This window comes from Dermacentor silvarum, chromosome 6 (genome assembly GCF_013339745.2).
Source record: "Dermacentor silvarum isolate Dsil-2018 chromosome 6, BIME_Dsil_1.4, whole genome shotgun sequence".
In the NCBI taxonomy this organism is placed as follows: Eukaryota; Metazoa; Arthropoda; class Arachnida; order Ixodida; family Ixodidae; genus Dermacentor; species Dermacentor silvarum.
Genome location: NC_051159.1, coordinates 117,858,666 through 117,930,754, shown reverse-complemented (window position 1 = coordinate 117,930,754; position 72,089 = coordinate 117,858,666). Strand labels below are relative to the sequence as shown.

Here is a 72,089-nt window from a genome sequence, read left to right as displayed (position 1 = left end):
AGAGTGCTTGGGTGCAAAAAAGTAACGCGAAAGACGAAGCACGTAACTGACACACTAATACAACGCGCAAGACAAAGCACGTAACTGAATCGTCACCGAGTCAAATCAGCGCGTACAGCGCGTCGTAATTGCAGCCTCCGCGATCAACTTCAGTGCTGAGACCACCGAAGCGTTCACTGTCGGTGCGCGTTAGTGTCATAATGCAGTACTTCTCTTTTCTGCTCGTAGGCGGCGGCACCGCCCCGAGCAAGAGCGCGGGTACACGGAGGAGTGTTAGATATATAAGGCGCGTCTGTGTAGCTCTCTGCAAATGCGTTTGTGGCGCAATGGGTTAAACGCTCGGCGATCTATCGTCGCGGACCGAGAGGTCGTGGGTTCGATTTCCAAATTTTCCATGTTTGTGGAACTTTTTCTTCTGGTTTCTTTCTTTGTATTATGTTCGTGTACATTGTAAGCTGACGTATTTCCGTGACGGAAATACGTCAGTGAAGTCTTGGTGGACCCCGGCATAAAACACTTTCGTGTTAAAAAGTTACAGGCCTGCGCGGCACACGCAGCACAGTCACAGCGTAAGCTGGTGGGGCGGCTCAAGAGTAGCTCCAATTTCGGCATCACGCAAAACAGGGCCTTCGCGGCAAAGCCTCTTCGCCTCGTTTTGACGAGAACGATCTGAACTGTCCGCCCGGCGTCGACAGCGAGCTACGGCTTGTAATGCTCTCTGCACAGCAGTCTGCTGAGCCCGATGATGCCTGGTTGTAGCCGCGCACGTAGCTCTACGATTCGCTTCTTCAGCAGCGGTTCGTACCTTGCGAGGAGACGCCATAACGTGTACCGAAGAGATATCCATAATACGTGGCGCACATCTCACATCGGGATCGCGTTGATTGCGCGCCTCGTCTGAATCGCATCTCGTTGTCTGCGCCTGCACATGCTGCGTTTGCAGGCCCCTTAACTAGATGGCGCCACCATACTGGTGGAGGCTCGGGTCGTCTGCGCCTGCGCGCCTGCATAGGGCGCCTTTATAGGGCCTTTTTTTCGCTGCCTGATGGCAAGCGCTTGCGTGGCTCAGTGGTAGAGTATCCGACTCCCACGCAGTGGGCGCGGGCTCGATCCCGGCGGGAACCGGGTACTTTTTTCATATTTCCGGCGATAGTGGTTACGGATACCGCCTCGGCAAACACCATCGGGAACCGAAAACAGCTTACGCTGTAAAATGAAGTGAAGTCAACGCAGCGTTCAATCGCCTCAGTGGCGAAGCCAGGGCAACGTTGTGCTTTCCGCTGCTGGCACTTGCGTTGTAAGCCCGTAACTGTAAACACACTAGCGCTGCTGCTGAGCTGTTGTATGTATGCACTGATCTGAGCGGAACGAGCAGCAAACATCAGGCTAACGTTATTTCAATATTGATGGGAAAGCGTCAAATGGCTTATTGAGCGAGAAAGTTTGCGTCTGTAACACTGAAAGGGCACCTAAATTCTCATTGGAGGCGTGTCAGAGCGGTTGAAAGGGAACACCTGCTGCTGCAGCAGCGCGCCAGGTGTTGCGTGTGCGGAGAGGGCATCGTCGATCGTGATGCCACGTCACCCTCGCTCTCGCTGTCGGAAGTGTGTGTTATCCGCGCGTTCCCAGGTCGCGTAAGCATTTACCTGCGTTCTAATTGCGCCTCGGTAAGGACAAATCAAAACGCGGCTCGCGTCTCAACGCGCTCGCTTGCCCACGAGGAGTTCATAACTCGACGGACCACTCAGCATCGATCAATTGCACAATGATGCTTCCGCATTCACAACTCATAAGAAGTGCTTAGGTGTCCTCGGATTTTAAAGACGATAGTCTTTCTTGGGCTACCTAAACGCGAAAAACTTTGTCTGTCACTCGATTCAACCACTCGGCCAAAACCAACCAAGCTACTAGCACTAGTGACATGGGGTCATACATGTTGTTATGATTCCCTTGGAGCTGCGATGCCCGGACCACGTGTGGTGAATTCCGATTCACCCAGAGCGACCATGCTCGGACCACGTGCAAACGCATGGTGATCGGCGTGAATGACGATATCGCTAGCCAACATGAATAGACGTGTCAGTCGCGAGGGTTAGAGAGAAAATCTGTCATCCAGCCCTAACCTTGCTCCCCCACCAAGGACGTTCACCCGGCTCCGGTCGCCTACCATTTATGCAAACCTATGGATTACCCTAGCCTGCAGTAGGGGAGAAGGAGGAAGAAAGTTCCCGGATGGTGGAGGGTATAAGCGGAATCAACGACCGACCGACCGACCGACCGACCGACCGACCGACCGACCGACCGACCGACCGACCGACCGACCGACCGACAGACAGACAGACAGACAGACAGACAGACAGACAGACAGACAGAGAACTTTAATAAAGGTCCTGAGAAGCTCCGTTGCCCCCTCTCAGGGAGGCGACGAAGCCGCGGGCCGCACCCACGTCGGGGCGGGGAGACCAAGCTCCAGCGCCGCATTGTGGGCTCTCTGAACAGCCCAAAATTGGCGTGACTGGTCGGAGCTCCGAAGAGCAGAGCTCCACTCCTCTGCAGTGCATCGATGCGGGCCCCTCTGTAACGAGGGGCATCCCCAGAGCCTGTGGTCTAAAGTACTACATTGTCCGCAGCTAGGGCAGTCTGGACTAAAGCAGTCTGGATTGATGTGGTGAAATAAATTCAGGTTGGGATATGATCCCGTCTGAAGCATGCGTAGTGTGACAGCTTGAGGTCTGGTTAGTGTGCTGTGTGGGGAAGAGTATAGTCTCCTACCAAGGTAATAGTGTTTTGTAACCTCGTTGAAGGTGAAGAGAGTGTCACGGAACTCGACGAGCCTAGAATCGACGGAGCCTCGACTCGCAGTGACGTCAGCGCGGAGGGTTAGTTCGCGCGCTTGGACGTGTGCGATGTCATTGAGGTTGGGGAGGGAGTCGAGTTGGGGTTCGAGATGTGCCGGGGACCACGTGATTGTATGTGGCTGGATGACTTTGCTTTTGAGAATTCGATGAGCTTCCTCGGCGATGGTACCAGAGGCAAATGCTCGAACCGCCGCCCTCGAGTCATTAAATATTTCAGCTCTCTCATCGTCGAGAAGTGCCAGAGCGATCGCAGCCTGCTCTGCCCTAGCCGGGGTGCTGTCTCTGATGGAGGCCGCACAAGTGACGTGTCCGTCGTTATTGACTACTGTTGCGACGAAGTCCGATGTGTGCTCGTACTGGGCCGCATCAACGAAAGTGACTGTGTGAGGCGAGGCTTTTATCCTCCGGAGCAATACCACAGCCCTAGCTTTGCGCATGCTCGCATTGTGTTGTGGATGCACGTTTTTTTGGGGGAAAAGGAGCAACCATAATGTTGTCCCGTAGGTAATCTGACATTTCACATGTGCGTTCCATCGCTACAGTGGAGCCGATTCCTAATACCGCGAGAATCTCCCTCCCCACAGGGGTGCTAGAGAGTCGTGATACTTGAGCGGTTTCCTGAGCTTCGATGATTTCATCGAGTGTATTATGTACACCTAGTTGAAGAAGGCGGTCCGTGCTGGCGTTTATTGGTACTCCTATTACTTTTTTGATGCTTTTACGGATGAGCGTGTCCAGCTTGTGCCTTTCAGAAGCGTACCACTTGTGCATTGCAGCCACGTAAATTATGTGACTCATTAAGAATGCGTGGAATAGTCGTAGGAGATTGTCCTCCTTTAGACCGCTCCTCTTGTTGGAGATTCTATTGATTAATCCAATCATGCACTCCGTCTTGATCGTGATTTTTCTGAGCGTCGTGATGTTACCTCCGGTGGACTCGATGAACATTCCCAGCACCTTTAGAGTGTCGACCCTAGGAATGCTAGCTCGCCCCGCTTTTGGTGTGTAGTTCTATGTCAACTTCGTCCAGGGGCTTCCAACCCCTGGGTTAAGGACCTTTGCGGACCGGCCTGTAGAGAAGTAGCTCAGACTTGGTTGTCGAGCATCGTAGGCCTGTGCCATCGAGGAAGGTTTCAGTACGGTCGACTGCTTCTTGTAGGCTCGATTCCACTTGCCCTACGCTGCCGCCGGTGCATCAGATGGTGCTGTCATCGGCGTATATCGTGTGGTGGAATCAACGACGGAATGAAACACGAAGCTAAACAATAACATTAAACATACCTCTCGCTACGCACACCCAGGCATAACTGAGTTAAGGCACAGCCAATTTTCGCTTGTGAGCGCGTGACACCATGCTTGTTCATTGAGTTAGTATGCGCATGTTTACAAGTGTACACGGCCGATAAAACTAGTATCCTTGCTTCGTATAGCTGTCCACTAATTTGGGATCGCAATCGATGCTTCGCCTTTCGAGCGAAACTGTGACATTTTTTAAAGAAAACTGTTTTATGCTTTGAAGCACAAAAGTCACTGGAACTCAAATGCATCTCGTCGGACACTTTAAAGCTTAATATCTCGGAACGGGTGTAGTCCTGAGAATTCATTCCAAGGGGATACGCATTGCGAACTCACCGGCTACAATTCGTAAATTGAATGTACCATGAAGTAATGAATTATACAGGTAATTATTGCAATTATATGTCAAATACTGAATTTAGCATTTTGATTTCTCGCAGAATGGCTGCCTCATCTAGTAATTTAGCTCAAGCATTAGAAGGTGTACTATCTGCCACAGGCATTTTTTTGCTAATTTAGTGCTGCTAAAAAAATAACCTCGCTATAATTCCATAGTTTTTTGGCCGCTCGAGCTGATAAGTTGCAAATGTGTAGAGTCTAACTCGGTGATAAAGCTTGATGCTATAACATGTGTGCCGACCTACAGCTTCGTGTTTACGGCATCCTTCAACGCTTTGCTCTCGCAGAGGCTGGTTTACGGCCGCCGCACGGACCCTTTTCTGCTGACCATGGACCAGGAGAACAAGCTGGAACTACACCGCAACGTGAAGATGTCTCAGGCTTTCGAGAGGGTGGCCCGATACATGTTCCCCATCTGCTTCGGGTTCTTCAACATCGTCTACTGGTCGTTCTACGTGGAGAGATCCTACTACCCCTGATGCGCCACCATCTCTGCTGCGAGAGGCACGATGAAAGTTGGCCCGTTTCCTGTTAGCTAATGTTTATCAGTAAGTGAACATACTAGACAATGCCGATCGTCTCGGCAAACATGAATATTTCTTCGCCAATTGAAGTGATGTAGTGCATGTATACCCCTTGATCCGATGAGAAAGCACTGCTAATCGCGGACGTCGCCAGTGCAGAAATGAGGCGGCTTTCGGCGGCGAAGCTGGGCCTCTCTCGTTGGCATGCTCCGATACTGAAGAACGTCTAAAATCTGTGATGATTTCGAGGTGTCGTGTCTGGCAACTATGGGAAACAGCGGCCGCACCCCACGGTTTTTCGTCCAGTCGTGGCCCGGTAGCGGTGTATTACATGCAGCTAACTGCGATGTCTTACATGACATTCTTCAGGTGCGTTCACTGTGTCGCCATCGGTTATCGCCGTAGCAGTTCCTCTGTAGTCGTCATAGTGTCGTCAAGCCGACCTTGAAATAAAATGTCTGTCAAGGGCTGAAGAAAAGACAGAAGCTGAGCCGGTTTGAACGTGCGTGATGACGAGATAGAGACACAGATGACTCACTAACGCAGGCTTCAGCAGCAGCCGCAACCATGCAAGAAGCTTCTCGTGTCTCTCTCATTACTTTGCGCGCTTGCTTTTGAGCAGGATTTTCGTACTTTCAAAAGACGGTGTGCAACCGCATCTCGTGCAGTGCGCAGCCAAGTTGAATGGTGCATTTACTAGGCTACTAAGCGAAGCAATGACATGGCTGGGCGAAGCTGGGTAAGTAATTGCTAGGCAACCGCATTGACGGAGCGGGTCTGCTGGAACGCGGTGTCGGTACTGGAACGCGGCGTCGGTGTTGCAAGCTGCACTATGCAATGCACAGTGACGTCATCGCTGGGGGCGAGGGACACGCACTTTCACGGAGAGCGAAAGCACGGCGGAGAGCAAACGCGACGTCTTCCGTGGTGCGAAAGGCCGTGGAGAGATGGGGGGAGGCGACGTTTAGCTGCCGCACCAAATGCGTATCTTGCGACCAGGCGCAAGGGGAACTGGCGGCTCAAAAAAAGCGAAAGGAGGAAAGCGGGAAGGCAGCGCAGGAGGAAGGGGGTGCGGCTTCCACCTGTAAGAAATTACAGACAAATGTGATCTAGAGCTAGTAACCCTCCCACTAACACCAACTAGACTAGAAAACATCGTGTGCGGGGACACCTACCCCGACCTAACCTTCACGCTAAACATAGCGGATGCTCGGCGTCACAGCTCCGGCTGCAGCCGGCGTCGCCATCTGTCACGGCAGCGCGCCCGGCGCCTCCCGCGCAGCAGCCGACGCCGTAATCGGCCTAAGTGTTAGCAATCCGCACACGTGTGGCGGGCACGTCCTGGCCGGTATTTACGAAAAGGCAAAAAGCTCACTTCTACTTCAACTAGGACTACTTCAACAAGGACATGTGGGAAACTGGTACTATTCCACAGCAATGGAAGGGAGCAACCATAGCCATTATCCCTAAACCGGGAAAACAGAAAACTATTCGAAAACTGAGGCCAATCTCACTTACTTTATGTCTCGGGAAGCTCTTTGAAAAAGTGATACTCACCAGGTTAACCGATTATATCGAAAGACACAACCTCCTGTCGCTGTACATGTATGGCTTTCGCAAACATATTGCGGCACAGGATGTTTTCCTCAGACTCAGAGACGAAGTGATTAACAACGTGGCGACTGGAGAAGAAAACACAGTGGTGGCGTTAGACCTAAAGAGCGCATTCGACACTATGTCTCATAAGCTCATCATGGAGGAAATAGAAAAAATGGGATCTGGAAAGAAAACTTTCGACTACGTCAAATCCTTCCTGACTGGCAGGACTGCCACGATAAGATTGGAAGATATATACGATCACCCAAGCTAAACCTCCCCAACAAAGGAACTCCAAAGGGAGCTATACTCTCGCCATTATTGCTTAAAATTAGCGTGAACAATTTAGGAAGGAGGTTACATCAAACCCAAGACCTCAAATTTGCGTTCTATGCCGATGATATCATCTTATGTATGCACAAAGGCTCGTTAGGCAACAAAGAAAGCACCCTGCAAGAAGCCATCAACATTGTCCAACACTTCGTGGCAGAATACGGCATGGCCTGTGCACCAGAAAAGTCCGAATGGATAAGAGTCCATGGACGAAACTACCGTAACAGGCCAAACCTGCACCTCCAACTAGAAAACAGCAGCTTCCAGAAAGGACCAAGATTGGTGTCTTGGGCCTCTGGATCCAAAGCAACATGCGAGCGAATCACACTATCGCGACCCTGAAAACGACAATGAAGCAAATAGCAAGACTAATTGGAAGAATCACAAAGAAGGGGAGAGGCCTGCACGAAAGCGAAACAATATGACTCGTTCAAGCTTTTATCATTAGCAGAATAACATACGCTCTACCCTATCAAAACTTAAATCGCACAGAAACCAAGATGGTGGATCAAGTCATACAGTGCGCGTACAAAGCGGCACTAGCTAGGATTACCGGTGAACACTTCAAATGAAAGACTACACGACACAGGAGTTAATACAACACATTTGAAGAGCTCAAGGCAGCAGTTCTGATAAATCAGACGGAGCGCCTATGTCTCACAGAAGCAGGACAACAACTACTGACTGAACTAAGATACCCGATGAGACCGCAATATTGCAGTGACCGAATCCACCAGATCCCAAGCGACATCAGAAAGCAAATACAAGCCACACTGGTACCAAAGAACATGAATCCCGAATACCAAAAAGGCAGAAGACAAGCCCGAGGCGAGCAACTTATCAAAAGCTTGGGGAACAATCAAGAAGTGCAATACACAGACGCCGCTCGGGCCACCAGAGGGCACGTCATAGTAGCAGTTCGCAACACACAAAGAAAAAGAGCCGATATAACGGCCTCAATAAACACAACATGCGCAGCCACTGCCGAAGCCTCAGCAATCGCGATGGCAATCAAACACAGCGACTGCGCCGGACACTCGGCACTGGTTATCTCCGACTCTCAAGCAGCATGCATAATGTACATGCAAGGCAAATTGCCACGAATCGCGCTAAGAATCATAGACGACACACTCCAAGAACAACATGCAATCATATGGTGTCCAGGACAGAAGAGCATCCTAGGCAATGAGAGGGTACACTCCCTAGCTCGAGAACTCACAAACCGAGCAGGGAACCACAGCCCTTGCCAAGATACGAGTAGTCCACTTACGGCACGAGACATCCTCGAGCACCAACGTCGCACAAGAGAGCGCCTTGCCCCCCCCCACCTCCCCCCGCATCGGCAACAGGGCGTACAAGAAGCCCGCGCATACAGAATACAAACACACACTAATCCCACACTGCATGCCGGCGCTTGTCCATGGTGTGGTGCATGGCCGTCACTACCACATGCAACGTGGAAATGCACGAATAGACCACAGGAGGCAAACTCACGTCACATACTCACTTACAGTAGGGAGCCGTGGGAGATCCTCCTCGCCCGGCCGGAGCTGGAGGGCCAAAAGGACCTCTTGGACCAGGCACAGAGGGTAGCCAGGATCACTAGTGTCTTAGAATAAGGACCCACCCACCGGCTCCCTTTCACCCAACCCCTTCCTAATTCCCCTTTTCCCCTCCCTCGATAATTAATAAAGTTTTTCCATTCATCCATCATGATTGCACATAGAACACTTTTCGGTTGGTCCCGGAAGCTCTCAAGTTCCAGCGAAGCGCTGCAGAGGGCAAAATCACAGTGACAGTTAGATAGTACTAAGTTATTATTTGTAGTTATTTCTAGTAATATTAACTACGAACTCTGCGTTTAGCTGTCGTGAACGCAAAATAATGCTCAGCATCATCGACCTCTCAAGTGACATCTGCCTAGGCGTAGAAAAATTGGAGGACGCTTAAGCTTCGCCTTTAAGAGTAGAACGCGATAGCGTTATCGGGACCCGTTCGCATTGCATCGTTTGCATCCGGCAAGTAGGCTTCATTCACTGCAACACTGAACGTGGGAAAGCCAGCTTACCAAGCTTACACCAATCCCCTTAGAGTCGGCTTCACTTTTAAACAGAAATGCACTGCTGGGAAGACGTTTTTCCAGGGACAACATAAGTGGTCTTATATTAAAATGTGAAGGCCCTAGCACCTTTTTTTTATTATTTTATTAACTGTTTGCTATTGCCCCGATGCGCGCGCGTGTCCAAAACGCATTAGCAGGCGAAGTCCCAATTTCACCTGCCGTAGGGAGCCTACATGCAAACAGCGCTTGCATGTAGGCTCCCTAACCTGCCGAGGATGCGAGCGCCATCTGGATATCATTTTCGCAAGTACCCGAGCACGCGGCTGTAGGTCTGGTAGAAATGCTGGAAAAGGGGTTTGTGTTTGAGTTTCCTCGTTGCAGAATTATGTTTTCGCGTACATTCAAATTACAATCCTATGCCGAATGGTAAACAATCCGACGGCTAATCCGACGCCAAATGGTAAAGTCGTAGTTTACCATTTTTCTGACGGACTTCAGTGTGACCAATTCAATTTTTGTTCACCAAAACATTGCACCACGTGGAGGGCCTGTGCGATCGGGGTGGTTGGGGATGATTTTCTCCGCCACCGAAGCCGACGCCGGATTTTCTGCGACTCGGGGCCCTTAACGCTATCGCGTTAAAAGTTCAGCTGTCTAGCGGTATGTGACGGCGACGCGCCTACGGCTCCCTTTTTTATTGCGATAGCAATTATATGGACCCTCAAAAGGAAATGTCTGCCGTCGGCGTCGCCATCGCCGTCGCCGTGAGGTTCCGTATGACGTCAATGGAGATGAAATCGTCGCCGCGCGCCGAACGCTGTATGTGCGAGTGAAAGGGCACGAGGGGCGCGCGCTTTCACGGGGAGTGAACGCACGGCGGAGAACAAACGCGCGTTCTGCGCCGTGCTCCCTTAAGGGCTGCAGAAGTAGGCATCTCTTTCCTACTTTACAATCACCATATATGTAGAGCAAACGCGCCTTCTTCCGACGCGCGAGAGGCCGTGGGGGAGGGGGGGAGGGAAGACAGGCGACGTTTAGCTGCGGCACCAAGTGCCTATTTATATCAGAGGCTCCGGCAACAGTCAACAACGTCGCACGCATTTTGAGCGAACGCGGGCAAAACGCCGACGGCGTCGACAACAGTTCTGCGTGTTGCCGGTGCTGCTGCATGTCCAAGTTTATACAGCTGATAAAGCTAATATCATTACTCCGTATAGCTCTCTACAAATTTGCTATCGCAATTGATGCTTCGCCTTTCAGGTGAAACTGCGACAACTTTTTTATCAGGCAAAACGACTCTTGCGCGCTATGATATCTCGCTTTATTTGTCTCATCGTCCTATCTTGTTTTCTCGTTTTTTTTTTTTAATATGAAAGTGTTTTATCCCGGGTTTCACGACTGATTTCCGGCGACGGGTGTAACGGATGTGATAGTCGCCATCTAGGAGCGGTGAAGCGAAGCACTGCATTGTGAAACTAACGAGCGCCGACAGGGTACGCTTCGGTAGTCACAGCACCGCGGAGGGTCCAACGCGTCGTATCCATAGAATAAACAATCAAGTATAGCTTCTCGCATAGTTTCATACATTAATTATGCAATAAATAACCATATAATAAATAATCATACAATGAAACATTATTAATATTGTCCGACGGCGGGATTCGAACACAGAAACTCTGCAAGAGAAGCCCGATGTCGAAACCATTACGCCACAGACGAACGCCTCAATATTTGGCATAAAACGCCCTTATTAATTTATCACGGGCAAGCCAGGGAGACGCTTGGCGCGTTTCGATTTGGCCACCTCGCCAAGCTGAACCGTTGTAATTAGTAGCGATTGTGCGTGTTCGCAGCGTCTTCTGCACTACTTAAAGTATACATTGCTGGGAAATTTACGACAAAGAAGGCCCATGAAGCCCAACAAACAAAGTCACAAGAACGTCTAAGTCCACAAGCACGAATATCAGACAAATCCATGTACTTGCCATAATTCCCATGGTGGCTTAACGATTGCAACGCCAGAGTATGTGGCCCCGTGTGGGCAGTTACCGCACATGGTTTGGCCATATAGGTGTTCTGTGGTTTGGCTTTAGCGTCGGATTAGCCTATGGCGCCTCGTCGCCTACGGATTGCGGCTTCAACGTGCATCAGCAGTGCATCGCCTACTGCTTCGCTTGCGATGGCACCATCTAAGACAACTGCTACGCTAAGCGGCGCAGAAAGGCAACGACGTCGCCGGGCGAATCGTCGTCTGTGACCTCTGTTGGAGTCCCCATATGTCACCTACCTAAAGAAGCGCCTGACAGCCATCTCCCATCTTTTCCAGTTTCTTGGAGGAAAATCCTGGGGTACACGCGATGATGCAACTCTACAGGACGCTGCTTCTCGGGTATCTAAGGTGCAGCTTGGCAGTGCTGACCAATACCTGCAGAACTTACATCCGTACAATCGAAAGTTCTCAGGCACAGGCGCTTAGGGTCTGTCTAGGGTTGATACGATGTACATCAACATCAGAAACCATTGCAATTGCGCATGACTACCCAGCCGAGATTCACATTATTAAGGAAGCGCTCAGAGCACACGTCCGACACCTTGCTCGCGCGCATTCCCACTATCTTGCCTAGCTGCCAGAAGACCGACCACGCACCTCTGTTTGCCAGACGATACTGCCTTATCGTGCATATCTTCCATCAGGTTACACAGCTGCAGCGAGAGTTTTTTCCCCTTGGTGCTTGGCTCAGCCACAAGTTCCACTGACAGGGCCAGGAATTCGAACGAAGGCACAACTCTCATCACCAGCTTTCGCGCAACTTTCGCTTATCTTGCTGTACGAAAAAAAAAATACAGTGATCATACACATCTATATACTGGTAGTTCAACCACCGTGGACGGTTCTGCAGGATCAGTGTTTTGTAGCCTGAGCTACACTGGCCGAGGTTGAGCAGTTTCGCGTGGCTCCTGGAGAGCCGTGCTGCGCATGCGCGAGGAGCAGTAACGTTACACGGCGCACAGCTGGCGCGCCGTGCGTTTGCCAGGCGTTTGCGCTGGGCGTTTGCCAGTGTGGTATAGCCATGGAGAAGGTGAGCGAAATTGCTGCTCAGCGGCGCAGAAGCTTAACTCATCGGATCCCGAAGTAGTGGCCTGGCAATTAGCGGTTGAGCGTAGGAAGAACGAACAGAAGGAGGCTAAACGTTCTGCAGAGCACCGGAGCAAAGGCAGGAACGTCTAGCAAAGCGAAGTCGCCAGGAGGCTCGAGCGACGTGCCCGACCATCTCAGCAGCAGTAACAAGGCTCCGATTGACTGACTATACGGTGAAACTTAGCGAAAGCGCCAGTGCGACTCGGACCTTCGAGACGGATTTCGTAAACAATCCGTTCGGATATGTGTGTGACGTGTGTGAAAGACTGGCACATGAAAGACTTGACGCCGGTAAGTAGTGCCATGCGTGAAACGTTGAGTCTAGCGGCGCCGCCTGAGTGGGGTGAAACCGTGGCGCGGGTTAGTACAACGTGCAAGAACTTTCTCATTAAGCAGAAGATTCCACTCTTTAGCGTTACCAATGGGTATAGTTATACCCGCCCATGCCACCAGGTCTACCGGTTCTGAACGATGTGGCCGAACGCTACGTATATCCTGAATAGCCGAGCTAAGCCACTGCTAATTTTTTTCTCCTGCGAAATTCTCCACCTAGAAGTTCAAGACATCACACCAGACGACATCGACAGCCGCGGAGCTTGCTGCTCTTCGTAGCGCACTTCGCATAATTAGTGAGGAACCACCTCAGGAATGGAAGTGTTTCCAGTGACTCCAAGGCAGCTGTACATTACTTGCTTTCCGCTTTACGCCATGGACCCTACGAACAACTAGTCCGAGAAATCCCAGACCTCCTTCATCGCCTCGTCGAGCGAGGACAAGGCGTCACCTTTCAGTGGCTCCCTAGCCACTGTGTCGTAATGGGCAACGAAACATGCCGATGCAGCTGCTCGATCTGCTCATGAAGACGGCGTGGAGGAACCAATCCGTTGTCGAGAACAGATGCAGCAGCGAAACTTCGAGTGCTTGCAAACGATGCCACACAATCGTTGTGAACACACATAGTTTGCAGCACACACGTCTGCATTGACTGAACCCCTGTCTTCGACTTCGACCTCCACCTGGACTATCCCGACCCGAAACAACGGTACTTTACCGATTGTGGCTTGGCCTCGCATTATGAAGTCGTTTGCTTTCCGTATCGGATGGGAGGATAGTGCTGCATGTGAACACTGCGGCGACGAGGAAAGTATAGAACACGTACTTTGTCATTGTCCACGATACAGCGCACACAGGCAGTCACTCACGACGACGCTGGCGCGTCTTGACGACCGGTCGCTTTCGGAGTCGTCACATGAAGTTTTTGCGTTCGAGTGGACTATCCACAGACTATAGTTCTCACGGACGTTTCAACCTCCTCTATTTTATTGCGATAGCAATTATATGGACACTTCAACCGCATTTCTGCCGTCGGCGTCGTTGTGAGGTTCCGTATAAAGTCCAAGGGCGATAAAATCGTTGCCGTGCACCGCATGCGCGAGTGAAAGCGCGCGGGGGACGCGCGCTATCACGGAGAGCGAACGCACGGCGGAAAATCAAACGCGACCGTCGTGCGAAAGGCCATGGGGGTATGGGAGGGAGGGAGGCGGGGCGACGCTGTGCTGCGGCACCAAGTGCTTATCTTGCAACTGGGCGCAAGGGGAATGGCCACTCAATCTCCCACGCGAAAGCAAGAAAGCGGGAAGGCAGCGCGGGAGGGAGCGGAGGGGGGGGGAGGCAGCTTCTACTCTGCCAACAACTGCGACTGTACTTTGCCCGGCTGTGGTGGTCGCCCGCACCGTCTCTTAAAAGCGATCTCCACACGGCTCTGACCTTTGTATGCGCCGTGCATTCGCCGCTCAGTTTCCGTTGAACCGATAGACCACACGAACCTTCGCCCGCTGCGGCGGCTGCGCTTGCTGCCAGCGTTTGGCAGTCGTTGCACGGCGGCTGTGGTCGTTGCCTGCGGTCATTCAGTGTGATCTATTCATGTTTGCTTGTGCGCGCTGACACCACGCTTGTTAATTCAGTTAGTAAGCGAATGTGTCCAAGTTTACGCAGCCGATAAAACTATTATCCCTACTCCGAATAGCTCTCTACTAATTTGCTATCGCAATTGATGCTTCGCCCACGGCCGCTGGATAAAAAAAAAGTTGTCGCAGTTTCACCTGAAAGGCGAAGCATCAATTTCGATAGCAAATTTGTAGAGAGCTATACGGAGTAATGATAGTAGCTTTATCAGCTGTATAAACTTAGACATGCAGCAGCACCGGCAACACGCAGAACTGTTGTCGACGCCGTCGGCGTTTTGCCCGCGTTAGCACAAAATGCGTGCGGCGTTGGTGACTGTTGCCGGAGCCTCTGATATAAAAAAGTTGTCGCAGTTTCACCTGAAAGGCGAAGCATCAATTGCGATAGCAAATTTGTAGAGAGCTATACGGAGTAGTGATAGTAGCTTTATCAGCTGCATAAACTTGGACATGCAGCAGCACCGGCCATACGCAGAACTTGGCGACGCCGTCGGCATTTTGCCCGCGTTCGCACAAAACGCGTGCGGCGTTGGTGACTGTTGCCGGAGCCTCCGATATAAATAGGCACTTGGTGCCGCAGCTAAACATCGCCTCCCTTCCCTCCCCCCCCCCCCCCCCCACGGCCTTTAGCGCGTCGGAAGAAAGCGCGTTTGCTCTAAATATATGGTGATTGTAAAGGAGGAAAGAGACGCCTACTTCTGCAGCCCTTAAGGGAGCACGGCGCAGAACGCGCGTTTGTTCTCCGCCGTGGGTTCACTCCCCGTGAAAGCGCGCGTCCCTCGCGCCCTTTCACTCGCACATACAGCGTTCGGCGGCGCGCGGCGACGATTTCATCTCCATTGACGTCATACGGAACCTCACGGCGATGGCGACGACGACGGCAGAAATCTGCTTTGGAGTGTCCATATAATTGCTATCGCAATAATAGGCACTTGGTGCTGCAGCTAAACGTCGCGTCCCTCCCCCCCCCCCCCCCCCCACGGCCTTTCGTGCGTCGGAAGAAAGCGCGTTTGCTCTACATATATTGTGATTGTAAAGGAGGGAAGAGACGCCTACTTCTGCAGCCTTAAAAGGCGCAAAACGCGCGTTTGTTCGTGGTGGTAAGTGGTTCTTGAGGGAAAGGGAAAGCTTGGCGTTTGTTCGCCGTGGGTTCATTCCCCGTGAAAGCCCGCGTCCCTCGCGCCCTTTCACTCGCACATACAGCGTTCGACGGCGCGCGGCGACGATTTCATCTCCATTGACGTCATACGGAACTTCACGGCGACGGCGACGCCGACAGCAGAAATTTGCTTTGGAGTGTTCATATAATTGCTATCGCAATAAAAGGTTTTTTTTATCCAGCGGCCGTGCTTCGCCGTTCGGGCGAAGCTGCGACATTTTTTTTTTCGTGACTGCTTTTTCTCTCGCCTATTCTTTCCGCTTTTCATTTCTCTTTATCCTTCCCCCAGTGCAGGGTAGCAAACCAGAATCTTTTCGGGTTAACCTCCCTGCCATTCCCTCCCCGTTCCTCTCTGTCTCTCCTCTTCTGTATCAAACAATCTCTCTCTCGTTCTCTCGAAATAGTATCGAACCTCGAAGGGGTTTTCTTTTGTATCTGTCAGTAGCAAACATTTATGAAGTACTCTTCACGTTTTACCTGGCGTTCAGATATGTTAGATTAAAAGGTATGAAGGAAGCGTAAAGAATTTTGCAGTCACATATTTTAGTTTAGGTTACCCGCAATGCTAACCATATGCTTAAACAAAATCTCCAGACTAACCAGAGCAAGCACAGAGGCTTTTCAGGTTAGCATATTTAGCAGCGCCTGCATTCTTTTGGCATCAAGCAACGGTCATACTCGGAGTGACTACGCTGTTGCTGAAAGTATAATAGGCGCCATTGTCTAACGCACAATCACTATTAATGTGAAAACAAGCCGCCGTCTGTAAGAAAAGTATTACATATATTTACTATGGGAAGTCTATTAGGGGCGAAGCTCCTTAGGGTGTGGGTCATTCCCTCCTCTGTAGTAGTAGTAGTATGTAGCCACCTGTAGCTTTATGAAGTGTTCACTAGGTGGCGTTCCGGTTCCACTTTGCGCGCGTTCGGTGCGAACGCGGGCAAAACGCCGACGGCGTCGACAACAGTTCTGCGCGTTGCTGTTGCTGCTGCATGTCCAAGTTTATACAGCTGATAAAACTACCTTGAGTCTCTCGTTCCCGACGCGCGCTCTCTTTATCTCTCGTCCGTAGTTGTGGTTTACCCGAATGATCCCCCGGTGCTTCGCCCACTCATCATCATTCAGATCGTGGATATGCTGTGACTTTTTATTGCGATAGCAATTATATGGACACTCAAAAGCAGATTTCTGCCGTCGCCGTCAGGTTCCGTATGACGTCATTTGGAGACGAAATCGTCGCCGCGCGCCGAACGCTGTATGTGCGAGTGAAAGGGCGCGAGGGGCGCGTCTTTCACGGGGAGTGAACGCACGGCGGAGAACAAACGCACGTTCTGCGTCGTGCTCGCTTAAGGGCTGCAGAAGTAGGCGTCTCTTTTCTCCTTTACAATCACCATATATGTAGAGCAAACGTGCCTTCTTCAGACGCGCGAGAGGCCGTGGGGGAGGGGGAGGGAAGGGAGGCGACGTTTAGCTGCGACACTAAGTGCCTATATATCAGAGGCTCCGGCAACAGTCACCAACGCCGCACGCATTTTGAGCTAACGCGGGCAAAACGCCGATGGCGTCGACAACAGTTCTGCGTGTTGCTGATGCTGCTGCATGTCCAAGTTTATACAGCTGATAAAGCTAATATCATTACTCCGTATAGCTCTCTAGAAGTTTGCTATCGCAATTGATGCTTCGCCTTTCAGGTGAAACTGCGACAACTTTTTTGTGCAATTAATGATCTTGTGTTGAATACTGATCCTCATTGTTCCTGATAGTTTGTTCCTGATAGCTTTTCTTTTTAACAGCGAAGCAGTTTAGGCCGGAGGTTAGTCCGTATAGTGTAGAACAGAAATGTGGGTCGATCCTCGTGGTAATGCAGAAACGGTCCAAGCGCAATGGCACATACCCCTGGGAACTACCGAAGCTTGCTTGCTTGCTTGCCTTCGGGAGTGGCTCGTACCCACTATGGGGGGTTATCCAATAATCGTGTGATCGAAGGAAAACAATTATCGGAGTCTAATAAGGATCACTTTTGAAAATTTTAGCAGTTTGAGCTCTTCTTCTTTTTGGGGTTTTACGTGCCGAAACCAGTTCTGATTATGAGGCACGCCGTAGTGGGGGACACAGGAAATTTGGACCACCTGGGGTTTTTTAACGTGCACCTATATCTAAGCACACGGGCGTTTTAGATGCGAAGCAGCTTATAGCGGGGGCTTTGTCCGTCCTGCGTCCCACAACCACACAGTGCATGCGCGTCTCCTCCCCCTCTCTCTCCTCTCCTATGCTCCCCGCCTTTCTCTCCTCTAGGAATCCGCAGCGGCGGGCACGACAGGTGGTGCGACAGCTGCATATTCCGCTGGGGGCGCCACGGTAGTTCCGCGGTATGGAAATGACGGAGCGCGCGCGCCTCATTCTCTCTCCTGTGCAGCGCCGCGATGAGCGCTCGGGCCGCTGCCGCGAAACCATCTCCCGCTCAAGCTAACCATCTCCCCGCTGCTTCGCATCCACACATGGTTCCCTTTAGCGGGAGATGGAGTAATTTTTTTAGATGCGAAGCAGCTTATGGTCGGGGCTATGTCACTCCCTCCATCCATCCGCCGTGCGGCGTCCACACCCGCACTGCGCATCCTCCTCCCCCTCTCCTTGTCTCATCTCTCGGCATTCCTCCTCTCCTCTCCACACCCGCAGCTTCCTCCCCCTCCTCTCCTTGTCTCATCTCCTCTCTCGGCATTCCTCCTCTCCGACGCTCCTCTTCTCTCCGGATTGCGCAACAAATGGCAACACCTGCGGCTCCGCGCGCGATAATGCGAAGCAGCTTAGGTTAGAGGCGCTGCATACTCCGCTGGGGGGCGCCACTGTAACTCGCGGTATAATAACGCGCGCGCGCGCTCCGCTCCTCTCATTCTCCTCCCGCAACGCCGCGATGAGTGCCACGGACAGCGCCAGCGTCCACGCCAGTGTCAGCGCCGTGGACAGCGCCGCGGAGAGAAGGCTCGAGCCGCTCCCACGAAACGGCAGCGGCGACAGGCCGATCTGAAAACTAATGGGAACTTCAGTCGACCCATGGCTGCTTCGCATACTACTCAGGGTTCGCCTACGGGAAGATGGTGTAATTTTTTTTTCGCCTAGCCATATACAGCTTTCGCTGTAAAATTATCGGGTATAGGCTATATGTGGGACGCAAACGCAATGGGGTGTAGGTGAAACGTCTTGTGCGTGCTACTGACGGCGTATGCACTATAGGTACAGAAATGACGTCACAAAATACCCAAGTTACGTTTGTTCACACATTGCAAACTTTACATGCTTAACTGATGATACAGCTAATGGAGGTCCTACGGCATAATCTTGCAATCGTGTTCGCTCCTATTCATAGTGTGCCTATACCGAGGTCAAAGGTTGTGGCCACGAATTCGCTTCACCCTGTCTTGCTAAGCCCGAGTCTCTTCGCGACATTTATGGACACTACGTACAATCAACCACAAAATATTACGGACCATGAAATCTGAACAAAAGCTGAATATCTCCGCAGCCTCACAACGCAGCCTGGTATTTGCATTTCTGGCCTCGACCAGAATATGCTAACATTGCCGTACACAGTTTTACTGGCTACTGTTACAGGCTGCTCGGGAATTGAACGTTTTCTGAGATCCCTTGGTCGGTAAGCTTTTGTGGTGGACTGTACATGTTGAACGCTGGGGCGCCACAGCCGAGCAACCATCAAACTTCTGCCACAAATTGCGCACATGGAAGGCTTGTAACTTCTGGTAAGCACAGGTTTGAGTTCGATGGATTAGATATACTATAGCAGAGTGAGTTATCTCAAACGTGACCACTCCCGCTAGGGTCGACATACGTACAGCCCAGCTATGCCTCTGAACGCCGAGCGATAGGCTAACTTGAACTCCGATTGCGTCATGCGTCACGTGACAACGGCGCCATCAGTGCACCTGACCTATGCAAGGTTGAGTAATGGCTTCTTTCTTATACACAACGATATACGCGATAATAGTATTACATGTTTTCGTTGCATGCGCATTTAGCTAGCGCTGACCAAACGTCTATTTTATTCACGAAGAAATGTCGCCCTTTGCCAGTAACGAGTTGAATAGAACGGGCTCTGGCTCCTAAGCGATGAAATCTCGAACAATTAAGTGAAAGACAATTCACATGAAAATGTATTTTTATGTAATCGGTAAAAACAAGTTTTTGTCGCCGAATGCGCTAAAAACATCTGCTACACCTGGCAGAGAATCCGGTAACTTGCAGCAACGACAACTCAAGGTATTGTTTGTGTTGACTCTTATGTGTGTATATATATATATATATATATATATATATATATATATATATATATATAAACCTCTTATCTTTCGTGCTATTTTGTTTGTATTTATGAGCGAGACGCCATGCCGACCTCACTAAATGTAAAATACGCTCTTCATTGACATAATCATTCAATAAAGTCTTGCCAGCGATAGCTGTGCGTGTTCTTGCGTGCCCTCCCTGATCAGTCACCACGCTGATGATGAAAATCGACATTAGTGTTCAGCATTCAAAACCTTCGCTGTGTCCCGGTACATTGTGGGTTCCCTTTTAGTCTTTTACATCTATAGCGCTACCTCCTTCTCACATTTTCTATAAAAAGTGTTCCACAAGACCTCACGGAAATGCAACGAAGTAATTGTTTTGTTTGTTCTTTAGAGATGCCTGTGATCCGACATTATATTTTCAGTTTTATGTAGGAAGTTATTATTTTTGCATTTCGCCTCCATCGAAATGCGGCCGCCGCTGCCGGGTTTGAGGTCGAGGATGGTCCGTCGAGTGTACGCCGCAAAACCTCAGCCTAGTGATGACGTCCCCATGCGTCGCCTAGCAACGCTTCGCCCAGCCTCGCCACTGCTTGAGCCGTGACGTCATCGCGCGCGTCGCATCGTTTGGCCTTAGCTTTGACGAGCCATGGCGTCTTCTTTCCGGGGTTTTAAGCGCCAAAACCAGTTCTGATTATGAGGCACACCGTAGTGGAGGGCTGCGGATTAATTTTGACCTACTGGGGTTCTTTAACGTGCACTACAACGCAAGCACACGGGCGTTTTTGCATTTCACCTCCATCGAAATGCGGCCACCGCGGCTGGCATTCGCACCCGCGATCTCGTGCTCAACTGCGCAACGCCTTAGCTGACTGAGCCACCGCGGCGGGTGACGAGCCATGACGTCACCGTGCCATGCGGAGTGGTTGCCGCGGCTGCCCAGAGGCGGCGCTAAGCCGTGACGTCACTACGCCGACCAACGGGATATACAGCTCCGCGTCGCCGCCGTGGCGACACAAAAGCCCCGCCGTTTCCGTGCCGAGCACATCGCCGCGAAGATGGGACTGCCGAAGATGAGCGTCACTCCCGAAGAAGAGGAAGCGCGGCGCTAATCGAGAGCGAGTGACACGACTTCGGTCTGATCCCGAGTATTGCGCCGCCGAAGCGGCGGCGAAACGTCGGCGATTGGTAGAAGATCCGGAGTTAGGAGCCCGCGAAACCGAGCAAAAGCGTTTGAGCATCCAGATACTTTAATGTCCGAGTGTTCGTTGCTCCTTGGGCTGTCGTTGATTCCGGGGTGATCTTGCGCAAAACGTGGCCGAGTCTCGAAGCATAACCTCGCAAAAACTTGGCCGAACCGAGATAAAGCTACGTGGGGTCGCGAGCTTCGATCGCCGTTAGCCAGTCTTCGCACCACTAGTGTGAAGCTGCCCATAATTTTTTATCAGTCAGTAATAGCATGGCATTTAATTATTCGGAAATAAGCATTCCTGCTGTAAAACAATGCGTCTGCGTTTGACTACATATAGCCCTATACCAAACATAGCCCTATTTTCCTTGTCGCGTATTCGTATTCGATATCGAGACTGTCTTTTTAGTGGCACGGTCATCGTGTGACACTCTTGTTTCTTGCGTAGCACTTCCAGTTCACCTTCGGAGACGACCGGGGTGAAATTCAAAATAAATCAGGAAAAATAGAAAAAAAATGAGCAAGTACAAAATTCATGGGTTTCATTATATGACATAAGAGCATAAGTTTAGTTACAAGTTGAGTTACTGAAGTGTCTGGAATAATTTGAGTTTAGAAATCACAGAGATGACCGAGGACGGAATTCAAAATCAATCGGAACGATTAGGAAAAAAAATGTGCAGTACAAAATTCATGGTGTTCATTTTGGATATACCAGAGCATGGGTTTCGTTACAAATCGAGTTACTGAAGTGTCTGGAATAATTATAATTAATTAGAATTAACGCAGAGGTGCGAGTGCCACTAAGAGACGCCCAAGTCAAAGATTAGAGTTGCCCTCCGTCCCATTCTTTTTTTCTTGAGCAGGAACTATAAGTAACCATATTATGCCGCATGCCATAATGTCTATGAAAACAAATGGTTGATCCCTCTTTCATACGAATCGGTAGAACACGAAAGTGAAATGTGTCTTTATAGAAGCTGTTGCTTGATTGCTTCGTTAACTCACGGTCCGCTGCAGCAAAAGGCACACGATTTGCAGGCTGGCGATTATGTTGCAGGTTTGTTGGCTCGCGGCGTCCTCTTGGCGAGTGCTGTACTGCTGGTCCGGCTCCGTAGTGGCTATGGCAGCCAATCGAGCCATAGAGCAAGAAATTGTCGAGCTGCGACGCACACAGCTACAGGAATGCCAGTGGCAGATTTTGCACCGTGCGTTGCAAACGCAAGACGACGTTCTGCTTCACGCTGGCGTGTCTCTCGTCGGAGCAAAGCGAGATTCGCCCGGCGACGTCGTTGCCTTTCTGCGTCTCTTAGCACAGCAGTTGCCACACATGGTGCCATCGCAAGTCAAGCAGCAGGCGATACACTGCTGATGCACGTTGAAGCCGCACTCCATAGGCGACGAGGCGCCACAGGCTAATCCGACGCCAACTGCCCTACACGAGGCCACAGAAGTACATGGATGTCCCGTGCGTGTAGATTTAGACGTTCATGTGGCTTTGTATACTGAGCCTTATACGCCTTCGTTGCCGTAAACTTCAGAGCAATCTATACTTTTCGAAGTGCAGAAGACGCTGCAAACACGCACAATCGCTACTAATTACAATGGTTCAGCTTGGCGAGGCGGCCAAATCGAAGCGCGCCAAGCGTCTCAGTGCACTGGCTTGCCCACGATAAAATCATAAGGGCGTTTTATGTCGCGTGTCTATGCATGTATCCGTGGCGTAATGGTTTAAATATCGGGCTACTCAGCTCGAATCCTGCCATCGGACAATTTGAATGCTCTATATTGTATGACTATTTGTATAATTACTGTATGAAACTCTAGGCACGAGGCTACACTTGGTTCTTTATTCTATGGCGACACCGCATTGGAATTTGGAGCCTACGCTGCGCTGTGACTACTGAAGCGGGCTCCCTGTTGGCGCTCGTTAATGTCACGATGCAATACTTTGCTTCACCGCTCCTAGATGGCGGCGCCGGAGCCGACGTTCACTTCGGTTACATCTGTTGCAGGAAATGAGTCGTGAAACCCGGCATAAAACACTTTTGTGTTATTCCAGACGCAATCCTCGGCGTCCAAGCTCTAGCACGTGCACATTTGTTTGTACACTATTTGTCCCCAACATTATTAATAGCTAGTTATGTAATTCGCTAAAGTCCGAAACATAGTCCCACTTGCTCCACACCACGACAAACTACATTACCTTGGTTCTGTCCATCTACGTGGCACTTGTGTATTCTTACATCTTGGGACATGTTACGTGGGGCACCCAGTATACCGGGTGTTCAAAATAAAGCTTTACGAAATTTTTAAAAATCGCCTGTGGCAGTTATCAAAATTCTTATTGTTGAGCTGGGTTATTCGAAGAGGCTGACATTAGTAGCATGAGAAATCGAAACACACATTCAACTAATTAACAAAAATTCACTAATTCTTAGTTAATAACTTATAATTACTTAACTCAAGGGTTAGAATTGTGCTATCTGCCAAAGGGATTTTTTTTTTGAGCCGATAAGTTGCAAATGTGTACCGTGTAACTCGGTGATGAAGCTTGATGCTAACGTTTGTGCCAATCTACAGCTTCATGTCTACGGCATCCTTCAACGCTTTGCTCATGCAGAGGCTGTTTTACGGGCACTGCACGGACTCGTTCCTGCTGACCATGGACCGGGAGAACAAGCTGGAACTACACCGCGACGTCAAGATGTCTCAGGCTTTCGAGAGGGTGGCCCAATACATGTTCCCATCTGCTTTGGGTTCTTCAACATGGTTTACTGGTCATTCTACGTGGAGAGGTCCTACTACCCCTGAGGCACCACCATCTCTGCTGCTCCTGACGATGGTTATCGCGAGGGGCACAGTGAAAGTTAGCCCGTTTCGGGTTAGATAATGTTTATCAGTAAGTGAACATGCATATTTCTTCACCAATTGAAGTGATGTAGTGCAAGTAGTTCTTGTTCCGAGGACAAATTATTATGCTAATCGCGGACGTCGCCAACAGAAATGAGGCAGTTTTCGGAGGCGAAGCTGGGCTGGCATGCTACGATACTATAGAATGTCTAAAATCTGTGCTGCTTTTCGAGGCGTCGTGTCTGGCAATGATGGGAAACAACGGCCACACCGCATGGTATTACGTGCAGTCATGGCACGGTCGCAGCGGATTACACAGCTAGCTGCAATGTTTTACATGACATTCCTCAGGTGCATTCGCTGTGTCGCCATCGGCTATTGCTGTAGCAGCTTCACTGTTGTCATAACGTCGTCATGCTGACTTAGAAATAAAAGGCACGACAAGGGCTGAAGAAAAGACGGCAGTTGAGCCGGTTTGAACGTGTAAGTATTCCGTCTGGCAACTGCATGCACCACCAGAATGTCTCGCTTTGTTTTTTTCATTACACTGGAAAACACACATGTACTGCAAGACGTGACGTACCGTAACCACAATGATAACAGCAAACACACATGGCTACAATGTGCATCCAGAGGCCAGTTATGTGTGAATACAGAGATCAGCAGTAAACCGTGGGGAAGTCGTCGACATAGACAAGAGTTCAACGAAAGCTAATCTGGTCAGGTCACGTGTTACAAAAAAGTGAAAAGATACGGTGGTGTCTTACAAAGTTAGAAGTCATGGTAACATGGCCTAAATTTATCCTCAGTCAACATAAGTTTATCCTCAGATTGCTCGTTTGCTGCGTGGGGCTTGTAGTCCCATAGAACTAGAGTGACTGTATTTTGGGAGCCCATACAGTAACTCTAAATAGAAGTGGCGTGTGCTGCGCTGTGTGCCGCGCTGGTGTTAATTTATACTAATAACACACTTTCCGCTTGCAGTTTTGTCATCTACTCGGTGTTTATTGTGTGAATGGCTCTTGGCACACTAACCTAGGAGGTGAGGCTGGTGTACTGCCTGCACGCGTTTGAAGCTTTAGTTTTTTGGATTCCGGATGCAGTGAGCTTACTACATGCTCAATATTATGTTGCATGTTCGCCATGAAAAAATGTCGCAGTTTCACACAATAATGATAGTGATAGCAAGGTACTAGACAACTGCACAAAGTAATGTTCATAGTCTCATCGGCCGTATAAATTCCAGCGAACACTGCAGGTTGATAAATTACCAAGCATGGCGTCACACGTGCACAGGCACACATGAACAGATCTCATTCAGTGTCCCCGAACACTCGCTGTCACAATGCTGCCTCTCACTTTAACACAACTTTGAAAATTGAGATTGCGTGACCTCCAGCACATGTATGAAGAAAGTGCCCATACAGCCACCAGACATCTCGGGTCACCAAACTTTTGCATCTGCTGGAGATTACCTCCAAGGTAGGGCTCGGGCGGCCGGGTTAGAGGAGGAGACTCCCCCTCCACAGCTTTAAATTCAGTTAAAACAATTTATTTCGCATTATGGAATGGAACAAGACTATGGAAAAAAATAGTGAGGACTATCCAAATCATATTCGACGTTTGAATATTCATAAACCTTTACTCTAAATAAAAAAAGCAACGAGTCTACTTTCAAGTTGCAGTTCCATTAGATGCAGTTCCATCACATAAAGATGCAGTTGCATGTGAATGCCTTTTTTTTCTCACATGCATTCTTTATTGCATAGAGCAGTAACATATTTTGAGCAATTACATGCTTCCAAAAGTTTCGCACATCGGCTGGAGTATACACGAATTTCAAAACGTTGAGTGCACCCCACCCCCACAAAATAAATGTGAAATGTGCCTTCAGCTACACTGTACGGTTTAACCGTCAGGATCGTACGGGGTTATGTCATAACCGTCATAACGTAACACGATATCACACAACGAAATGAACGCTGGCACACAGTGCCAAATAAATAGGAATGCGATGTCAGCACCCTTGACAGACTTGGGTAGGCCTTTTCACAAGAAAAAAAATTCAATCATCGGGTAAGGCTGCGTACGCAGAAGTGACATTGAAGTGGAGAATGGCGGCTACAATTCTTCCTTGGCCTTTTCTCCACAGATTTCTGAAAAAGAAAACGAGGAAACAGGGAGTTAATTGTACAAAGCTTGACTTTAGTCTTAATGGTACACTAATGAGGAACACCAAGTTAAGCCTTGTGAAGTATTATTAGATTACGTGATTTGCATTTACTTGGCAGGAAAAGGTTGGTTATCGGCGGAATAGATGAAAGGCTAAGTTCTGCCTTTTGATTTTCACCCATGAACGTGCTAGTGTGACATCATCGGCCTCACAATATTTTTCCATGTCTGAGCCTGCATTTGTGCTGCTGAAGTCCTCGGAAACTAACTAGGTTGAGTCTGGTACATACAGAATGAAAAGCAATCCTCCTTTGTCAAGAACCTATTAACTAGTTCCAAGCAGGTGCTGTGCAAATCTTATGATAGCATAAGGAGATAGCACATTAACATCAAGCACTCCTATCACTTTTAGGGGCGAAGCATCTTAGGGCCGAGCCTTCTCCCTCGTCGTCGTCCGTTGCTCTGGTTTGCGTGGAGTCCGCTAGGGGCGCTGCGGTGCACAAGGGCTATATAAGCGCTGCATATACTGTACACATGTACAGTATATATATATATATATATATATATATATATATATATATATATATATACAGGGTGTCCCAGCTATCACACAGCACGATTTAAAAAAAGAGGACAGCGTTACGCGAAGCAAACCTAGTGCGTATTGTTTCCAGTGCAGTGGAGTAGCCGCTAGTAATTTTTTCGTTGCTGAGATTTAATTAGCTAATTGTAATTAATTATCTAACTCGAGAAGTACTGTCCTAATTATCAAAGTGTCAGTGAGAAGATTGTAGAGCAACATGAAAAACTGCCGACACAGCTGTCTGTTGCTGAATACGTGCTACATAAATGTGTTTTCCGAGCGGGAAAGAAGCCTGCGAATGGCATGGGCTAAAATTTTTAACTCCAAGCATTCTTTCTGATCTGACAGCAACCTTGATCAAACTTCATAAGTTAGAGCAATATAGAACTTCCTGCACTAATGGCATAAACAATATTGCACAGCAGCCGTACATTGGAACCTCCACCAGAGCGAAGTACAACAAAAGAACAAAAACAGCAAATGAAGGAATGATGGCATGGGCTTGCATCGCCCGATTCATGGCCGATCCCCTAGAGTGGGTTGCGCCATTTCACTGACGAACAATATATCCGTGGCTTTGGCATGCTTTAGGTTTTGGCCTTATTTTTACTAGAGAGGCAGCATGGATGGAATGAGACATTAGTTTTTTAGCCTTTTTTGGCACAGGCTTGCAGCAGTTTTTCGCAAAAATTTCATTGTGTAGCAGGGCGATGTAAGGCACTGCTCTCAACACTCAGACTACCAAAGGGTAACCGTAATACTTAAAAATTAAATAAAGTTTAACAGGTCGCTGTCTTAATGGACTCAACCCAAGCATGCGGCTGAAGCACCCACAACCAAGAGAAGTCATGCAAGTTGTCATATAGGTTACCCCTAGATGTAGTGTTCATTTGACACTACTTAAACCTTATCGGCTGTGCATACGATCTGGACTGCAAAAAGCGTGATATACCTATGACTACAGAACACGTGCATCTGCCTGAGGTATGCTGTGGAAAGTCAATCAGGTATGCTGTGGAAAGTTACAGAGCTTCTGTAAAGGTTCAACGATAAACCTAAGTATCAACTAAGTATTATTCGTATAAGTAAGTGTACTAAGTATAAACCTAAGTATCAACTAAGTAAGTATTCGTATCAACCGACACGGGTCAAAAATCGATTCGTAGCAACCATTCTCTAGCACGTTGCAAAGTGATGGGGCTCGGCCGGGACCCCAGAAAAATTCGCATCATCTGGAAATTCGTATTAGCCGTGATCGTATCATCGAGATTCCACTGTAATCAGAGCTTCGATTCAGGCCAGATTTGCGGAGTGGGGCCCTCCATTCCATTCCCATTCCGGAGACTGGAGATTCTTCGTAATTTCACTGCTTTAACTCTTTAGAATGGTGAGAGTCGGACAATTCCCACTACTGGAGCTGCTGAGCTGGCCCATTTCATTCCTCCAATTCCAGTAAAGGAAATGCTAGCTCTATAATTTCACTACTTGGGCCTCCTTGCATGCCTCGCTACAAAAAACATTTTTGAAGTCTTAACAATGTTACAGATACAACTTTTTACACAAGAAACATGCTTTGTGGCCTGTTATTTTTGGAGGACACTGTTGCCTGTAACCTCTCTAATATGTACTGTTTTTAAAAGATAGAAGCCTTTTGTCAATTTTGATTACAGCAGAAATTTCTGCCTATGTGCTGTGAAAACGATCACGAGCCCACAAAACAAGCATACAGTTTGTATACTATCTCTAGAGTAAAACCTGGGCGAAAAAAGCGGGAACTGCAAAGGCGCCGCCATGTTGCTACGACTCAATTTTATAGCACTCAATATATTCAAAATTTTACGCAAAAGCAAGCACTTAGACGAAGCACGTAGGCACGGACAACGTTTGCAGTTCATTCCGTATATCTTTCAGAAAGATCGGATGGCTATCTAGAAAATTTTGATGTAAAATTTACGGTGTTTAAAAGGCTGTGTTTGCAGGTACCTTAACTAGATGGTGCTACCATACTGACGGAGGCTCAGGATCGCGTTGATATCGCACTCGTCTGAATCGCATCTCGTCGTCTGCGCCTGCATAGGGTAGCAACATGGCAACGTCCCTTGCGGTTCCCGATTTCAATACATGGGCACTATGGGGAGCTTATTCTCTAGAGTTGGTTTTACTAACTCTATGAAACGAAGCGTTGCGCGATCACATGGATGGTAGAGCACATGCCTGGTCAATATAGTAGACCTTATTTCACAAGCACACATACAAGATGAGTGCATCAGTATAGACAAGCATGTATATAAGATTGATAAAGCATTCCCTTTACCTTTGTTGTTTTCACAAAGCAACCTGAAGGCTTGGGGCTCCACCCTTATCTTGTGCTTTGAGAAAACTCGCATGTAATCATCTTCATACTCCCCAATCATATCTTCACACTGCAAAAGATAGAAAAAGAATTGAACACAGATGCAAGCACCACCACTGGATTACTGTCATTTCAGCAGAGAAAGGAATGAGACAAACACACACAAGCACTATAGGAAGTTGTTTTAGGCAAAAGCACAAAAGAGCTCGCAACCGAGTGCAACTTTCTCACATCACGCCATGTGCCTTTCCATGCTAAAATAACAATATAAAGCACCAACTAGCCCGATCCAATACTTCCTGAATCAATGAAATAAGCGATATAGTCTTGCTACAGGCGTGAAAAATGCACCTTCTTAAACTTGGAATGCCAAAAATGATTGTATACCATCTTTCTGAGTGGTTCAGGCAAAAGTGTAACTGTTGTGCCGATGCCCCTATATAACAGTGCACCTAACGAATGAAAGTTGCTCTTACAACAATGGCAGCTTGATGAAGGCACACAGTACCAAAATACAACAAGCAATAGTTTACTGCATGCTATGTCTACAGTATGCAGCCCTTCCCTTCACCAAATTGTAGGAACTGTTTTTCTGGAAATTATATTCTACAAATCATACTTCACATTGTGGCGCTGATGAAGTACAACAGCAATGGCAAATCCTCAACCCACGTTTGCAAATGAAATACTGGACCTCGCCCAACGTTTGCAACACCCCCCCGGCCCTCCCACTTACTACTTGACCTAAATCCTGGAGGAACACCTGCATACATGTTATGCACGAAATTGTGTTTTTGTAGGCTGGCTGGTAGACAGCTTACTAGGAAAACAACAAAGACGGGAAACCTGAGGGCAAAAAGCACACACAATGAAGCACCAACTCATCACCCCTTTGTTGTCTTATTCTTGCTCTCTGTGTCCAGTCTTCACACTGTTTTCGCTTAATAATCAGTGTTGTGTGCATGTACTAAGGGACAGCCTGTTTGTCATACGCTGGTGGTGTATGCACAGATGCAGCCCCTCTGAGACAGACAGGCACACATGAGTATGTGCAGACAAATGTGATTGGCCAAGTTAGAGTGCGATCAATGGTTGATAAATGTTGAAGGGCTGAGCCTCTATACTGGTCCAATCTTGAATTCACTGCAGACTGGCATGTGTGCCAAGTCATGGCTTAGTATAAATTTGAAGCACCTCGCAGTATTCGTAACTGCTGTCAAAGTACTCCACACTGCCATTTAGATAATTTTACGGAATAATGTTGTTTCAGTAGCCATTTTGTACCATGCACACTGTTGCTGTTTTTATATTTACCGTATTCACTGAAATCTAACGCGCACTTCTTTTCTGATAAAACAGGATAAAAAATTGCGTGCGCGTTAGAATAGAGTACAACCCTAAATCTGCATTGCCATATAGCTGTCAGCGTTTCAAAATGGCCGCCTCACACGCGCTTTGAGCCTAGCTACACTCTAGTCTAGTTGCCAAAGCTTCCACCATGTGCTGCCCTACACGTGCTTAGGCACTTCTGTTTTCTGCGTCTGCTCTATCACCATAAAGTGTCGAGTTCATCATGATGCCGCATTTAAAAGGAAAGTGATAATGCGTGTGGTGGACGGACGGAAATCGGGCTGCATCACGGGTGTTCGGAGAATCCAAAACTTGCATGTGGGACTGGCGCAAACACAAGGAGAGGATTTTCGCCAGCAAAGCAACGCGGAAGGGTGTTAGTGCATCGAAGCAGAACGTATTCTGCGACGATCCACTTCAGCAATACGATCGCCTTGGCCCCATCTTGAAAGCGATCTGCGACGCGGAGAGTCTGCCGCGCGCTGTGTTTTCGCCAGGTCGTGTTGAAGCGAGGGGCCTCTTGCGCTGGAGATTTGCCCTGTTGTGAGTGCGAAAAGGCTCGCCACTTCTCACAGATCACGCCGACCACGCTGCAAGCTGGCCGCAGCCTAGTTTTACGAAAACGGACTCTCCGTGTGCCATGAGACGTAATGCTGGAAGCAGAAGGAATCGGCGACGTTGATCCGGAGAGACCTAGCTCAGCCTTGAAAAAGCCTCACCGTCGTTACTGCTGCATCGTGGGCTGCTACGAGTAAGAAGGCCTGAATCCCAACATCAGATTCTGCCGTTTTCTTTCAAGGCCTCACGCGACGGAGTGTCGGGCACGCTGGATAACTTCACTACCCCACTACGAGCAGCACAGGTTCGAGAGTTAAATGTGCTCATCCTTGACCTCAAGCCAACACGTTAACGCAGCACAGCAAGGCAGTATTGATTACAGCGCATTGATGTTTGAGCGCTGTCATAAAGAGCTACATCAAGCGAGCAGCGCACGAGCTCGCGCTGCAGCGCACAATTTGCACGTATGTTACTGCGAGCTCATATGCATTGCATCAGTTATTAATCAGTTGCTAAAGGAACAGATGGCCGCTACTACAGCGCAGGCATAACTACTTGTCTAGCGGCATGCAGTCAAGAAAGGTTGCAGAAGGCCTGCCGTCTCTCGGTATGCTGAAAGACCACTGCAGTCGCGGCACGTACGATCGTGCACTCGAGCAGTTCATACATCGCAGCATGCTGAAAGACCGCTGCCGTCGCGGCACGTACCGTCAAGCACTCGGAGCAGTTCCGCACACATGATGTCTACTTATCGCTGCTGTAAATTCATTTATAGGAAGCATTTCCTCACGTTTGTGCGCCTCAATCTAGCAGCGTGCAAACCTTACCTGAAGTTCAACTACGTACACGACTCGCTTCACTTGCGATAGACACCGCACTAAAACTTCTCTGCTTATTTCTTGAATGGAGTACACTCATTCGGCAGTTGCATAATTTCTTGCCTTTATGCAGCATGCCACCCCTGAAAAATATCTTCGGCGCCCGATATTCAAGGCAGGCCGTGGTACAGCACAACCGAAAGTGCCAGGTCCATATTGTAAACGCGCTTTCCGAAGCAGACGACCGACCTTGCTACTGCCCAGTTCAGGAGAGGGGGTGCTCTTTAGCATCATTTTCGCAGCGCCTCCTGGGCAAATCAGGAGCTCCAGAGGGATGCTAGCACAAAGGTCAGTTCGCTCGCCACGCTTCGTCACTCCAGCGTTTTGACAGCGAGTTTCGCGGTCAACGAGTGAGAAGTGTTCATGCTTGCTTGTGCGCACGTGGCACCGTGCTTGTTTATCTAGTAATCAAATCTTTGCAAGTTTATACGGCCAATAAAACTGCTATCCTTACTCCGTATATAGCGGTCTACTAATTTGCTATTGCCATCGATGCTTCACTTTTTCGGTGAAACTGCGACTTTTTTTTTATTCATCGCAACTTTAGTGCACCGGGAGTAAATTGTTTTTCCAAATGAGAGGTATGAAAGCATGAGGTGTGCAGTACTGTAAAGGATTCTTTTTTGGTCACGAAAAACGGGTGAACGTTACAATCGAGGGCGCGTTAGGATCGAGTAAATACGGTATGTACTATAATTGCAATAGCAGTTACATGGACACTCCAGGCAAATTTTCGCCGTCGTCGCTACCATGGACACAATGTTCCGGATATTATATACAGTGGAACCCCGATTATACGACTTTGAGGGGACTACGCATACCGTCATATAATCCGGGTGTCGTATAATCGAAAAACTACAAATATAGGCAGTAACGCTCAGTCTTGCCCTAAAAAACGGGAACAGACTGCCTGAATAAGCCCGCGGCACGAACCTGCACTGCTCCAAGGACAGTAGATTAAATTATTAAAAAAATTACTGTATTTATACGATTGTAACAAGAGCTTTTTTTTATGATTTTCATTGCTCGAACTCAACACTCCCCCGTTACATTCGAATAACGGCAAAATAGACCATTTTAAAGCAAATATTCTAAATCCCGCGATTTCTAGCGTTACGTTGGCAACCTATAACTTTGCGTCTTGATCCAATCTGCAGACAAGTCGACCGAAGTCTTGTTTTTGGTTGCAATCCACGCTGCTTTCGCGGTGCTTAGGACTGGTTACAAAGCTCTAATAACATACGGCCTTTTGCAGTTTGACTTCGTTCATTAACGACGTTATAACAACGCAGCGCATTCAGTATGATGGCCGCTTCGAGAGATGAGCAATTCTGATGGCCAAGGAACTGGGAAAGTCTGCCGCGGCTCGGTGTCTCGATGTCAACAATTTGTGGATGGTAGGACCAACGTCAGGCCCTCTTTAAATGCGAGGCCAGTGGGAAATGCTCTGCGGAAATCGAAGTGGCCTGGTACTGACCCTGAATGAAATGGTTGTGCATTCTTTTAAGAAACACATCTGTCTCGAACAAGCTCGATGGCTCGGGCGATGATTCTCCGGCGACTACTTTAGGAGATAGTTTCCCTATTGTGAGACTCGGCTCGTCCCGGTAATGGACCCGGGATGAGGCGAACAGTAACGAAGTATACAGCTGACAGCGCTCTTGGCCCTGATAGCAAGCTTAGTACAGTGCCAGAAACGCTAATCGGGGAGGACACTTTCACTGACAAATCACACGAAATTTCGCGAAAGTGAAACTATCTACGAAAGTGATCGCCCGAGAATACTGCTCAAGGAACCCTCAGTCTCCTCTTCAGACGATGATAAGTGAACTAGTTCCCGAATTGTGATTCCTGAAATAAAGGTACTATTTATTTTTCGTTCATCTCGCGTTACATTTGCATTCTTTTTTTTTTCGCGTGACTGGAAAGTCGCCTCTCGCGTTGCAATCGTGGTCACGTTACATTCGGGCGAATACGGATATTGCACACCCGTTATCAGCCGGCTGCAGTGTGTTCACGTACCAGCCTGTATCTGCTTACGGCTTTTTTTTTTTCTTCTTTCTTTCTTTCTCCTTGGACGGTACCAGAGAGGAGTCATACAAGGCGGGGTCAGGCGTAAAACTGCATCGTCTATTTAAGTGTTTTAACACATTATTTCTATGGGGAATGGCATTACGCAAAGCAAACTTAGTGCGTATTGTTTCCAGTACTGTCGAGTAGCCGCCAGTAATTTTTTCGTTACTGTGATTTAATAAGGTAATTGTAATTAATTATGTAAGTCGAGAAGTACTGTCCTAAACAGCAAAGTGTCAATGAGAAAATTGTAGAGCAACATGAAAAACTCCCGATACAGCTTTCTGTTGCTCAATACGTGCTACAGTAGCCGACGGATTTTTCGGACTACAAAAATTCGGACTTGTTAGATATTCTGGACTTGAGATGTACCGTTAGGGTTCCCATAGAGCTAATGCATTTTCGGACGAATCTAGGTGCCAATGTTTGATTTTCTGGACTAAATTGCTCGCTCCAAGCCACGCTACCCGATCTTGGGGGCCACCATGTTGGATTTTCCGTTGGCTTGGCTTCGAGTGGCCCCCTATATAGCCTTCAAAATTAGTAGTGAAGATTAGTAGACGCACACTATCCTCCCGTCTCGGAGGCCATGCCTACTCTTCCTTGGCAGACAAAACGTTACAAAAAGGGGCACTTGTTTGTTTTTTCGGTCAGCTCAGCACTATCGTCATAATCACTTAGCGGAATTTGTATTTTTTTTTGTGTGTTCTTTTAAGTTTCGGTTGCGCCGTACGCTGTGTGTGTGCGGGTGAAAAAGCTTGCGAGGGTGAGCCGGCAACGCACACGGGAGAGAGGAAGGCGGCCGGAAGCGCGCAGACTTCGTTAGCTCGCAGGGCACGAGGAGGGAGAAGGCAACGGAGATGGTGGGGAGCTGCGTGCAGCTCTTGGGGCTGCTGCCGACGGAGCTGCCACGCAGGCACCGTATCTTGAAAGCTATCTGCTATGTGGCCGAAGTGTGCGCCCGAGGGGGACTCATCTTCAAAGCAATCTGCGATGGGTACAAAGGGCATGCGCTGAGTGCCAGTAGCTTTGTATGTGCTGTTTTTTTCTTTTTTTTCGACGTTCGTGTTGAAACGAGAGAATAGACAGCGCAAAGGTCAATTTGCCCGCTGCTTCTGGCGCGCTTTCTCACTCCAGCGTTTTAACGAGTTTCCACGGTCATCGAGCGAGATGTGTTCATGTAACCTGGGCGCGCGTGATACTGTGTTTATATAGTTAGTAAGCGCATATTTATAACTTTATACGGCCGATAAAACTAACATTTTGCTATAAATTTGCTATTGCAAGCGATGTACCATCTATTGGGCGAAACTGTGACATTTTTCTTAAGCCGCTCTAAGACTAATATTTTTTTTTCTTAAAGGGGGGGGGGGGGGGTGCACGCGAGTTTTTTGGACATTGCGTTTTTCGGACTGTTCAATTTTCGGACTATTTTTCAGTCCCCGTGAAGTCCGGAAAATTGGTCGGCAACTGTACATAAATGTGTTTTTCCGAGTGTGAAAGAAGCCTGCGAATACACGCAGAATTGCCGTGTGACTGGCCGCTCGAGGCACTTTGCGTGGAGGAGTGAAATGGGCCAGCTCAGCAGCTCCAGTAGTGGGAATTGTCTGACTCTCACGATTATAAAAAGTTAAAGCAGTGAAATTACGAAGAATCTCCAGTCTCCGGAATGGGAATGGAATGGAGGGCCCCACTCTGCAAGTCTGGCCTGAATCGAAGTTCTGATTAGTTACTCAGCATTGAGAAAGGGGAATGAGAGTAAAAAAAAAAGTAAAGAAAAATGTCGATGATGAGCACGGAAATGGTGGCTTGAATGAACAAGGAACAGCAAACACTCTTCAAAGCCTCAAATTCTGACCACTCTCATGCAGAAATTTGATAGCCTTTAGAACATTGTGCCAATGTTGAGGGTCCAACCAAAGTTGCAGGAGAACCTTTTCAGACTAAAGTTTATCGTTGAACATTTACGGAAGCTCTGCAAGTGATTGACTTTCCACAGCATACTTCAGGCAGATGCACATGTTCTGTAGTCATAGGTATATCACGCTTTTTGCAGTCCAGATCGTATGCACAGCCGATAAGGTTTAAGTAGTGTCAAATGAACACCACATCTAGGGGTAACCTATATGGCAACTTGCATGACTTCTCTTGGTTGTGGGTGTTAACTTCAGCCACGTGCTTGGGTTGAGTCCATTAAGACAGGGACCTGTTAAACTTTATTTAATTTTTAAGTATTACGCTTACCCTTTGGTAGTCTGAGTGTTGAGAGCAGTGCCTTACGTCGCCCTGCTACACAATAAAATTTTTGCGAAAAACTGCTGCAAGCCTGTGCCAAAAAAGCCTAAAAAACTAATGCCTCATTCCGTCCATGCTGCCTCTCTAGTAAAAAAAAAGCCAAAACCTAAAGCGTGCCAAAGCCATGGATATATTGTTCGTCAGTGAAATGGCACAACCCACTCTAGGGGATCGGCCATGAATCGGGCGGTTCAAGCCCATGCCATCATTCCTCAATTTCCTGTTTTCGTTCTTTTGTTCTACTTCGCTCTGGTGGAGGTTCCAATGTACGGCTGCTGTGCAATCTTGTTTATGCCATTAGTGCGGAAGTTCTATATTGCTCTAATTGATGAAGTTTGATCAAGGTTGCTGTCAGATCAGAAAGAATGCTGGGAGTTAAAAATTTTAGCCCATGCCATTTGCAGGCTTCTTTCACGCTCGGAAAACACATTTATGTAGCACGTATTAAGCAACAGAAAGCTGTATCGGCAGTTTTTCATGTTGCTCTACAATCTTCTCACTGACACTTTGATAATTAGGACCGTACTTCTCGAGTTAGATAATTAATTACAATTAGCTAATTAAATCTCAAGCAACGAAAAAATTACTGGCGGCTACTCCACTTCACTGGAAACAATACGCACTAGGTTTGCTTCGCGTAACGCTGTTCCTCTTTTTTAAAATCATGCTGCGTGATAGCTGGGACACCCTGTATATATGTGTGTGTATATATATATATATATATATAAGCATATCATGAGCCAACAAACAATAACACCAAGGACAACATAGGGGAAAATTACTTGTACTTAATAATTGAATTCAAGAAATGATAAATTAATGAAAATGAAAATGGATGAAAAAACAACTGTCCGCAGGTGGGGAACGAACCCACGTCTTCACATTCAGAAAATTTCTTGACACACTGAAAAGCACATTATGTAGCAGGTAATGCGCAACAGAAAGCTGTATTGGGAGTTTTTCATGTTGCTCTACAATCTTCTCATTGATACTTTGATAATTAAGCAGTACTTCTCAAGTTACATAACTAATTACAATACCTAATTAAATCTCAGTAACCAAAAAATTACTGGCGGCTACTCCACTGTACTGGAAACAATACGCACTAGGTTTGCTTCGCGTAATGCCATTCCTCTTTTTTTAAATCGTACAGCGTGATAGCTGGGACACCCTGGATATAAATACCGTAAAATTCTGAGCAAGCGCCCCCACCCGTGCAAGAGCCCCCCCCCCCCCTATCTTCACTGCCAACTTCAAATTTTCGCGCCGTTCCGGGAAAGCGCCCCCCCCCCCCCCCCCGCTCCGCACCAACGCTGGCCTGCCACATCCAGTCCACGAAAATAATGGCAAATTCGGCAAATTGCACCGGTGCGCACCACGGTGCCCCGATGAGCCATTTCATCGAATCATGGTTGCATCCGGTGCCCCTATAGTCCCTAGATATATTTTTCTAGGGACTTTAGGCGCCCCAGACGTGTGCATCGGGGCGAACTGCGGCTACGGACCGCCGGCTGAAGGCGAGATCTGCCTCTCACACGGCACAGAGGATTTCCCTGCGGCACAGCGACGTGACCACTCGGCAACAGAGGAGTGGTCGCGGCTACGCTTTGGCGTCGCCGCTGCTAATCAGTCGCTACCGATATCGTCGCTAGGCCTTTTCCAGTTCATTTCGAATCTGTAGCAGACGGCGCTTCAGAACGAACCGCCAACGCTCCCAAGCAGCAATGTTTTGTTACCATCGTTGCCGCTTTACCCTTTCCTCACAATAATTTCGCACGATGAAGAAAACATGCTGATATTTGCGGTACCATCAGCTGCGATGCGAGCATGGCCGAGCTGCGGTTCGCTGTCCGCCGTCGGTAGCCATGCACTGCAGCTGAGCTTGACTTGTATCGGAACTCTCATTAGTGCTAAACTTTGAGTGCTAAACTCTCATTAGTGCATCACTTTACTCTAGCGGACATAATTTTGCCTGGAATAGAAGCTGCATAACCAATGTTTGTTTCACCGGTCGTGGCGACGCGTCGGTGCAGCATCAATGCGCTCTTTCTGTAGTTCTTTCGGTGGTTTTAAGAGTGATAAACACCACTAACAAATCTTTGGCTTAATAGAGTTCATCTTCAATAAAATTTTAATGCCATTCCCACTGCGCTTTTTTTTGGCAGAAAAGAGTTATCGTTGCCATCTTGAATTTTGGCGCCGTTCCGGGACAGCGCCCCCCCCCCCCTAACTTTGCCAGTAATTTCGACTTGCTTGGGGGGGGCACTTGCTCAGAATTTTATGGTATGTAATTAAAATACACAAAGATAAATAAAAATCTCCACCAGCCGAATTTGATCATGCTGCCTCAAGCGCAGAAGTCCACTATTATATCAATTAGGAGACCGGTACATGCCTGAAGAGGCAGAACAAAACACCCTTAAAGGGACCCTGAAATGATTTTGATGGTTGTGTACAAACGTACTGAGTTGTTAGGGTAGCTCCTTCTGATCATCAAGTGACACACTTAAGCACTCTGCGTGAAGTGCGTAATTTATTATAAGGTGTTAAAATGTGCATCGCTACCAATCGCAGTGGCGCCACCCCATCCCAATTGACATGTTAGGCCCAGCTGACTTCAGTTGGGCGAGCTATCCGATTGGCTACCCAGGTCGCATAATAGATAATTTTTCCAACTTAATAGTGAACAAATATTGTGCATAATAGTTAGAATCCTGGTTAATTTGTTTCCATAAAAAAATGTAACAAAGAGAATGCACAACGACAATTTACCGCTACACTCAAACACTTCCAGCCCACAGCAAGTGTCGTGTGTGTGTGTTACAATGTGCTCCACGTTGACGCAAGCTCCACGGCCAGTGTTGGTGTCGAGCTTTCTTTTCGCGAGCACTATGGTTCACCCTTGTTGCGTTGTGGACAGCAAATGTAGCAATTGGTCATATGTGAAGCTGCGACACTGTGTCCCTCTGAGCAGACAAGCAAGTTCAAATTATAACATTTTTTTTCTGAAGTAACGAGGGTTGAAATAACGAGACTTCACTGCAGGTGCTGCCGTGCTCTGTTGATAAGTGTTCCCATAAGGGTTACATAATGCTGGCACACACTAAGAAATGAGTTCTCGTGTAGTGAATTGAGCTTTGTTAAGTGTTGGTAGTTCTCTGTACAATAAAAGCTTGTTAATTCGAATTCGGCGAGGATGCTACGAAAATTCTAATTGTACAAAATTGAACTAATGAAAGTCAAGAGAAAAAAATCGCTAGGCTAAGGCGCGTATATACTCCAACGTAGCGTGAGCGTTCGCTCACGCTACATTATGTTGGCGAGAAAAACGTCTATAGTTTGACGCAATGGCGCAGCCAATGTAACCGGATGCGGCCAACATGGTCCGACGTCGGGATGGCTCTTGCTCCATGCACACCGAGCCACAATGCATTGCGCAAAGAAAAAAAGGTGCCCATGCCGCTTCGTTGACAGTCACAGACAGCCATTCAAAACAGCACGTGGGTTGGGGATCATTCTGCACGTGCTCCAAGAGAGCAGCCGACGGCATTTCAGCTGGTGCAGCACAAGCGGCATAGCATGACTGGCCAGAAGTGACGCTTGCCCGTGCGCCAAAAACGTCAAACTATAAACGCGCCTTTATAGCGTTCAAAGCGGTGCGCGGGTTGGGGATCGTTCTGTGCATGCTCCGAAGAGCGCTTATCGAAGTATACAGGGGATGGCATTTCGACTGGCGCAGTGTGACTGGCCACAAGTGATGCTCAACCGCGCGCCGAAAACGTCGGACTCTAAACGCACCTTGTGTCGCCTGTGGCCAGTCACACTACGCCACTTGCGCTGCGCCAGCTGAAATGCCGTCCCCTCTATACTTCAATGCGCGAGCCGTCGGCTCTCTTTTCGGAGCATGCACAAAACGATCCTCAAACTGCACGCCGCTTTGAACGGCTGACTGTGACCATCGGTGATGCGGCGTGGGTGCCTAAGATTGAAAGAGCAAAGCGGCATGGCCCACGCGACGACACCAGCGTGGCGAATGTGCTCCCGCGCACTGGCACTCTCCCCATCCACGATTGCATGGAATTCGAATTATCAGTGGCGGTGTGGATTTCAGTGTGAATTAGCAGGATGCGTTACATATTGTGATGGACGGACCGTGGCGGCTACTTGGAATTATTCAAAATTTTGAATTAACAAGCTTTTACTGTATTTAGCCCACTGACTGTATTGACAAGCCTCCGGCCCCTGCTAAATTTTAATGCAATTAGCATTATTTGCTTACTTAAGCCAACTTTAGCCTACCTACCTACTATCTAGCTGCTTACGACGCCCCAGTGGCTCAAGTTATCTACAAGCTTGGGCAACTAGGTCTCTACTAGCTCGTCGTCGCGGTGCCGTCATGGTTGTTCTATCGTCTTCATTCCAGCTGCATCACCTGACTGTCATCATGCCATCATTGTAACGCCTTTTACGTCGACCAAGCGGCCCAAGTTGTGCGATAGCTTGGGCCACTAGGTATGCACTTGTGGTCGTGATGCCGTCATGGTCATTGCATCGTCATTCCAACTTTGTCAGACACTCATCACGGCGTTGTCATCACACACTCGTCGTCGGCCCATTGTTTTCATGCCATGTATTCATGATGTCCTTGTTATACCATCGTCATAATTTCAGAATCATCCTCTCATTGTCCTCATGCCGCTGTCGTCATACAGCTTGCATTGTTTCACCAATGTGATTCCTTCTTAACTTAAGTTACAGAGCCTGTCGGAAATTGTGGTTATACACCGAAACTTGTAAAGCACAAGTTGTAAAACCATATCTAGGGAGTGTTCTGTCACAAGAATTGAAGAAATACGATCTGTACTAGGTGACATAGAAGTAACTGAACTGTTTGGTCGCGATGAGGCAGGCTACTGTCCTCAAAGCACATCAGAGACCACAACCTTTTTCTCCATTCTCCTACATCAGAGACCGAAGATTACTCACATCATTTTCGGTCATGAATCTACCCCTGTCTCCTCTTTCTCTTTTTTGTTTCTTGTTTTCATGAGGCATGGCAGATTTTCAAAGGTGGTTTTGCCCACACTGCACTTCACAGGAATGGCCAAGTTGTTTTCACTGCTTCTCGCCATTCATAAGTGTAATACTTGGCAAACACTGATTGCCACCCCATAATTCTACGCACTGAACTTATATTTGGACGGAAGGTCTAACCCTGCTGCCTTCAGTTATGTGCATGCCCTAAGTGTGTGAGCAGTAGCAACTGTTAAGAACAAAAATAAAATCAAGAGTGGAACTAACCAGTTGCTTAATTTTTCCGTTAGCAGTGGGATCAGCAACAACTTGGTAAGTGCTTAGCTTGTCAACCTCCTTGCTAAGGTTAACAAGGATTAGCTCTCCATTCTCCTTGTGCGTTGCCTGCGCGTAATTGTCCATCTGGTTGCACACCTCATCGAGGACGTCGTGCATGTGCGCCTCGGAGCCAGCATAGGGAATCTGGAATGAATAAAAAAAGCACAAGTGGAACATGAAATAAATTTACAACAGTGCGAGATGATTGGCAACATCTACGAGATATTGGAGTCGGTTAGTGCAGCCCTTAACACTTCAAACCGGCCATGTGGCCTATGCAGGGTTTGCCACTCTGCCATACTTCCCTGTATGCCAACCTTTTCATAATGTGCTATTCTTCAAGTTCTAGCACTTTGAAAATGCACTAAAACAGTAGCCTTGTGACAACTCATCAATAGCTTTCACTACCACCTAAGTAGTACTGGAAGTACTACTGAGAAAAAATTATGACATACGGTTCAGTTGTATTCAATGAGAAGTCCGAGTTATGTGGAGTACGGCACTCTAGTAAGCAACTAGGCATTTTCATTATATATTAGGAATAAAACAAGAAACTAGGCAATTAGGGAGGAACTCATGGCCTAAGAAACAAATACACTGGTAATAAGAACAGTTTTTTGTAGAACTGAAGAAGTCCCAGTAAAGAACTAAAGCCATTACAGATGACTGTCGAAGTAAGTGAAGTTTACATACTGTTCTGTACCATACTGTCTATTTCTGTGTTTTTGCTTTCTTGTCTAGTTAAACACTGCTGTGTTGTGTGGCTGTTGCACAGCTGCCCATCGCAGTCTAGTACATGTGACAGTGAGATGTACAGCTGTGCACGACAAGTACACACAGGTCTCACATCTGTTTTGTGCATAGTAGTGTTACATACCATGCAATGCCAGGTGCATGCTTTCTATCACATATCTGGGCCGATCCCAAAGGTAGTGCAATGTCACATAATGTCTCAATGCACTATCTCCTTGAGGTAAGGACAGGGGAGAACTACCACACTTTCATTTTATAAGTAGTAAATCATTGCTGTGCAATGTGATGCAATCTGCCAAGCATTTCAATGTGTTAAGTTGCATGAGAGAAGAAGCGGCAAGCAGTGTTATTCTCTCTTGCCATGCATGCATAACAGCAGATGACCTCAAGCAGAAGGATTCAAAGTGCCAATTCTGGTCGCCGCTATCGTCACTCCAAATGCAGCATTGCTTTCTGGGGACAACTTCACTCAATGAAGAGGTTGAGCCTTCCATTTTTTCTGCTCGTGCGTCTGCCCCTGCACCATCTCTTAATCCATGACAATATACTGTGAATCCAGAATTACCACATACAGTGCAAATGAATAAAACCTACATTTACAGACCCCTTCAGAACGTAATGGCTACACTATGTATATCCCTGCCATGGCATAGTTCGCTGGTTGCAGTGTACAACACAGATCACAGAAAACACTACACACTAAGGATTGAGCCTGGCAGACAGATAGCACCTGTCACATTTAGAAACCATCTTTGAATTGCTGAAGTCGACAGCAAGTGTGACTAGCAGAGCGAGCCGTTTCATTTCACGCATACTACTGGAGGCTGTTATTTGACGCTAATAGTATCTATGAGCAGTGTTGAAGCGATCCCAAGGGCGCTAGACAAATTCCTGCATTTCACAAGCAGTTATGGCATGAACACTGTTCTGAAATACCTGTCATGCCCTGTATACACACTTTTAGTCTTTGCCCAGTAATGAGAACACCGTCAGCAGCCGAAGCGAACAGACATGCAGTCGGCGCGCTCGGAAGCGCGTACCGAATAGAAGGCAGTGAACTTCGCCCGTCACCCCCTGCCCGGGCCTCCTGAAACACCACGCGCTTGGAGGGCCAGCCACTGTGGTCCGAGTTTTGAGAGCAACTCGCGGCATCTCTGAACCACCAGGTCTCATCGCTGTAAAACGTGCAGACTCTACAGGCCCCAACCAATCGACTCCAATAGTGCAAGTGTGTGCAGTGACTACATGCACAGTGTTTGGGTCGACTGTGATCACTGAGTCGGCACAACAGCTTGAAGAACCGACAACACAAAGCTCAACCAGGGCTTGCACTGGCATAGGGCGTAGTTCAAGCATGGACCGACGCCACTGTCACTACCAAGATGGCACACCGCTACCAAACTGTTGTCGATGGATGGACCTCCTGGTTACCTCGAAAGCCCGTGAGTCTCCCTCAACTAGTAAAATTAATCATTCGCCCTTCTACCGGCCTGATCCTATCCAATACCACCCCGTGCATACTTCGAGTGCTAAGCAATGGACTCACCATCGCCGAATCAAAAGCACTCCACTGCGAGATAGATAACCTCAAGAACCTGGCATTTCTAACCTGCATGACATCTGAAGTATCAAAAAGATTACCCCAACAGCAAATACTTACCTGAGCGACAGCCACAGCACCGTGCAAATTTATGAAGCCTCGCCGCACAACGCGTGTCGTGGGGTTGTTGATAACATAGAACCTGGTACCACGACAGAAGAGCTCATGAGAGAGCTCGAGGCGTCCGAGTTCAAGATCCTCAGTGCCCACATGATGGGTCGAAAAGCTACCGCAATTCTCACCTTCAAAGGACCATATTTGCCGTGCAAGGTCATCTTTGGCGATAGAGTATACCGCTGCTACCCGCACCAACCTTGTGCGCAATTCTGCACTACATGCTTTGGCATAGGCCATCGCGCCGATGTCTGCCCAGACTCCAACAGGCCCCGCAGCAAAAACTGCGCACAGATCATCCATGATCCGACGCAAGAGCATGAGTGCACGCCATGCTGCCCTAACTGCAATGGGGACGACCAAGCCGACAACCCGGATTGTAAAGTTCGTCACACCGCAGACACAGCAATGCGGCAGGCCGCACACCTGAAGAGACTGCAGCTCAGGGAAGAGCCATACCTGGAGCCGAGGCAGATCCCGGAACAGGGGCTCCAAACAAAAACGCAGCACGTCGTCGAAGTGCAGAGCACACTCCCAATCCAAAGAGAACCAATAACAGAAGGTCAGCCAGCCACTCTTCACTCCTTCCCACCCTTCCACACTCCCCAACCCATGCAAAAAAAGCACAACAGATAGCTAAAACTTACAGGGCAGCATTAATGAGATCCATGCGTGGGATTTCCCAAGCCCGTCAAAATCAACCACACTCAACACCGACAGAAGCAGTCCTAGTCTACTGACGCACGCACCCAGACACACACGACACCCCTCCGACAAACGACACGGAGCAAATAGATATTAATATGTACCCTCCCGACTACGCGCCATCGGTATCGACATAGGCCCCAACAAAAATCTGAAGCGGGATGCTCCAATGAACACAGCACCTCATTCGTAGAAGCAATGCAAAACCTTTGTGAAGAGCTCAAAGCAGATCAGAAGTGCGAAATGAAAAGGCAAGCAGAAATTGAAGTCAACTCCCCATGCTGATCCGCCAGGTGATGATGCTATCTTACCCCAAATGCAGGCCCAACTGCAAGCCATTGTTGCCCCGATCACTCAAGCCATACAGAATCTCTGTCAGCGCATTGACGCGGTAGAACAAAGGGTTGGAAACCCATCCATCACCCAACCCACTGGCACGACGCCACAACACTTGCATGTATGGCAGTGGAGCTGCCAGGGGTTCACAAATAAACACGGACTCCTCAGGCAGTACATTGCTATGCAGAATACTGCGCCACACGTTATAGTCCTGCAAGAACCTGGACACAACCCCAAGCTATCTGGCTACACAGAATACCAACACACAAGCCACGCTTATCCGCAAGGAGATCGCAGCAACGATCACGCACAGGAGTTCGAAGTCCACAACTATGAGACCGTTTGCCACAAACACTACAAATGAAAAAAAAAAAAAAAAATGCTCTCGAAATTTACATCACGAACAGTTAGAATTCTCTGCAAGAAGAAATCGGCTAAATAAGGGAGACGTTCAAAATGCACCCATGTAGGTACTTTTGGGGCGAAACTACAACACCGCACATACAGCTTGGGGGTACACGAAGAACACACCTCAGGGAAATCACCTCCAAAAACACATACAAGAGGCAGAATTCACAATATTAAACAAACCCAAATCACCAACCAGACGTGGCAACTCGGTTGAGAGGGACACCATGCCCAACCTCACCCTGACCAAAGGGTCATTCTCAGCTTCGTGGAACAACACATGACACGTTCACGAGTGGCCATACTCTCTTGTGCATCACAGTCGACACGACCTTGTTTGCCAAGAGGGTTAGGAAGCAGCGGATCGTGGAATGGGACAAGGTGAGGCACAAGAGGTTGGCGGTCACACTTCTCTACATGTTACACCAAAAGACGCGGAAACACACTTCACTCATACAAGAAGACACCAAAACAACCCTACAGGGATAAGCACCTGCTACACCTCTGCGAGGCCAGGCACGGCCTTCTCAAAAGATGGAAACACCGGAAGACAAATAGAAAACTCAGGAGTCGTATCAACCAGATCAACAGAGAAATACAGTACTATTCAGCACAACTGACCAGCGACCAGTGGTATGACACATGCGAAGGACTGAACAACACGCTCAGCATGAGCCACATGTGGCACCTAGTCAGGACACTAACAGATCCCACAGCAACCAAAACTGTTACATCACAACGCATTCAGAAAATTAGCGATCAGTGTAAGAGTTAATGGAGACGTTTTCAAGATCCTCTGAGAGACCTACATGGCTTCTCTGGACAGTCCCACATACCCAGACTACCAAGGAGTGGAGTCGGATGATTCCCTCCTCATGGAAGATGTCGACATGGCAGAGCTGAAATGCGCACTTGTGGAAACACCACTGGACAAAGCGCCCGGGCCGGATGAATTAAACAGGGGCACAGCTCCGCAATCTAGCGGATTATGACTTGGAGTTCTGATTGATGTGTGGCGTTTAATGGCATAAGGGCCAGCTATGGCCAAAGAGTGCCATGACAACATTCTTTATGTATTATGAATGAAGTGATTAAATTGAGTTACAAATGTAAATGTAATGTGGCTGTAAAGAGGCCTAAGAATGGGTCGCTGTAAACTGCATAAAATATAATGACAACGATTCACTGGAAAATAAGAGGTGTACTATAAATGTTTTACTACGATAAAGCCTCCACATGGCTCTTGATGTAGAGAGCTCAGAGGCATGTTCTATAAAAACTAATGTCACTGCAGCTACAGCCTTGAAGGCAAGGCTGTGCTACACATGACCCGGCCAAACTATTTCTAGGACATTAACTTCATCTAAAAAGCTAAAAACTGTTTTCAAGTTAAAAAGCGGTTCTTTTCTTAGAAAGAATGCTGGGTGAAGTGGAATATGCTGGCGATATGCAGAATGAAAGTACAGTATAGACTACTTATAAAATGTAACCGCTTATAGTGCAGGACCGGATATAGTGCGGTCTTTTCAGACTCCCGTTAATTTTCCCATAGCACTCCATGTATACACGTGTCGCTTACAGTGCAGTTGCGGGAAACTAAATACTGGTTACAGTGCGGCTGCCTGAGAGTACGGAAGTCAGCGGAGACGGCGAACGCTCCCCTCAAACGGGCGCCCCAAGGAGTGCTCGATGAAGAGAGACGAAGTGGAGGAGAAGGGCACGTGGTGCGAACGAACAGCCAGTGAGGCTGAAACCAGAATCTTGAAACATCACGGCGCGCATAGCGAGCGAGGGCCATGAAACTGCAACTGCCAACACCGGCCAACGCTCGCTTCACGATAACGGCAGTAAACGAAACTTCAGGGAGCGGGCGGCGCCGGCACGGCGAAGGGCGCACACGGAGACCGTGGAATGTGAGGGAGGAGGGCGGCAGTGAAGCGGATTTCGCCTCAGCAACTCCCTTCGGTGGCTCCCCTCGCAGCTCCCTCACTTTCGACTGCACCGTGCGCGCCCGCCGCCACTCCAGCTGTCCCGGCGACAGCTCCCCGAAGTTTCATTTTCTGCCGTTATCGGGAAGCGGGCATTTGCCGGCATGAACAGTTTCGTTGGCCGGCCTGGGACAGCGCCGCTGCTTCCCTCTGCACCGTAGCCGCAGCGTGCAAGGTCAACACGTGACTAGAAAGTATAGGAAGCATAAAGGCGAAAGAAGGGTTCACTGCCATTTTCTATGCGTGGCTACGGTAGCGTGGCTGAGACGTCGGCACGTACACGCATGTTCTGGCGCAACGCAGAATCGGCGACCTTGCCATTTGAGAGAGGGTGAAATTTCCGCCGCATTTTTTTTTGTTCGCGCGCGACATTGAGGGGTCTCTCCTAAGCTTTTACTCTATGGCGGTACCGGAGCAATGCCGGTCGGAGGCGCTGCTGCGTGATTTGGTTCGAATTAACGAGATTCGACTGCAAATTGAATGCAAACTTTCTAGTCGCATTCCTCGACTGTCGCATACGTGTGGTGGCTCAGTTCACATGGTTTGCATATATTCGGGCCTTGAAAATTGTTGCTTTGGTTATAGTGCGGTACCGCTTATAGTGCGGATATTCGAGACTCCGGCAACTTACGTTATAAGCGGTCTACACTCCCTTTCTATTTCCCTGCACTGGATAAGGACATGCAGAACTGTAAGCCTGTCGCCACACTTTCGACATGACGGAGGACCACTTCCAGTCAGTAGGTAAGAGTGGGTGCCGAAGGCATGATCTATTCTTAATCGACAAAGGAGCACTTCTTTGTATCGTGCTCCAACGAATGTCCTACAAATCCAACGAATGGTCTCTACATCACCAAAGGACCTAATTAAGTTTCTCATATGCCCTGAAGGTGAAATCAGATGTACATCATCCATGCCATTCACCTATTCGCGATTTGTCCACAGCCAGGCTGTTCCGTAACCGCCCAACCACCTAGGCCTCCTCTGTCTCTCCGGTTGGAAGCACTGTCATAAGAAACAGACGTCCCCCTTCTAGAGAATGTCCTAATGGCTCCTACTCGGCTTCCACCGCCTTGGGAGTGGCAGACTATTGAATGTGACATCTCTTTTGCAGAAATATCAAAACGAGCACCTGAGGCACATATACATTCACATTTCCTTGAGCTTCAGGAGAAGTATTCCAGTGCTGAATTTTATAGAGACGCTTCGAAGTCTCCTGCTGGTGTTGCTTACGCAGTTCTAGGACCATCGTTTTCACTATCCGGTACCACTTAATCCATATACCAGTATTTTTACGGCCAAAGCATACGCTATCCTTTCTGCAGTAAAACACATAACACAAACGAATCTCACTAGGGCTATTGTATTCATGGACTCATTGAGCGTAGTCCGAGCCCTAATGAGCTTACGAAAACATAAAAACACTGTCTTTAACGAACTCTATGCATTGCTATGCTCAGCTTATATAGGGAAACAAGTCATCATCCTATGCTGGGTGCCTGGACACAGTGGCATAAAAGGTAACGAAGATGCTGATGAGAACGCTACCTCAGTAGCTTTTAGCGACACTGACATAAGCATACCCATCCTAGCCACAGACATTAAACCATACATACGGCATAAGCTGAAGCAGCACTGGCAGAAACAGTGGGATACTCAGGTATCCAATAAACTGCACTTAATCAAACCTAAATTAGGGCATGACTTGGAGTTCTTCCTCAGTCAACTTAACCAAGTGTTGATCTCGGGCATCCCCCCCGAGAGAGTGGAAGGAAGCCACAATTATCTTCACCACAAAGCCTGGTAAATCACCCGACACTGGCCACCTCCGCCTCATCTAGCTGACAATCATTGCAAGCAAAGTGATGGAGCGCATAATTTTGAACAGATTAATACATCTAGAAAATATGCAGCACCTGCTGCACACTATGCTGGGATACAGATACCAACTGTCTACGCAAGACGCTTTCCTCCAGATACATGAAGACATCACCAAACATCCCAGCAACTCCCAACTTAAAGCAATCTTAGCCATAGATTTAAAGAAAGCCTTCGACAACGTGCCCCAAGATGCCATGCTTGCAGAGCTCTCTTCCACCAACTGTGGCACCAAGATAGACAACTAGGTGCGGGACTTCTTGAGGCGCCCTAAAAATAGGAAACATATCTAACTCCTACCCACAATCGCCAAGGGGCATACCACAAGGAGCAGTGCTCTCCCCATCATTGTTCAACTTAGCAATGTGTTGCATACACCAGAGCTCTACTCCCCATACCAGACTTATGTTACACACTGTACGCCGATGACATAACCATATGAATCAACAAAGGCTCTCCGGGGGAAATACAGGACACCTTGCAACATGCGCTAGATGCAGCCCAAATGGCAGCTGCAAGCATTGGCTGGGAGTGCTCCCTAGAAATGGCGGAGCTGCTTCTTGTGCACACCACGCACTGGAGACCTCCACCCATCACCCTACACAAAAGGACAAAACATTTCACAAAGACATAATATCAAAATATTAGGCTTCCGCATGAAGTGAGATGGAGGGGGTGCGGCTACTGTTCAGCACTTGCTAAAGCAGGGTGAACAGGTCTTGAACATGATGCAGCGCATATCCAATCGCCACCGAGGGCTTCATGAGACAGGGATGCTGTGGCTGCATTACGCATTACTTTTTTCTCCCCTCCACTATCACACACCATGCATTAACCTCACAAAGGCACAGCAGAACAAGCTCGACACCTTCATTCACAAAGCCAACAAACTTGCAATGTGAGTGCTGACCAACACAAGTACAGAGCTGCTAGACAAGGCAGGTAACCATAACACCCTAGAAGAGCTTAACAGCACACACTAACGCAAGCAGGAAATTAGACTGAACAGTACTACATCAGGCAGAAGAATCCTGCAAACAATGTGTTTCGAACCCAACGACACCCCACCGCCTGCTCGGCAAAAACGCCAGAGCACTGCTCTCACAATAGCCCCCTATACCATGCCACATCGACCCCCAACGAAACAAAGAAAGCAGAGAACAACGCATCACGTACTACAGCAAGTACATTAAACGAGCCAACACCCACACATACCTGTACACCGATGCTGCCATCAGCAACCCCAGCGCAGCACCCATAGCCGTTACCAATAACCATCGTACGATCACTCACACGCAAACGATCATGAAGACGCAACCACAACGACCTGAACTTGCCGCCATCATCAAGGCGATTGAACTCAGCCCCAATCACAGTGAAGAAGTGTATCATATTTACAGATTCGACGAAAGCCGGCTGGATACTTCAGAGTGGGCAACTTCCCAAAGATTACTGTGAGGCAATCCACAAACACCTGCCCACCGAGGTGATCGGATACCGGGGCACATGGGAATGGAGGGCAATGAAGGGGCTAACCTGCTCAACCGAGAAGCACTGTGTTGGGCCCCCCCCCCCCATTCCCTGCTCAGGTCTATTCTCTCACAAGGCTCCCACAATTGGCCCACACAAGCACCATACAGAGAAGACGGAAGACAATTTTCAACTCTCAGCCCACACCTCACCAGACGACAGGGCACACTCATTCACCAAGCACAAACACCCTGTATACACCAGCTGGACAACACCTTATATGGGGACAAGTAACAGAGCCTCCACCAGAGTGCAGGATCTGTGGCGGTCCCCCAAACATTCCGCACATACTATGGCATTAGGGGACTCCCTAACACTTCCCAACAGCTCCACCCTCATCCTACCCCCTACGGCAGAGTGGCTGACAGCAGCCACCACACACGACGACCAAGCAATCCTGCCTACATAGACGCTGCCTACATAGACTCTGCATTGGTGCAGGCGACCAGCGGGCTCCTGGACTGGGGAGCCCAATTCATCGTGCAGTTTCTAAGTTTTTTTCTAAATAAAGTTTACTACTACTACTACTACTATCCCAGTAATAGCATGCTCTCGTGACCTGAAATGGGGATTTCGTGCACGCGGGTCCCAATTGCAGTTATAGACCAACATAAACCACTAAATACTTGCACAGATTTCTACAGGAGCTTATAGACAATTATTGGCCACTATAGACCGTTTAACAGGCATAGACCGGTAACGGGTTTCAGTGAGAAAGAGTTCTCCCGGCATATGCACTTCATGCTACAGACCAGCACAGGCCAGTGTTATAGACCATTATAGAAGCCGGAATGATCATTATAACAGGCATATACTGTCTAGAAAGTGAAGTAAAAAGAGTTCTCTCACAGGAAGCGTGTGTGCCCACGCATACCAGCACAGTACAGAGCCACAGGCCACCATGGCCAACTATAGACCATCATTTCTTGTGAAAGCTCCGAGTTAGAGCCATCAAGTATACTGCATGCAAGCTTTCTTTGGCATATAAAAAAAAAGAAGAAAAGGATGAATGGCCTCTTTATTCAAAAGGCTGGCACTGTGGCCTACGTTTGAGAGCTAAGGGAATACATGTATGAGAATAGGTGGAAGGGATAAGCAGATGACAATGGTCAGTAAGCTGCATGCATGGGCCTCGGAGTATCAAGAGTAGACCAGGTGCGTTCATTAAGGCCAGAAGCAACTCAAGGAAAGCCGGTTTTGTATGCAACTACACATTGTTACTGGATGTGGAAGCAAGTGCTTTCAATGCACAAGCAACGAAATCGTAATTAATGGCTAGGTTTCCACGTTTTCAAATTATACCAATAAAATCAGAAAAGCACTCGTAAGTAAAATAAATTAGCGGTTTAAACTTACCCAGAAACGCATTTTCCGGACTATAAGATGCTATTACTTGACTACGCTGTGTCAACATTTTCAGGAAAAAGTAAGCAGCGGAGGTTCCCACTGACAAACTCAAAGAAACTGCTATTAATAAGCAACTAAAAGCCGAGTCTGTTCATTTGCCTGACGTGTACTGTGTCCTTTCTGAGCTCCTGCAGAAACTGCTAAGCTGCAGGAATGACAGACAAGCCACAACCTTATGTGCAGATGTCAACGGCACACCTGACATTGTAGGCAATGAAATGTGCTGCGAAGTAAATAACAGCTACAGAGAACAATAGATTGCTGTAGCAGAAAAGTGGAGCCACACCATGTAGCAAAACATTCCTTACAACATTCCCAGAGGGCCACTATGGAACACCCAGCAGGCCCATCCTAAACTCGAAAGTGAACTGTGCATTCAGACACATTTGAGCAGTTGTTTTCTACCACTTGGGTACAACACTGCCTAGAGGGTAAAGCAGTTGTCTCAGAACATCAAGTGTATGCTGTTGAAGTAATCAATGTGCCTGTCGATTTCTGGAGGACGTGCATCCCGCAAACTAACAGCCTTTTACACACTGTGCAAGATCTACTGGCTTTTCCTATGCCCAGGGTAAACATTGAAAGGGTGTTTTAGATGCTTCGTCACTTACATCAGAAAGAGTGCACTGCAAGACTGATTTGAACACTGATAAATATGCATGTACACATTATTGTAAATTTGAACGGTGATAAATCCTGTTATTGCAAATATTACTGTAACTAAAAATGTTCCTGTGGCTACACTGCCTTGTGCTTTTATCAATCAAGGCTATTTTTAAATTACAGTGAAATTAAAGGGGAACAATGGTAAAAAGGCAGGAAATCCTTGAATTTTATCGCACCACAAAAGAAAGCTCCTATAATCTAATCTGCAATTTTGAAGGAACAAAATTAACTGCAAAAACACAGAACCCTAGTTATGGCATAGCAAAGACATTGATTACTAGAGGCCGGGAGTTACGGCACTAAAAAATGCCGTTTGAGGCACCTATAACAGGCACTATTTAAGACATGTATAGGCTCAATTATTAAGAACTTCCACTGTGCATCTGAGGACAAATTATGATTTTCAAAGCAACACAGCCTACTAAGCCCCAGTTTTGCGATATTCATTTTAACTTCTCGATAAAACGGAATGAGTCAAGTTGTGCATAGTTAAAGATTATATCTGCAATCTAGTGTGACACCACAAGAAATAAAAAATCATAAGGGTGGAGGTATTCGCTCCTAGGTGTTTCATGGCATGTTCCTGCATTAGTGCAACACAGAATTGGGGAAAGAAACAAGACACGCAAAAAAAAAAAAAAAAAACAAGAAAAGAAAAATGCGGCAGAACCCATATCATGATGACTGCCGACGGTTATGCGTTAGCACGGAATCAATAATGCAACAATACGTAATGTCACCATCGAAACGAGTAATGTATTAGGCGTGCATTGCAGCAGGGACCGTCTTTTGCGCTTCCCTAAGAACATGGCACCACATCTAGCACCGCCACTGCAAACGCTGCGGCATTCTGAAATGCATGGCGCGCTTGTGTGTGCAAACACTGAGAAACACATCATGCAGCAACCGGGCTCCTCTCTCGCACTTCTAGACTCACTGCGCCAATTATGGCACTGCCGAGAAGTCTACACGTAGCCTCCGAGACAAGAAGAATGGCGCACCAGTGCCTGCGAACGTTGCGAATTGTTCCCTCGCTTGCTGCACATTTGGTTGCACATAGTCAGTGACCTTGCAGGCGCAAGTTTGAATACGCTAGCGCAAGACAGGGGTAATTGGAGATCGCAGGGAGAGGCCTTCGTCCTGCAGTGGACATAAAATATAGGCTGATGATGACTCAGTGACCCAAGTTGACGAGAGGGTCATTGAAGAGGGGCACATACCCAGTGCATTCATGGTGCAGCTCGCTAAAGTGTTCGCGTGAAAGGCGTTCATTGAAAAGCGGCATATAACAAGTGCATTTGTCACGTAGCCTGCTAATGCATTGGGTCGCTGTCCTTGAGGAACCCTTGCGGCGCTCAGCATGGGAGAAATTTATAGGATTTTATCATCATTGTAGAGGCAGCACATACCCAGCGACCCAAGTTGGCATTAGAGTTTTGTCAAACAGTGGTACCTACCCAGTACCCGTGTCGGCGTGACAGAGGTTCACTGTATGTACACATTGTCATACTAAGTGAGCTGAGTTGGTCCGATGGTTGGTTTCCAACCCTGTTCCCTCAGCACAGCAGCCCTATGTGCTACCCATTTGACCACAGACTACCAAGTGACCCAAGTGGTAGGCGGGAAAATGGTTAGATACAAACATACATGGATAGCCCCTGGAAAGTGCGTTAAGTACCCAAAGAATACTAACGCATTAAAACAGGAAACAGGAGGGCGCCCCCTGCCTGTTTTTACTTATGTGTTTCTTCATACGTGTTTTGTATCCTTCCCTCATTTTGAATTGCGCTACTTCAAGAAGACCCTGAGAAAAGTTGTGAAAGCAGTGACAAAGAAGCATCATCTCAAAATTTTCATGTTACCACTGTGCCTCTTTTCCCCCGAGTATATTAGTTTGTAAGCAGCAAAGGAGCACGTTCAACATCCACCAATGTTAGTGGCAGTGGCGTAGCCACGGGGTGGCACACCAGGCACATGCACCAGCCCCCCTTCCCCCGAAAAAAATTTCTGTATACGGCTCTGTTTTGTGGCACATGCTAGCACTTCGAACACTCAATGCCCTCTGGATTTGCAGAATGTTCACCAGGTCAGCACCTTTCACAGTTCTTTCAGTACTGAAAGTGCTTTATGTTTTTTTCGCAGACAGATTGAAGTTTTGAACAAATTCTGAGCGACAGATCTATTGTGGATGGTGGCAACCTTTCTTGAATGTCGAAAGTCAGCCCCACGTGCTCCTGAGCATTCAAGTTTCTCGATAATGTCGGCTAAAAGCGCGAATTGACTGCACATATATCATCGCACAGAGCAGTTCGAGCCCTTCTCATGACATTCTCGTCGGCAGAAAAGCTGTTCATAACAGCCTTTACATTGGCAAAGTATTTGTTTAATAACTGGCTACCTTCAGCCAAGTTCCCTAGTGGGTGATAGAATTATAAACATGAGAAAAGGCATTTTTAGGCCCCGGAAAACCAATATAGGCACTAACATCAAAATCAGCATCTATAGGCACAATAAAAGTGCCACTAAAATGTTTCTAGACACATAGCGCATGCTCATACACTGATCTTTGACATAGTATTGATGAGTGTGCTCATGATAATTAAGGACGTACAGAAAAATAGGCGTTACGCCTAGAGTTGCGGTTTCTATTAATTACTGTGTAAAGTCATTCCCTTAGGAGTGTAAAAGTATGTCTCCCTACTATCCCACAATTCTTAATGCAAAGATCACAAATCCACCGACATAACGCGTCGTGCTATCCGTGCCGCAATTTCTTCATTAAACCAATCATGATCAAAGACAACTTGCATAAACTTGCGTCTTGAAAATATTGACAAGCCAAAAGTCCGTGCTGTTACTGCACCTATTTACTACGTTTAGTGACTGTACAAAAAAAAAAAAAGAAAAAAAAAACCTTTATAGACGTTTAAAAGATAACTCAGCCGGATTTGTTCATGCATAAAGAGCGTAAAAACACGTACCGTTTTCTGCTTCTGAGTTCCATCGGCTTGCAGTCTAAAGCTTCCGACAGGTATCTTCTTTTTGGGGTCAACTTTTGCAATAGCTTCAACGGACTCTTTCACTAGTGCTTTGCACACTGAAATAACAAGATACATAAGTGAAACCACGAGAAAAACGTTAACGGTACTTAACTAAGCTGACAAAGTAATACAGCGGGGAAGAAACATTTAATCTTCGTTTCTTATTTTATACAAGACCCGCGCATTCTAATTAAAGAAACACGCTCGTGCGAGCGCCAAGAAGCGCTTGCAGCTCGCGAGACTGCATAACGGATAACCTTTTGTTTATTGCGAGCACGTAGCGTCATGCGCACCACGCCAGTGCGGCTTAGGCACATTCGTTCATTCATCCGGTGAGCTCACCTTGACACTTCAGCTCCTGCACACTCGGCTCACATAATGCTATACAGCAAAAGGTACCGATAACAAGAATTTGCAAGGATAGAGTATTGAGGCACTGCATTTGGAGGCTAACTTGAAGCGTGCGTAGCCAACGGGGTAAAAAAAAAGAATGTGCTTAGTACGCTTATTACACGTGTACTTCGCGCAGCCAACCGCGCCAACCACTTTGCCGGCGACAGCAAAATAAACAGACGAATAAAGTGACGCAAATGTTGGAGGCGCCACCTGGAGGTCGCTCTGATCATTTTACAGGCACAAATAAATTGATAAATACGAATCACACGCACAACTGTAACATTTTTAATTAGAGCTTCGACAATTGTTCTGGTAATTGTCGCACTTGTTGTTGTTTCAAGCGTTGTACTGTGACGTTCGACTGACGTTGCATGTGACGCCTTGGGCTTGTGACGGGCGGGGGCCCACTCTTGCCCCATCGTCGCGCAACTGGCCCAACGAAGGCCTTGGCGGCCTGAATTTCCGCTCAGTTGTCTAGCCGGTAAGTCTTGAGCTTGTGGTGCTTCGAAACTTCCGTGCCTTGGGGACCACAGGAATCGCAGCTTCGCGCAGATGGTATGAATTGGCCTCATTCGTGATTCGCCGACCTTAATTGCACCTTGAAACCATGCTCGAAGAATGAATGGGGCAACAATCGCTGTCGTACCGGCATTTGCGCGCATTCACGGCAGTTAAATGTAAAAGCCAGAGCTGTCGTTACGTGAGTTGTTGCTTGCTAGTATTGTAGTTATATATAGGTGCTCATGATTGTAATAGTTCAGTGGATTGAGCGACGACCTTGGCGGTTGCAGTAGAATTGTCGACCTTTGCAGTTACGTATGATGCAACTTAGGTTGCAACGCAACCGTATTGAATGAATGATTCGGTTTTCGCGGCCTCTGAACTTCCGTGAAACACTTCGTAGTTGTCGAAAGCATAGAAATGATTGTTTGCGCACCACGTTCGTTGCAGGTGCTCCTTCGTTCACCGAAGGATCTACAGCCGGCAAGTATCTTAACGGGTGCTGCTCGCTGCTCGTGTAGCTAACCGATGATAAGCGTCACAGGAAATGCATGCATTTGCTCTGTTCGTGTCAACATCTTGTTTATCATACCGTTTGCTGTAGTTTAAATTACTTAGCGCTTATGTTGATGAATTATGCATATGTCGTTGCTTTCATTTGTATCGTGCAGTGTGTTCTGCATAAGCTAATTAAATTTGAATGGCCATTTGTTAATTTTAAGTGTTGCCAGTTGACTAATTTGTGACCTAGACTTACCTGGCAAAAAATACTGCATCGCCTTACTAGCCTAAGCACATAAAGCAAACAGACACTAATGCCTAGGGAAAACAGAAATTTAATATATATATATATATATAGCAGTGAACTCCTTAATTATAGATGTATATAATTAAGGAGTTCACTTGCCCTCTGCTCTCCTAGGCATCAGTGCATTGCCTTTACATTGGTGTTAGAAGGCCACCTGCATTACCACACTAAGTGCAAGATACGAACAAACAAGGAAGTGAGCGTCCTTGCTAAGTAGATAAAATCTACAAATCACAGAAGTGCAGGTACGTTGTGCTGTAAGAATAAAAGTTTACAAACTTTAGAAATCTAAGTTACAGAAATATATTTTCATTATGTGGACATCATGCAATTTTTAGAGTGCAAGAATGACTGCAATACTCGATAATTTCTTACTGGCAAATGTTTTTTTTTTTTTTTTTTTCGTGAGTGATAGCTCTGAGTGTGTGACAAGAATGTTCCCGTGCTTCATGGCTGCTTCTGCCAAACAAGCAAAGTTGTTTGATCATGTCACAGTATTTTGCCTTAATTGCTTTAATTGTTGGACACTGGGAACAAAATCTCGGATATCATTTTAAGTTATTTGCACATTGCGGTGTGGTTTTAAGCATCATGTAAAAAGCAACAGTTCTTAGTGTCAACAAACTCCTTTTATTGTAACTCACGAATTGGACAGAAAGTTTGGACTATAGAAATTATGAAGAGCCACGAACGCGGTAGGTTTTCTCAGGGTTTGCTTTCTCAACAATTTGTTTTTGTGGCTTGTTGCAGTACCCTTCGTACTGGCATAGTGGCTTCGCCGTTGCGCTGCTAAACACGAAATCGTGGGTTCGACTGCTTTAACACCCAGGTGGTCGAAATAATCCGGAGTCCCCCACTACAGCGTGCCTCATAATGAGATCGTGGTTTTGGCATGTAAAAACCCAAAATACAATTTACTATTTTTGATTTTTTTTTAATTGCTCCAGGCACTAATGACTGACAACGCCAAAAAGATGGCGTCACCACTGATGACGGTTGACACGCCATACAAAGAAGAAACAGCAACTCAGAAATTCAAGCGAAAGGCCAAGGAATCCCCCTTTATGGTCATTGGTAGGTTTACAATTTCTTTAAAGATATCATTTCAAGTCACGGAACCACTATCACAGTGATTATACCTTATGTCTTGGTGGTTCTTTGGCACTATAGTACTTTTGGCAGCAAAACAGCAATGTGTTTTTTTTTTATGCAGTGACTTGATTTTTCGCGTAAACAACTAGAAAGGCAGGCGAGAAGATATGCATATCATTGCTTTGTTACAACTCCAAGTTTCCTAGCAATATAGCATTTTTTTATTTGCATCATTTTAAAACTACTGACATGACAGTTCTGACTTGTCTTTTTTTTTTAAGTGATAATCTAAGCCCTCTAAACTCAACAATAAAGTACTTGCAAATGTCAGAGTGCCCAAAATAATTTACTATACTACTTGTTTCTACGAGCCAGTTCTCATTTTGGTACCCAGGGTTGATGTCATGGTGCATTAGCTCGCATCGTCCACGCTATTACTGCAGCTGCCACAAGCGAGTGCAGCCAAACGAAATGCGCACATAACTCTCATTAATTTTTTGTCATGATCGACGTCATCATAAATCATTGCTTCACGACGTCAGCGCAAATTTTCTTTGTATCATGACGTCATGACGATGTCAGTGACACCTGGGCCAGCATTTCAAGGCTGACTGTAGTATCAAAATGTCTTATAACCTGACATCAGAATTCTGGCTTTTTGGTTGATCAAATTCAATTTTGAACAGTGTAGCACAGGAGAGCCCATGTTGTGAAGGACACGCAACACTGTGCACTCCCTCTTCTGTCCATGTTCGTGTTTATGGCATAGCTCCGAAAATGAGCTTTGCCCGAAGTCGCCTATGACACCATGAAGAACTTGCACAAACAGTTCTTGTCGGATGTGAGACAAAGGTGTGCATTACCGGTGTGGCATCATTGCAGCCAGGGATCTTGCACCTCTCTTTGTAAATTTCGGGAACTGGCCAACGGCAACTAGCATGACCTCTTGGAGGGACACATGTGGCTGCTGGCTCTTACTAATTGCACCAAACTGTGACAAGAGGCAAAACCCGCTACATCCTGTTATATTAGAGTAAAACTAGAATATAGTGGACTTCGATTAATTCGGTTATTTGGTTATTTTGATCCCGACTGAAGGTGCCGGCCAGTACCCATGCATTGCTATTGGCCCAATCTTTCACTATTTCGATTCTAAAATTGACCTTCGCCCGATAGTTCGAACTTGACCAGTGAGCACGCATGCGCCTGACTCCTTTGGTGACCCAATAGCGGCCTCTTTAAGGCAGCGTCTGTCTCGGCGGAGCTTAGGGGACAGTGAATGCATCACCTCCAGTCGAAAATGTCTGTTTTCGGCCAGCCCTGAAGTACTTTCAAGCAGTAACTGTAGTTCACAATGTATGATTACAGTATTTACCCGGTACTGATGCACGCCTTTTGGGCCAAAAACTGCCTGCGCAGTGGACACAAAACCAAAACCACCTTTGCGGCGTTCATATGCTTTAACGCAAAACATCTATGTACTGCAGCAAAGCTAACTTTAGGGAACCAGCCACCAATGTGCAACACATATTATACCCTAGCCCATTTTTCTTGTTAAATTGTCGAGTATGCATTTGATATTTACTTTGTTTAGGAGCTATAATGCCATTTCTACGTTAGTTTTCTATTTCCGACTCGTAGAAAGTGAACATGCGTTTGATTCTGAGGCGTGTTAGATCGGGAAATTCTGCCAAGTGAATCAGCAGTGTGTTTTGGAGTTATTTCTGAATCTTGTTTTCGATTTGATCCACTTAATAATCAGTCAGTTTCGTCGGTCCCATCGGGGTCAAATTAACAGAAGTCAACTGTAATTTGGATAATGTGTGCTTGTTAACTGTTCCGAAAGGTTGTTTTGTTGTTCCAGAATGATGTAATTTTAGGTACTCCAAAAGGTGCTATTTTGTATTTCCAAAATGGGGTTCTAGCTGTTCCAAAATCTGCTACAAGCTGACAGGAAGCAATCACACCGCTGTCTGAAGTTGGTTCTGAATGTATGAAGTGCTCAGTGACCGCGTCCTTGCTGGCTTCCTGCCTGTCTGTTCTCACTGTGGTGGCAACATGGCTGGTCTGAAAACCATCCGACCAGTCTATTTGTGACTGAAGCAACCTTATTATGAACATCGTGTAGACATGGGCGGTTGCAGGGTCGGTTGTGCGCAATGTACAGGCAAGACTGTTCAGAAATAAAGGTCATCTGCACCTCATCATGAAACTCTGATGTTTAAGAGAAGTCTCCATGGGCAATGGGCATGGTGGTAGGGAATTCCAATCAGGCATACTTTCTCCAGCACTTTTCTATATTTTTCGAGGACCATTTACTATGTCGACACATTTTTAAAGGCTTTATAACACTTGCTTGAGCGTCACTTGTACTTATGTCTGCATTGTATTCATTGCATTCACCCGGCAAAACTGTGTAAACAAATTAGTATCTCGATAACTTTGACAGTTGTAATATCATGTAGACTGTCTCAAAATCTTTTGCAAAGATGATTCTTAGCAAATTATCTCCATAAATGAGAATATCCCGCTATTGCCTAAAGGCAGCGTAGTCTGTATTGCCATCTGTGGAGGAGGCCACGTCCGAGTCTTCACTGTGCTCGGTGCCCAGGGCACACTTTTGCCGCTGCTTTCCCATAAAACGTTCCAGGATGCATATTTTGTGGCTTCAGTGCACTCCTGACACCCGTGGTTTGTTTTTCATACGAATAAAATGAATTTATAGCAACATCAAGACAGGCGTAGCACTAGACATGGTACACATGCAGGAGCATTATCGAACAAGACCTAACATCTGTTGTTGCCTCTGGGCAGTAAACCCAAATTGCGTGGTTAGAGACACAGGTTGCTGCTATATCCAAAATTGTTTTAGCACAGAATGACCTTACTCATTACTTTCAACTTTTAGTATAGTGAGAAGAAGTAATCAATAGCTACCTGGGCAAATTGACACCGGAAAGGCAAGCCTATGGTGCTTTCAGAAAGATTCGCATGCTAAACTTTTTTGTCTTCTGTTCCTCTTGTAACCCACCAAACCACACTAGCTGTCTTTTATGAGGTGTCGGCCGAAGACATTTAGCCAAACTCTGTACTTGAAACACGAAACTCGGCATGACAAAAAAAATTATTGTCTGTAAACAGCACTCGTCCATAAAGGGTTAAGAAAATGTTTTTCATTTTCATTTTTCATTTATTGTTTCCGACACAATACATGTTCAGGGGAAGGTATGGCTAAGGACAGAAAAGGCGGCCAGACAATGGCCCTACCACCGATGCACTGAACTGTTCAGCAATAGCAAGAACATTCTATAAGAAATTAAACAGTAGAATGCGGATGCATCATACGAGATAAAAAGCTTGGTACAACAAAAATTGGAATAATTAATAACATATAAAAAGAAATAATTTTTTTTCTCTCATACATCGTAAACCCCCTGACGCTTAAGGTCATACGTATTTATGCAGGTGTGCAGGAGAACAAATCAGATTTAACATTTTTGAAACGAGATGTTGACGTACATTCTTTCACAATAATTCGAACTTGCTGGTTTTGATTAAAAAGACGTAGGTATTAGGTACTTAAGTTGTTTAGTTCCATATTTGGTTCTACAGAGTGGAACTTGAAAGTGACTATGTCTTAGTTTGTATGCTTGCTGTTAGATAAGTATATGTCTACAAATGCGGACTCATTTTTCTGTATTTCACCGTGTATGTATGTAGCTAGCTTAAGGTTATGTAGCTGATTGACATTTAGTATTTCATTTTTAATAAGAACTCTGCTGTGTGATCGCGCCATCCAAGGTTTGCTATGTGGCGGACAGCTTGTTTCTGAAGGACTGTTAGCCTACCCAAGTTTGTTTTGCTTGTGGTGCAATAAGCAGTAGGTATAGGTGAGAATGGATGAGTGAATAATACATTGATTAATTTTGATCACCTTGTCCCACAGGAGAAAAAAATCTTTCATATTACCTTATGTACTTGTGTAAGGCCCGCATATACTTTTTCTGCAATTTTACCGGGTCCGGGTCTTACATGAAGCAAGCTTATGACTACTCACTGAAGCTTCATACTGCCCTCAGACTGCTATGCCAACTATAAACACATATACAATCTCCAACCTGTTTTTCGGACACAGGCCAGTGCCATATTGTAGTGGTTTGCGCAAATTAACCAGCACATGAGTATGTGCACGACGCTTAGGGAAAAGTTGTTTTAAACTCCAAAGCGTGGTCGGGCCTTATGTGAGGGCAGGCCTACACGAGTAAATACGGTCTATACACCTTGACATCAAAGAGGTGAGCTGGTGCAGAAACATAAACTGGTTTCACTGGCCTTTGGTTACTGAAAAAAACGACATGTATGGCAGCAGGGAGATGACTTTGAAGGCATTCAGTTCATATGAAGAATTCTCACGGTTTGATTAAGATTGCGAAACGGTTTTGCATGACACTGCTGACCATTCTGAGAAAATTGGAGTGTAGTGCACACAGGCATTGGAAATTCCTGTTCCATATCTCATCTTTCTTTGGTCCGGCACCACTGTACTATGATAAAGTGAGTTGTGGCTGTAATGTATAGTAGTGTTTGATACAGCCGACTTTTAATTATCTGTTCATTAGAAATAAAACAGGACTGCTTAAAGCAACAACTAACCCTTTCATTGCGAGGAGCCACCAGTCTGTACCTGCAACAGTTTAACAAATTTTTTTATGGTCCTATCTGTCGTGATTTACAACAAAATAATTCAGAGCCCTTCCACTATGTGAAGATGGAAGACCAGCAAAGCTGTTGGCTTTGTTTAATTATATGTTAAATTTTTTAATTTGGTGGTCATGTTAAATGGTTGAAAAGACACAACACATAACTTCGTTGCGTAACCGCGTGTCGTATGCTGTATGTGAGAGTGAAAGCGAGTTTAGGCGATTAGATTCACACCACCTTGCACCATCGGCCGCAGCACATGGGGCCGCTGCGCATTTGGCTTCTCGTCGCTTTCGCATCCATTCCCACTCTTGAGCATGCCGGTGCTCCTTGAAGGCACGCTCTTCCTCTTCGGAGCGAGCAACATGGGTCTTACCCATACCGAGTCCAAGGGGCAGCTGATTGACGTCGCTAGGGGAATGGCTATGTCAAGAGAGAATGAGACACAGCTATTGGTTGGTAGACTATTGCGTTTTATCACTGACGTTTCAACACGCAATGTCATTAGCGTTTGGGCAATGGCGTTCATCGCTCCGGCTCATTGTTTTTCTCTTTGGGTCCCACGTGTGACAAGAGTAGTTCAAGTGCGCGCTACAGGTCCCCAAGCCCACAGGGGTGTGTGCCATTGAGCTTGGACCTTTTCTGCACTATGACCAGGATCGGCCCACTTTGTTGTTCTACAAGTCATTTTTTTTCCGCAGACACGATCCACCAGAACCTAGCCACATGCAGCTTCGCTGTAAAAAGGGGCAGTACAGTTGCCTGGCTAACACGGCTACCAATATGAATAGGGTCTGTGAATAGTTAAGGCCCACAACTGAACAAGAACCACAACCAAAACAAAACCACCTTTGTGTTTACGACAATGCAACATAACTACAAAAAACAATGGGAAAACGAGCTATCAGGCATTATAAAAAAGAAATCTGGTATATTAATTGTTATCCAGTAGCGAATATAAAGAAAGCAGAAGTCGGGACATTTGACTTCGACCGGGTGAAGTCTGAGTTGTCCTGCTAAATTCGGGACAGTTGGCGTTCCTAGGGTTGACTGCTGCTAACATAAAATTACAGACTTGCAAGCTGCTTCTCACATTTTGAAGTTCTGATTGGCAGGCCTTGGCATGATATTTAAGCAGCATGCCAAGGGACTGGTTTTCAGGGGCCTTCTTTTTAGTCGCTCAATGGAAAGATACCAGAAAATGGATCAAAGTCTGTAGAGTCACCTTGGAAGAAATAGAATTTCTAAGCAGGAAATTTTTAAGCTGCAAACTCCCAATTTCAGTTGAAAGGCTGCTTAAAGTGGATAAATGACAGTAGTGGCCAGACAGTCGGACTGAGCAGAAGACTAAGTGGTCCTCATACCAAAGCTGTCTGTGTAACGAGGGCGAAGGCAATATATGGTGCTAGTCAAGAGATGAAGGTTGAGAGAGAAAGGAACTTCAATGACCGAAGGGTATAGAGGTCACCCTGAGTGAAGTGCCTCTGGCCTGCGATTCCATGCTGTGGAAGAGGTTTGGGGAGCAACAAAGATAGGTTATGAAGAAGAAAAAATGTATGATAAAGCTGATGATGAGAGTACTATACTGTTTCTGTTTAATGTGTGCGTGTACGCTTCACATTACATGCATCTTCGTGTACAGAGGCCAAGGCTGTTGCTCCGCAGGCAGGAGACCATCAGTCAGTATGAGGTATACGGTGTTGCTGTTGTTGTGTGGCCCAGTTAATGCGAGTACTGCAAAGCGCAGCGCGATTTCACACGCTGCTGCATCAACCAATTACCGCAAACGAAGGATGCGGGTCGGCTTCGTGAATAGGGGACGCGGGAGACACCCACACATCGAAAGAAATGCGGCTTAGTGGTTGCACCGTAGAAGAGGAGGGTCGCCAAATGCGCACCCTCGCTCGGAACAAAAGGAAAGAGGTTGGAGCTGAATGGGAAGCGTTTGGGGAGACTGGCGTTAAGAGAAGAGAAAGGGTTTTTTTTGAAGACACCGCTACCACTAGATGCGTCCGGGCTTTACAGATGTCCTGTTGGACATTCTCGGCCACTACTGTGATTTGTGCTTGGGCCTTGCCGCCGGACGGGGAAGCGTAGTCACGGAAATTGGGCAACGAGACACATGGCCACCTAGTTTCAGTGTCACTGTTTGGCATCCACACGCGCCTTTAAGAATGCCTTGAGAAAATGAAAATACTTTTCTGACCACTTAGCCGGCTGCGACCGATAGGCGCTTTTGTGCTGCGATCGCCATCGGATCGCAGTTACAGTGTTCGGGGCGTTCAAGCGACCCGGCCCACAGCTGCAGGGGGTGACCGAGTTTTCTTAGTGCTGGCAGGGCAGCCCACTGTCAGGCACACATATCGTCAATAGCCGTGGCTTCGTGGAAACATTCTTGTAGTGGAGGTGGCGGCTTCTTGCAGGAGATGTTTAGCCTGTGGGCTGGTGCGTAGACAAATGTTACAAGTGCAAGCTAAAGCCTGGCTTTTGGAGCTGGTTGGTTGAAATTAATTTGCTTTAATTAGGAAATACTTGTATAGTTCTGCAAACAGGAATGTCAAATTCTGCATCTCTTTCAAACGCATTGCGTTCAACAGTTTACGGCTCATTACATTTATCGTAGTTTTTTTTTTTCCGCATTTCAATGTTGTGCCATAAAACGTGAACGTAGATTGACAGCAGTGCTCTTCAAAGTGGTTTTAAACAACTAACTTGACTCGATGGTTGACTTGGCAGCCTTGAAATACAGTCGAATCTTGTTAATTCGAACTGCCTGGTTTATTCGAACCGATGCTGTGGTCCCGTCAAAGTTATGTGTATTTCAATGGGCGAAAACGCTCGGTAATTCGAACGCGAAAACATTTGCGACGGTTAATTCGAACATACCGCGGACCGACAATGCTCTCAGCAGCGCGCCCACGCCTGCAAACTGCAGACGCCGGCAAACGCTCGCTTCCCGATAACGGCAGAAAACAAAAAGAAACTTCAGGGAGCGGGCTAAGCTGGTGGCGGCGCCGGCACCCACGCCGCCAAACGCTCGCTTAACGATAACGGCAGAAAACGAAACTTCAGGGAGCCCGAAACTCGAAGGGGCCCGAAAATTTGTTTGCATTAAAAGAAGTTCAAATTAAAGGAAGAGCGTATTTTTGAAGTATTCGAGCACCATAGCACGATGCACGAACAATGCAAGTCGTGAAATATTGCGGCACGCAAGCACATAGCGAGCGCAACCGCCCACACCGGCCAATGCTGAGTTCCCGATAACGGCAGAAAACGAAACTTAAAGGTGCTGGCGACGGGCAGGCGCACGCGGCGACCGTCGAAGGTGAGGGAGGAGGGCGGCAGGGAAGCGGATTTGGCCTCAGCAACTCCACCGCTTTGGTGGCAGTGGCCTCGGCGGCTCCCCTCACCCTCTCCCAACTCCCTCGTAGCTCCCTCACCTACGACTGTCTCCGTGCGCGCGCACGGAGACAGTCGTAGGTGAGGGAGCTACGAGGGAGTTGGGAGAGGGTGAGGGGAGCCGCCGAGGCCACTGCCACCAAAGCGGTGGAGTTGCTGAGGCCAAATCCGCTTCCCTGCCGCCCTCCTCCCTCACCTTCGACGGTCGCCGCGTGCGCCTGCCCGTCGCCAGCACCTTTAAGTTTCGTTTTCTGCCGTTATCGGGAACTCAGCATTGGCCGGTGTGGGCGGTTGCGCTCGCTATGTGCTTGCGTGCCGCAATATTTCACGACTTGCACCGTTCGTGCATCGTGCTATGGTGCTCGAATACTTCAAAAATACGTCCTTCCTTTAATTTGAACTTCTTTTACTTCGAACAAATTTTCGGGCCCCTTCGAGTTCGAATTATCGAGATTCTTCTGTAGTGATAAGGTAGTGGTGTAGCAGTTAGCTTCTGCTAGAATTAAGCACCTGTGTAATGTAACACTGCATGCAAGATCGTTGTGCACCGTGTTACGGCTTCAATAAGTGCAACTGCAGTGAAGCAAGAAAGAAAGGCATTTTTATTGATTGCAGCTGTTATGCTGCTGCTTCCTCACTTTTACATGGCCATCAAGTCAGCGATTTAGTAATGCCAGTTCTTTGAAACCACTTTTGAGAGCGTTGCTATTGTGCACACGAGGCGAAGAGGGCCCGCACTCACTTCGCGTTCTTGTTCACGTTTTGCGGCACAACCTTGAAATTCGGCAAAAATAGTGAGCTGAAAACTTTTTAAAATTGTTTTCAAATGTGACACACAATTTGACATTTGAGCTAATGCAGTTATGCAAGCATTTATTATTTCCAATAATTCATTTTGACCAATTACTAATCAATTATAACGGAAAAGTTCTCCAGCTTGCGCAAGGCGACTACCAACAAAACAACGTTGTTGCCATCTTCAATTCTCGTACTAGCTCCTTTTTCTTTAAGTAGCTTGGCCGGCCTTAGCTGACACACTCTGCATAATCACTGAAATGAAGAAGTGCAGCCTAGCTGGGCGGTTGCTTTTGAAACCACTGGTGTGTTAACTGAGGTAGCTGTGATACAAACAATGTATTACTTCTGAGGTGTGCTTCCACAGTGCGATTTCTTTGTGAAGGTACTTGCAGCAGAAGAACAGCATGTATACATTTCTTTTTTGTCTATTTCCGTGCAGCTCAGGAGCACCATCGAGTTTTTGTGCAAAGTAAATGTATGAGATTTTCCTGTAGTTACTTCTAGGTTATGGAAATGAGCATTGTTTGGTTCAAGCTAGAACTAACATAATAGTAGGAATGAAAACCAAAATGCAAAAAGTTTTGGTTCGATGCACTGTGCATAAAGGTTAATATAGCGCAGTGGCAACAGCTCTTGCTGGGGAAGGGGGAAAATTAACTTGCATGAATGTGGGATATGGCCCTAATAATTTGCTGCAGTGATATGTACTTTAGGCACTGCAGCGGAACACGCCTGGTCCCCAGCATGCGCGTGTCATGCTGTCATTTACCAGCACTGCACCTTTATTTCTGCACCTGGTTTCCTTTTTGCCTGGCCACAAATTTTTGTCTTTGGCTTCCAGGGTTGACTGGTTGCGTCTTTATCTGCTCATACGGGGCCTTCCTGTTCCGGAGGCGCAAGAAGCTCGACGCCTCTCTCTTCTTGATGCAGCTCCGCGTCACTGCACAGGGCACTGTGATCGGGTGCTTGATGCTTGGTGTCACCTACAATCTCTTCCAGAGATTTTTGAATCGAGGCAGCAGCAACGGGGACGACAAAGGCTCCTGAGGCTTCGTTGTTGTTTAGCTGTTAGCCATCATTATTTAAATTAATAGGTACTGGCTATAAAAATTTGATGTTTTTATGCATCTTGTTCATGTGGCTGTGCCCATCAATTAGAATCTTCTTTTGCTTTTTCCAGGTCACTGCTATCTGGAAGTGTTGTATCCGTATCTCCGTTAACCTTGTTGCCAGTGTTGCATTTATGCAAGGAGAAAAACAATAACAATTTATTTTGACGTTAACTGTGCGCAAGCATGGCTTCTTCTGTGCTGTTAGAAGGCATTTTTTGGGATCTGACCTTTCTTCACATGTATAAATCTGCTTTTCAGGCACTAACGTATGCATTCCTTATAGTTTGGCACTTACATTGTAGCCTCTAAGAAATTTTTGTCTATAAAATTGCTAGAATTTCTACTGGTACAAAATTTATGAATTCGCAATCAGTAGCAGTTATCAGCTTTTATTTTTCTTGTGATCTTAAATGCACCTAAATGAAGCAGTGAAGTTTACCTGGTTGTAATGATTACCCTTGCCAAAATATTTGGAGATATGACTGTTATATAAGGTGCCGTATTGAAAAATTTGCTCTGCTTGCTCTGCTCTGTGACTGACAGAAATATTGGAGTTGAGCTGAGTATAGCTTGAGCTCTCGTGTGATCTATTTGAAGCCGATGCTGGAAGTGAATTATTGCCTGCTGGTTTTGTGTAATCAGCTGTGTTACACTTCAAAGTTTCCTACAGCAAAAGTAAGGATGTTGTCTTCTTTTAAGTCAATATGGAGCAACTGCAATTTTTGAACAGTGTGCTGTTTCATGAGTACCCATCAATTAGCAAAGAATGATACACTGTGCACTCTTTTGTGCAGTGAACAGATGTCTTAGTAACTCTGCCCTCTCTCTCTATCTCTTTTATCCTTTTACATTTTGTTAATTTATTCATTCGATCCTTCATTTTTGCAGTGACACGGCATGTTTGGGTGCAAGGTATGTTGCAGATGTGCAGAACTACTATGCTTAAAGCAGTTAGTTTGGCCAAGCGGTCGTGTGCTTGGCCAAATGTGTTTTAACTTAGGACTGCTTTTAAAAAAAAGAAAGGGTGTATTTATGAGCATATTGTTTTTCTTGTTGATGCCATGTTTTGCTCCCAAACTGTGTCCAAAGATAACAGAGATACTAAATATGGCAAGTTGTTACATGGCTTAGGTTATTTTTTAATGTATTTGTGATATTGTCAATTTCATTGTGCATATAGATTGCAAGAAGTTGACAAATTATATTTTGATTAGCTGAAACTCTACAAAGCATGTATTGAAGCATATTTTAAATATTGGTGGCAAATAAAATTTTCACTCTTTTGTGATTCTTTCATACACTTTCAAAAGCTGGAATAGCGATTGCAGACAGACACAGATTGCCATGCATTGGACTTCTCAGCCAATATATGTGATGAGTTTATCCTTTTAATATGCAGATAATGCGCCTTAATACAAAAGAGATGAAACTACCGGTTGCAACTTCATGTGCCCTCCAAGTCCAGCCAAATGCCTGAATCTCCGCAAAATGGGAATAGACGTATGCTAACTATTGACTGCATAAGCCAGCATATTGCACATACAAAGCGAAGTGTGGCGTGGTACACCTGAAAAAGAATTCTCTAACATTGCAATATCAGCCTAACTTGCAGTACCATTAGGTGGTTTTAAAAGTAACACACAGAAGTGTCTTTGCGTACCCAAAGCCCTATGCCCTGCTTGTTCTTTTGTACTTATTTTGCATTCTTTTGTATGCTCGGCAGTTTGCTTACCCCAACTTTGGGTGCACAAGATCTAAAACTCCTCATGAAGGTTACAAGTTTGCGTCTTTTGCAGACATGTCCTTTTAGCAAACAAATGGTTGTCTGTCAAATAGATGGAGTATTTTTACAGATTAGGCTACTCAGCTTTAAAAACGATGTTTAGTGCTGATATGAACAGTTATGACTACGAGTGAACTAGGAAAAATGGAGTGCTCTCGTACACTTTTGATGTCGTCGCACTGTCGTGCTTCTTAATGAAGCTTTCGCATCCGGTAATGCGCATTTTATTAACAGGAGGAGCTGGCTAATCTGGGCTCGTACATACACGTAATCGCAGTGGACTGTGCATGCAGTCATGATAAACCGGGAATGTCTCCTTTTCAAAGATATTTTCTTACGTTGTGGGAGCACAGGTATGAAAAAGGTGTTTTACTGCAAATTTTGTTCTGACCATGTAAACCATAACAGAACATTCTTAACAGACTGCAGTTTCGTTGAAGCGTGAACCACTCTGAACGCAAAATTTTAGTTACTTATATCCTTTTTTTTTTATTCAAATGACTAGGTAATATAACCATAGCGTAACGAAGCGGACAGATTTTCATGTATATAATATATAGCTCTCGCTCTTCTCACTGCTTATTTGGTCTCTGGGGACTGTCAGTCTCTTACATGTTCAGAAGAACCGATGGTTGCTAGTGGCAGTGAAAAAAACGGAGCGTCATTTTTAATCGCACTGAGAATAATGCTGACAGGTTGTTTGCACATAGCCATCGTCACAATGGATTACACAGGGCCGAGGTGGTAAGAGCCATCTGCTGTTACGAGAAAATAGTGGGAAAAGAAGTACGTGCCATCGGGTATCGTTCCGTTGGAAGACGCACACACGCCGACTTGAGGTATCTGCTCACCGCCATCAGGCTAAAGTAAGGCCGTTTGTAAATTATCACCAGCACTAACGTTTCGTTTGCAATTTCGATTGAAAGCGACGTTGCATTACTGCCTAATAATAAATAATCCAGAAAGCGAACCCAGCGCTTTTCTGTATTTACTCACCATGACGTTTGCTATCCAGAAAGGAGCAGCCAGAAATAGACGCCAAATGGCTGTGCGGTCGCGCGTTAAAGAAATGCCGGCAGATCCCACACCCTGTTGGAATCAATGTAATGCAAAGCTAGGGTGTGGAGAGCCTACCAAGTTATTGAAACGACCATGAGAGCACCAAGACGTAGGCGTCTCTTTCATGACCTACATGACATTTATGTCACGAGTCCTCAGGAGTCGCTTAGCTTCACCTTACCGTGCAACTAAAGTTGAAGCCCATGCTTGACTTGATCTGAGTGACGCCTGGTGTGAACGTGCCCAGCACGCTCATTGCGTTTCCTCCAGCGTGTTCATGACAGGCATCATTTAAATCAAGTCAAGCATGGGCTTGACTTAAGTTGTGTTCCTGAATACGGGCCTAAGGGACCTTAAGGCCTTAGTCATGCTCATGACTATCACTTTGACCATCAACCTTTAGCCTTTTCCTTCACTTAGTACCACGTCCGAACCCATTCCATTGGTTTTTGAGTGCTCATCTTTTTTTTTTGCTGAGTCATGCTTATGGCTATGACTTCTACCATCATCCTTTAGGGTTTGCTTCTCTTAGTACCCACATCCGAACCCATTTCAGTGGTTTTTGAGGGTTAATTTTTTTTTTGCTGGGTCATTGTCATTTTAGGTGGCTGTTTCATAACATGCATGTCATGACTTTCATGTCATGACCTATCATTTATGTTCATCATACACTCTTGTCATACTATGCCAGTTTTGGTACCTACTAAAATAAAGAAATGGCCATGAT

At 46.9% G+C, this 72,089-nt stretch overlaps 2 protein-coding genes across 3 annotated transcripts; one reads left to right on the top strand and one right to left on the bottom strand.

The window, feature by feature from the left end:
* Positions 1-25,355: 25,355 nt before the first annotated feature.
* On the bottom strand, positions 25,356-56,279 carry LOC119455910 (protein canopy homolog 2-like). Its single transcript, XM_037717449.2, has 5 exons — positions 56,056-56,279; positions 55,654-55,769; positions 41,234-41,428; positions 28,740-28,848; positions 25,356-25,826 (listed from the first exon to the last, which is right to left on the bottom strand). The coding sequence occupies exons 1-5, from the start codon at positions 56,153-56,155 to the stop codon at positions 25,792-25,794; spliced, it is 555 nt and encodes a 184-aa protein (XP_037573377.1). The 5' UTR covers positions 56,156-56,279; the 3' UTR covers positions 25,356-25,791.
* A 219-nt stretch (positions 56,280-56,498) lies between these two features.
* Positions 56,499-69,806, top strand: LOC119455908 (HIG1 domain family member 1A, mitochondrial). Of its 2 annotated transcripts, XM_049669427.1 has the most exons (4): positions 56,499-56,664; positions 57,061-57,093; positions 58,366-58,492; positions 68,250-69,806. In XM_049669427.1, the coding sequence occupies exons 1-4, from the start codon at positions 56,662-56,664 to the stop codon at positions 68,453-68,455; spliced, it is 369 nt and encodes a 122-aa protein (XP_049525384.1). In that variant the 5' UTR covers positions 56,499-56,661; the 3' UTR covers positions 68,456-69,806. The 2 variants fall into 2 exon arrangements, with proteins under 2 accessions (XP_049525384.1, XP_037573376.1); XM_037717448.2 differs by lacking the exon at positions 57,061-57,093 and having other exon boundaries at positions 56,501-56,664.
* The last annotated feature ends 2,283 nt before the right edge of the window (positions 69,807-72,089 follow it).

Coding starts and splice junctions, on each gene's coding strand:
- LOC119455908 (XM_049669427.1), top strand. Junction 57,094..58,365: donor CACCGAAGGATCTACAGCCG/GCAAGTATCTTA, acceptor TAATTGCTCCAG/GCACTAATGACTGACAACGC. Junction 58,493..68,249: donor ATCCCCCTTTATGGTCATTG/GTAGGTTTACAA, acceptor TTTGGCTTCCAG/GGTTGACTGGTTGCGTCTTT.
- LOC119455910 (XM_037717449.2), bottom strand. CDS start 56,155: ATGCAGTGCCTCAATACTCTATCCTTGCAAATTCTTGTTATCGGTACC. Junction 55,770..56,055: donor GCAGGAGCTGAAGTGTCAAG/GTGAGCTCACCG, acceptor TTGTTATTTCAG/TGTGCAAAGCACTAGTGAAA. Junction 25,827..28,739: donor GCTTTGTGAAAACAACAAAG/GTAAAGGGAATG, acceptor TTTCTTTTTCAG/AAATCTGTGGAGAAAAGGCC.